The 71,439-nt window shown below is 36.9% G+C and overlaps 6 protein-coding genes, 1 long non-coding RNA gene and 1 other non-coding gene across 13 annotated transcripts; 5 read left to right on the top strand and 3 right to left on the bottom strand.

Moving 5' to 3' along the window:
• Positions 1–6,575: 6,575 nt before the first annotated feature.
• Positions 6,576–8,397, top strand: LOC137717153 (BURP domain-containing protein 6-like). Of its 2 annotated transcripts, none has more exons than XM_088698225.1 (4): positions 6,576–6,723; positions 6,855–6,972; positions 7,292–7,402; positions 7,583–8,397. In XM_088698225.1, exons 1-4 carry the CDS (start codon positions 6,682–6,684, stop codon positions 8,290–8,292), a joined length of 981 nt encoding a protein of 326 aa, XP_088554351.1. In that variant the 5' UTR covers positions 6,576–6,681; the 3' UTR covers positions 8,293–8,397. The 2 variants fall into 2 exon arrangements, with proteins under 2 accessions (XP_088554351.1, XP_088554352.1); XM_088698226.1 differs by having other exon boundaries at positions 6,623–6,723; positions 6,819–6,972.
• A 12,093-nt stretch (positions 8,398–20,490) lies between these two features.
• Positions 20,491–30,467, top strand: LOC137717386 (rho GTPase-activating protein REN1). 5 transcript variants are annotated; one of them, XM_088698274.1, is made up of 23 exons: positions 20,491–20,785; positions 20,951–21,040; positions 21,185–21,277; positions 21,785–21,898; positions 22,096–22,163; positions 22,254–22,332; positions 23,051–23,198; positions 23,773–23,892; positions 24,294–24,371; positions 24,765–24,820; positions 24,915–24,993; positions 25,794–25,884; positions 26,329–26,572; positions 26,816–27,022; positions 27,219–27,542; positions 27,735–27,784; positions 28,076–28,136; positions 28,209–28,292; positions 28,451–28,564; positions 28,647–28,816; positions 29,009–29,078; positions 29,421–29,585; positions 29,952–30,467. In XM_088698274.1, the coding sequence occupies exons 2-23, from the start codon at positions 21,011–21,013 to the stop codon at positions 30,240–30,242; spliced, it is 2,736 nt and encodes a 911-aa protein (XP_088554400.1). In that variant the 5' UTR covers positions 20,491–20,785; positions 20,951–21,010; the 3' UTR covers positions 30,243–30,467. The 5 variants fall into 5 exon arrangements, with proteins under 5 accessions (XP_088554400.1, XP_068312850.2, XP_088554399.1 ...); XM_068456749.2 differs by having other exon boundaries at positions 29,892–30,467; XM_088698273.1 differs by having other exon boundaries at positions 20,636–20,785; positions 25,800–25,884; positions 29,892–30,467.
• A 366-nt stretch (positions 30,468–30,833) lies between these two features.
• On the bottom strand, positions 30,834–32,347 carry LOC137717387 (mitochondrial uncoupling protein 5). Its single transcript, XM_068456750.2, has one exon. The coding sequence runs from the start codon at positions 31,918–31,920 to the stop codon at positions 30,967–30,969; it is 954 nt and encodes a 317-aa protein (XP_068312851.2). The 5' UTR covers positions 31,921–32,347; the 3' UTR covers positions 30,834–30,966.
• Positions 32,348–43,450: 11,103 nt separating this feature from the next.
• On the bottom strand, positions 43,451–43,532 carry TRNAS-GCU (transfer RNA serine (anticodon GCU)). Its single transcript has one exon. It is a non-coding gene; the product is annotated as a tRNA-Ser (tRNA).
• A 10,657-nt stretch (positions 43,533–54,189) lies between these two features.
• Positions 54,190–56,277, top strand: LOC137717844 (pectinesterase). The gene is made up of 2 exons (XM_068457332.2): positions 54,190–55,237; positions 55,441–56,277. The coding sequence occupies exons 1-2, from the start codon at positions 54,235–54,237 to the stop codon at positions 56,130–56,132; spliced, it is 1,695 nt and encodes a 564-aa protein (XP_068313433.2). The 5' UTR covers positions 54,190–54,234; the 3' UTR covers positions 56,133–56,277.
• A 762-nt stretch (positions 56,278–57,039) lies between these two features.
• On the top strand, positions 57,040–59,684 carry LOC137717154 (uncharacterized). The gene has a single exon (XM_068456457.2). The coding sequence runs from the start codon at positions 57,652–57,654 to the stop codon at positions 58,888–58,890; it is 1,239 nt and encodes a 412-aa protein (XP_068312558.2). The 5' UTR covers positions 57,040–57,651; the 3' UTR covers positions 58,891–59,684.
• Positions 59,685–63,672: 3,988 nt separating this feature from the next.
• LOC137716781 (aspartyl protease AED3-like) lies at positions 63,673–65,173 on the bottom strand. The gene has a single exon (XM_068456161.2). The coding sequence runs from the start codon at positions 65,095–65,097 to the stop codon at positions 63,769–63,771; it is 1,329 nt and encodes a 442-aa protein (XP_068312262.2). The 5' UTR covers positions 65,098–65,173; the 3' UTR covers positions 63,673–63,768.
• Positions 65,174–69,288: 4,115 nt separating this feature from the next.
• Positions 69,289–70,578, top strand: LOC148694626 (uncharacterized). Its single transcript, XR_015965139.1, has 3 exons — positions 69,289–69,447; positions 69,531–69,685; positions 70,150–70,578. It is a non-coding gene; the product is annotated as an uncharacterized LOC148694626 (long non-coding RNA).
• Positions 70,579–71,439: the final 861 nt, after the last annotated feature.

Genomic DNA, 71,439 nt, shown 5'->3' with positions numbered 1-71,439 from the left:
GTATGAATAATTAAAAACTAGCATACAAAGTACTAAATAAGTGCTAGCATAAGTGAAAGACCATTTCAGAGCAGGTTTACAGCAGTCCAAAAGAAAGTTGCGACATAAGTACACCCAAAGGTGACCCTACGCTGGTGAGTATCTGTCAGAAAAGCCGGGAGAATCCTCTGGGAATACCACCGAAACTGCTAATCAACTAGAACCTGGAGGGGCGCAAAACAAAAGCGTGAATGGGCAAAAACAAAGCTCGTTGAAAACCATTTAGCAAAATACATTCTAACCCCTCGCCGTAAAACCTGTATACTTCCCAGAAAATAAACATATACGTATGTATAGATATGTCAAACATGCTCAAGGGTATGCCAATCATGCTCAAGAATATGCCATGTCAAAGTCTCATAATGATATGCAAGTGCTCAGGTATAACTCATATCAATAGCATAACATCTGGCAGCCGGAGTCACCTAACGTGACCTGTACGGCTGCATATAGAGCTCAAATCTCAAACTCAATAACTGAACCTGCCCACGAGTCGGAACCACCTAAAGTGGTCTGTACGACAGGCCTGGGTGTAATACATATATACGCTCTAGTGCTACGATCACGTGAAGGCTGTGCGAATAATCGCGGGTCACCTACGAGTCGGAATCACCTAAATGTGGTATGTACGACAAGACTGTGCACCTAACTTGGATCCAAGCTGAGCGTGTGGTGCGGGAGGTGAACATCACGTGAAGGACTGTGCCCTACTCTGGGCGGGAGCACTAACACCGGGGGTGCAGGTTATGAGCTCTCTAAGCATCTCAAACCACTACTGTAATGTAAACATGCATACCTCTTACCTGGCACTTACCTGTGCGTCCACGGCACCCAATACGCATATAAAAACGTATGCCACTACTAATGCATGTGATGATGCATAAACGATAATAATAAAGTGCATGGCATAACATAAATAATCCTTTTTAAACAATTTTTGGGAATATAAATGTATATAGGTATATACGGAAAACAAAAGCCCACTCACTGGTACGTGGAAGGGTCGTAGCCCCCCTGCCTCGAGTGCGAACGCTCGTCCTCGGGGTACGTGTCACCTATACGCGAAATAACTATAAAAACGTTAACTTTAAAACACATAACCAACTTCTCGTAATAACTTCTCATACATTGCTCAAAATGGACAAATGAATATACCAACGTGCTCTACACAACCTCAGGATCACAACCATATTTTTAAAATAATTTTTGGACCTCTCACGCGCCCCGACGCGCCAAAATAGGCACGGACCTAGGCGCCCCCACGCGCAGCCACATGCCATGCACACTGACGGTGTCAATTGACGCCGTCAGGAATATTCCGTTAAAATTCTGGAATATTCCGTTAAACTTAACCGGATACCGTTACTGCCGTTAGGAATATTCCGTTAAACGTAACGGAATATTCCTGTTTCTTCTCCGGCCTACCCTCGCCGGATTCCGGTCACCGGAAAACTGGGAAAACCTGCAACTTGGGTTTTCTCACTCATTTCTCAACCATTTTTCAAGATTTTAACACCCAAATGCAGCCCTAAACTAGTAGAACACGTCCCAACAAGTTTTAAGGGTTAAAACTTACGCGATCTTACCTGAGCAAACAACCAAAACCGGCCAACTTCGAGCAGGACGATCCCGACGTCCAAATTCGTCCAACGAAGCACTCCGAGGCTCCTTGGGACCTCACTAAGACACCTATGAGCTTCAAAAACCCAAAAACATACTAGATTAATCTTGCATGAATAGTACCCAAGTCGGACCACTTCGAATCGACGTGAAAATGAAGGATTTCTCACCTGAAAATGGTATGGCTGTGCTCGCCTCGACCTCACGAGTTCAATGGTGTCCTTGGTTTCCTCGATCTGTGATGGTTTGGGTGAGTTTGGTGTTTGTCCGTACGTTTACAGTGGAAATGGGAGCTCGGGGGAGAGAGAGACAGAGAAGAGACAGAGGGAAAGGGAGAGTGACAGTGTCTGTGAGTGTGTGTGTGTGTGGTCCAACACATGCCACACCATACACAACAACCCATAATGTCAAAGAACGAACTAGGGGTAATTTAGTCATTTCACACGTGCGTTTCGATATTTCCGGGACGGGATGTCACAGTAGGAAATTTATGGAATTGTGATTTTTTTTCCAATCATCACACTTGATCACCAGTAGCCTTTGCTTCTAGTTAAAGTGAGTGGTCGGCCCCCAGTGCCACCCAGGTGGCCAGCAGGGCCCAGGCAACCAGTGTTGAGTCGGCAGCAGGCAGGGCCGGCTCTGAGAATTTGGGGACCTTAGGTGAAATTTTGAAGTGGGGCCCTAAAGTTTTCTAGCCCTTGACTCTTTGTGCATTGATATGTATGAAAAAGAATTCGCTAATTGCATAAAAAGTTTATTTTTACATTAAATATCATTAAAATTAATATCAAAATAAAAAAGATATACGTACTTAATATTACACGCTTTACGTTTTTAGGCACAAATGTACTAAGTGTTTACAATCAAGAGTCTAAGATTGAGAGTGTTTTTTTTTTCGTTATTTATTTTTCGAGGGTACTTTCAAAAGCAAACGAGAAAAAAATGTACTAAGTGTTTGCAGTTAAGAGTCTAAGATTGAGAGTGTTTTTTTTTTTTTTTGTTATTTATTTTTCGAGGGTACTTTCAAAAGCAAACGAGAAAAAAATGCATTTGAAAGGATTGGGGAGCCTCCACAATGTTTCGAACTATCCACCTCAACGAAAACGGAGGGGACCATTTCCATTGCACTAATAACTCAATTGTGAAATTTTTTTACGTTTTATATATTTATATGTTATACAGGATATATAAAAAAATTGGGCGCCCCCAGAAGCTTGGGGGCCTAGGTGACTGCCTTCCCCGGCTACCCTCAAGGTCGGCCCTGACAAGAGGCTTTAATAGTTCAGCACCATTGGAGCAGGTGGCACAATTTTCCAAGCGCCCTTACAGCCACAGACGCCACAAGCATATGGCAACCTCATCTTATCCCACCTTACTGATGGTAGTCACAGCACAAACGCCAATTTGGTGATCGTGCATCATGCAGGGGATAGAGAGCTCCTGCCAGACCGAAGAGTAAAGTTCAAGGGATATATAAAGGTTGGCGAGCAACCAGATCACCCGAGTAACATATAAGCGAATCTGTGTTGATTACCTCCCGAGTCACGGTGAACGAGTGATAAAGTCAACAATTTGTTCACCCACAACATAGGTGCCGTCATCTACACCAAGTACCACATGGTCGCTGATTTTTGGAAGACATGAATTCCCCAAGTCCATTTCAAGATGATTAGACAACTTTTAGTAAGTATACAACTTTCTTAATTTATAAATTTTTTTCCTTATTTAATGTAGTTTTAAACCTTTTTTTATATTATTTTTTGTTGAATTTTAGGCCAACTTCGAGTGGAACACGAAGGAGAAGATGATTGCCGACTACATAGACTGGGTGTGGAGGGAGCGGTATAAGGAGTAAAAGTACGAGCTCCACTACTACTACATGACTTGTCGGTTTCCTGATGTAACTCTTAACAATCCATTGGAGGAGTTTCAAGAGAGGATAATCAAGTGGCAGCAGTTGCGCACTCATTTTCCAAGCGAAATTTGTTTAGTAAGTTTTATTTCTATTTTAATTTTAGTTTAATTTTTTTTAATGTTAGGTTTAATTAACTTTTTGTAATTTAAAGCCCAAATCAGCGGCAAATAAAGGTAAATGGGAGAAGAAGTTGTACCTTCATCACTCTAGTTCTCGATCCCTATTTTACCAGGTCGAGGAATGAGGGGTGAGTGGGCATTTCTCCGAAGTGGAGGTTTGGGGAGAGACGCATGCCAATTATGGCAACAAGGTCACAAACGACATTTTATTTAACTATTCCGTTCTACTTTTAAATTTAAATTTCATACAATAAAAAATGTTTAAATTATGATCGATAATCTTAATTAGTTTCTCTTTTTGTTTTAGGTTTCTATGACTCAGAAGAAGGACGTACCTCGCCAACCTCTCCAGTAGCAATTGGATGTGCATATGGAGGAGCTGACACCTGATCTAGAGGTGTCTCGACAGTTGTTGATGGACGGGGTTGGGCGACAGAAAGGCAACAAATTTCGCAACCTTGGAGGTGGTCAGGTTTCTGATGTTGGGGGTTTTTCTTCTTTGTCAAGCTCTCATCCTTCGGCTAACACGTCTTCCAGACTTTAGCAGGTGAAGATGGAGCTAGTGCGCCAAAGAGAAGGATTCAAGCACCTGAAAGAAGAAGTTGTTCGACAACAATGTGCCTTTACATTGTTGGGGTAGCCCAATCTTAATAGCTTCTGGCAATCGCCTTCTCGAGCCCTCGAGCGACCTTCAGGTGCTATTCCTTTTTAAAACAAAAATTTTAAATTAATATAATTAGAATTAAATAAATTATTTATCTAAATATTGTTTTTAAAACGAACATTAACAAATAAAAAAAAAAAATTTAGCTCGACGAATATTTTTGTCGAGCAAACTTTATATTATTTTTTACTTTGGTTTTAAACAGTTGGGCCGATGTCACTTTCGTCGGATCAAGTTTTTAACATTATCACTTTCGTCGGATCAAGTTTTTAACATTATTTAATTTGTTGCGGGGCAACAAAACCTCATAGTCAGGCAAGACAGTCAATGCACGTTTACTCGACGAATCTATTCATCAGGCAAACCTTGTTTCATCTGACAAAAGTCTATTTTTGTCGATTAAGGCTTCAAGCTATGGGTTTTGAGCGACTAGTCTTTCTCGACGAACTTCCATCGGCTAACTTTTATGGTGACAAAAACCACTTACGGGGCTAGATTTTAATGAGGCACGTATCCTACGCTGGTCATATTCTATGTGTTCTACTTTCTTCCCGAAGATGTTTAGGTTTGACTTGATTTAAGTTCTCATATTTCTCCTTAGACTATGGGTTTTTTCCTACCTTGGTTTTTACTGTAGCAAGGTTTTGTGAATTTTACCGTTTATGCATTTCCTTCTGGTTTGTCTTGAAACTCACATTTGTTCATTAAGCCGACGACTTCATCATCTGCTTTTTCATTATCAATGAAGATATAAAACGACGACTACTTGAGTATTTACATACTCAAGGGAAGTGTTGTGACATAAATTCTAGTACAAATGTGATTGTGTAAATCCTTAGTAGATTTGGTTTACTCTTTATGCTAGTGATTATTTCCTATTAGGATTTGTATTACTTGGAGATGAAGTTTCTCTCCCTCTTGATTTTACTATAAATAAAGGCACACGCAAAGGGAAATCAATATCCCTGAAATTCCTCAATTCTCTTTCTATCTATTCTTGTCGCACCTTCTGGAGAAAATAGGCCATAACAAATTTGAATTTTTTTTTTCGCATCTTTTTTGGAAGCCCCACCAATCAAAGAGAGAAAAATAAATGAAATTCCAAATTTAGTTGAATAATAACTGCATTCATTTTCCCACTTGCAAATAACGTATCTTCACTGTAGAAATTTATTAATTCTAAACATTCAATGTCTTAATCTTCATTCGAAGATCATCCTTGCGGAAAATCGTTCGAACAAGAGATCATTTAGTCGAATATATCGAATAAATGGACAGTTCACCATTAACATGTTACTTGGTACCCACACTACTATTGATTTATTTAAAACATTTGAAAAACTAAATGCTCTCTAGTTTGAATAATTTTTTTTTTAGGGATGATCTTCAAATGACAACGGTTCCGAATATGAATTCTACGATGAAGATAGGGGAATGAGCTCATCAGCAAAGTAAGAATCCAAAAATTATTCATTCTCTATTTTTCCCACATAAATGAAACTTGAAAAGAAGAAAATTTTCAGGCAAAAAGAGTTATACTACATTCACATTTTTCATACTACATTTGCACCAGATCTTTAATAAAGATAGGGTCCACCAACACGTGTGGATTTCATCTTTTTTAGAGAGGTGGTACGAATGTGATATAAAAAATGTGATAAAAATAACACTTTTAAGAAAAAATACAACTTAAATTAAAGGGTAATATGCTAGAGAGAACTTTTAAACTAAATTTTATAAACTATATGACGTGATTGTTGATAATTGTATTATTACTTAAGTGTTAATTAACGTGTTTATTTCTTATTGGTGACACATCATATGGTTTGTAAATTTAGTCTAAAAATTTAGTTTACATAGCAATTTAAGAGTAATGCTAGGAAGACTAAATTTGGAGACTAAAATTGTAAACTAAATGATGTGTCACCAATAGAAATAAGCACGTTTATCAACGTTGAAGTAATAAACCAATCATCAACTAATCATTTAGTTTTCCAAATTTAATCTCCCTAGGATTACTCTTAATTTAATGCACTTAATTCCACTCTTCATTTTCCCCACAAAAATACAACGATCTTATCTTCAAAAGAAGAAAAGCGCAGGCCACTGCAACTGCATCTGCATGCATGCTCTACGTTGCTGTTGCTGGAGAAACTTTACACGGGGCAATGGAAGAGGCTACATGTTTACACCTAATCCCGACAATTTCACTCCTCCATTTCTTATTCCCCCTATAAACACAGAACCCATCTCTGCGACTGTCCTACCATCCATCTCTTTGAGTTTTCTCTTCCGTTGCAAAATTTGTAGATTCCTTAATCTTCATGATGGGGTTCCTCCTCTCCATAATCTTTGTTTTTCTTACTGTAAGTAAGCTCTGAAGTTTTAATTTTCGATATGATTTTACTTTGATAAATCTCGTATTTAATTACTAATTATACTTTCTTTATATTGCTCTTAGACTCTTTACTAAGGATAGCTCAGATTTTGCATGCAGCTCACACTAGCGGGAAGCCATGCTGCTGCCTTACCTGTTCCACCACCTCAACTTTACTGGAACTCCGTCCTGCCAAACACACCAATGCCGAAATTTCTCAGCCAACTCATCAAGCCCGGTTAGTACGACTCATATGTACTCATAGAGAGAGATCTTCCACCATTTTACATAATAATCTTCATCGTTGCGGTTTACATGAATTTTCATTTTCGGCCTTGCTTTGAACTTTCATAGTTCAATTTTGTTCGACTTTAGTATGTCAAGCAAGTTGGTATGCATTTCCATTCATTTTCGCGCACACCTTTTCGTTTGAAAATTTCAATCTTAGTACATTTTTTTCTTCTTAAAAAGAACTTAGGGTAAAGTTTGGAAAATGTCTGATTCCCTGCCAAAATATCTTAGTTGTTTTCGATTTATGTTTGAGAACATTTCTGCAGACTTCATTAGTGTTGGGAAAGGGGGAGTTATCCTTCACAACCAAGTTCAAAAGGATGGGAATTGGGTTTATCCAAAAGATGCGGATGAGAAGTACATTTTTGATTACGGAGGTACATATGAGAACGCACCCTTTTTTTATTTTATAAACAAACGATATTATTTATACTAAAGGGGAGAAGGTGAGTTTAGCCTCACAATGAGCTAGTAATAATGTAGTTCGAATTTGCCATTGGTGAGAACGCTCCATTTAAATGCTGAAATATTTGATGCCTCTGAAAATGGTGTTGCAGAAGAATTCTCAGATGATGCCTCTGAAAATATAGTCGACCCAAACGGAACAATTTTCTTCTTGGAGAAGGACCTTCATCCTGGCACGACAATGAATTACCGCTTAGCAGGAAATTTTGCAATTACCACACCTTTCCTTTCCCGAAAAACTGTTGAGTCGATCCCCTTCGAATCAAGCAAACTGCCAGAAATTCTCAACAAATTCTCAGTGAAACCGGAGTCCAAGGCAGCCAATCTGATTAACAGTACTATTCAAGAATGTGAACATCAAGTCACGAGAAATGAAGCAAAACAGTGTGCCACCTCGTTAGAGTCGATGATTGACTTTGCAACTGCCATGTTAGGAAAAAATGTTCGAGCAATCGCGACGGAGGTGGAAAAAAATGGAGCTGCCCCGATACAGAAGTACACAATAACTCCTGGAGTGAAGGAGCTGGCAGGCAACAAATTCACGGTGTGCCATAAGGTGGCCTATGTGTATGCCGTCTTCTACTGCCATGCAATTGAAAAAACAAGGACTTATATGGTGCCTCTGCAAGGAGCTGATGGGACAAAAGCTAAAGCAGTGGCAGCCTGCCATGAAGACACATCTGGATGGGTTCGTAATCATTATGCCTTCAAGGAGCTCAAAGTTGAGCCAGGAACCGTTCCCATCTGCCATTTTCATAAAGTCAAGGATGTCACTTGGGTTCCAAACCAAAAACCTAATTGAGTTGAATCCGTCAATCGTTCTTGTACCTGATCCATCACTTAGCCCATACAAGTTCTGGGTTTTGTATGTACTCCAGTAATAAAAGTAACACCATATCACTGACCAGTTAGTTGTTTATGTCCAAGACTACTTTTTTTTTTTTAACAAACGATATTATCTACACTAAAGGGTGGAAGAGTGGGGGAGTGAGCTATTTACATGGAAGTGTTCTAATTTTCTTATAACATTTGTAAATAAGGAAATTGGAAGAGCTAATTAATATGATGTGCAATTAAGAATTATAATATGGACTGGTTATAATCTAAACATTATCTTATTTACGTCCTCAGGTCTACATGTCCCAATTATAATTATAGTGTTTATATAAAATAAAATAGTTTAGGCTTGTTGAAAAGGAAATATATATGAGTTTTGTTTATGTCCATCCACTAATTGGTGATGAATAGGTCATTGATAGCACGCTTTTTGTTTTCCAGTCGAAAGCACAATTCTCGAATTTGCCCAATTTAATATTTGAGTCGAATATGCGAATAAGAGCCCAAATAATTCATTTAAGCAACATGAATTGAATCAATTCATTTTGAGTTTCAAGCTTACTTGACTTTACAAATTTTCTAAGTCAAGAAACAACAAAACCCAAGCCCAATTAGATCCACGAACTTGTGTCTCACTATGAGTTCACATCTTTGGTCCAAGCTCACAGAAGTTCACATCTTAGTCACTAAATAGAAGCTCGAAGTTTTCTTGCAAAACAAACCTTTAATTTGGTTATTTTACGCCCATTTTGATTAAATCTAAAGTTTTAATTTACTTCTTTTACTGTAGAAAGGATGTCAAACTTGAACAAGTTGGACATCACTCCTCTCAATATTTCTGACACTAAAGTGGGCCCAAGATATCAAGATGCACCTCAAGGCGAGAAAGTTATTTGATGCCATCCTAGATGATGCTGCCAATGAGTCCAATAAAGTTAAGGTCCTTATTTTCATTCGAAAGCACATGGCGAAGGCCCTGCAAACTGAATTTCTAGCTGAGAAGGACCCGAAGTCCTTATGATAAGCTTTAGTAGACCGCTTTGATCCCTAGAAGCTGATTACTAAGTAAATTTGTTTTAAAAGTTAGACAGGTGTCTAAAGAGGAGATAATGGATCAAATCAACGGTCCGGATTTGTACAGCCCTGCCAATTAATTTCGGAATTTACCTTTAGTGGTAGACCAAAAATGTCATAGTTACCCTTTATGTTAATAATCGTTCTATCATTTCTTTCCTTGACGATTTTCCACTAAAATTTAATCTCATTTATTTTATAACTGCATCTAACTTCTCGTTAGACTGCTTATGTACTCTTTGGAGGGATCAAGCCATTCGTAGTTCCCTAACATACCTCACGTTATTACAAAGTCTGATAAGAATTCCATCTCATATCAAAGCAAGCCATAATCACACCAAAAGATATCCAACAAAAGCATTAATTCAATTACCATTCATGTAATCCAATTATATACACAAGTAATCAACCAATGAGATAAATGATAAGGTAACATTCCACGAAGTTTAGTATAATCAAACTCCGAAAATGTCTGTCGTATTTCCTCTACTTGGATTCCTAAGCATTGCTCTCAGTTACTAATACATGGATCCACCAACATGGCGAAATCCATTTTCACAATATAAGACATTACTAAATGCATGACATGAACTTAATCCTAGTCAAAGTACTTGGAATACTAATTTAACAGCCCCCAATTCATATGCCATTTTGGTTGATCTAATATAGCTTCATCATTACCAATACGTTTGAATGGAAATAATTCTGGACTATAAGTGATTATGTGTTTCAATAGGCGTAAGTGCACCAATACATTAAGTCATTGAGCTTATAATTGTATAAGAAAATGGTTCTTTGAAACCCAATACATAACCATTTAATAAACTCAATATCGATAAGTAAATTAGAATTAAAATTTAGAGAAGAACGAACATTGCAAAGGAGCAACCTCTTCTCCACAAAAACTGCAGAAAAGCAGTTTTAGTCAACCAAGATTAACCTGATTTTGAACACTCATAACTATACCGGTTGATGCAAACTTACATGGGTTTCGAAGCTTGTTTTGTGTACTTCAAAAGCATAGAAGATTTGTAGAAAAACGGGGGGTTTCTAAGTTGAAAGTTATGCAAGTTACAAAATAGAGTCTCGAAACTGGAAACCCAGTATTTGCTGCTGTCTGGCAGCTTCGGGACTCAAGTTTGAATGTGATTCTGACATATCAATACTCAATGGAATTAAGTGAAATCAGGTGGGTTGTGATCATGGACATGTCTAGTTTTAAACCACGTAATATTGGCTCAAAAGAAATCCATAAGGACATAGAAATCAAGAGCCAAAATAGGCTACTTGAAACATAGTTTTTCTGTGAAGATTTAATAATTTCCTGCAATTTAGAACCTATACTCTTATAATCCAAATTACATATTCAGAATGCTTCCACACAATTCAGAATTCATGTTTATAACTTCGATTTCAATTATACTCCACTTAACAAGACTTGACCTTTTAATCCAAACCCTAGAACAAGATATTTGATCACAACACCCAATGTATAAAAATTAAAAATAATAAGAAAGATTGATACAAAGCAACTATGGAAGGAATAAAGAGAGATGGGAATCATTACCTATGCTGTGTTCGACAAAAGCAATCATATTTCTATTATGATTCAAACGAAATGGTTGTACACCTTTCTCTCAGTTTCCAGTAAACATCTTAATTCCTTCTTTCTCTTTGCTTCTCCTGGTGCCTTCTATATTTCCTTCGACTTCTCTCAAATATTCATACATAGTTTATATCCTTGTCCCCCTTTCATTTTTCCGTTCTCTCCCCCCTTTTCTACTTCCTTGTTTCGGGGTAGTGGGATTCCTTGTAAGGCCATCTCCAACCGAGGGCTGGCCAGATGGCTCATTTTAGCCATCTGGCCCTCCAAGATATTAATATTTTAATGAACAATACAGGGCCATATTTGCCTCTATCTCCAATCGAGGGCCATAAGGCTCGTTTTGACCCTGTCACATCTTCAAATGAGGGCCAAAGGGTCATAGGGTCAAACATAATTTATTATTTAAAAATTGCAACTTAAATTCAAATCCAATAGCTAAGTGACGTCAACTAGCCGTTGGTAGCTGACATCATGTTGACATCAGATAGTCGTTGGATTTGAATATTTTTCTTTTTGCTATAAATAGGGTGGATATTGGGCTATAATTCACACAACTTTGAATTCAATCTCTTTCAATTCAAGTTTGCAATGAATTCCAACTTTGAATCCTAATCTGATTCCAACTAGGGGTCCTCATCTAATTCCAAATTGGAAGAAAAATGGGTGCAAATGAGACGACGAGAAGATGAGGAGTCTGATGAAGAAGTTTAAGTAAGGCGCAACAAACAAAACAGAACATCAACCATGGATGCGGCCATGGTGTGTCAGCCAACTAAGGAACAACCTCAATAGGGTGGCTTTGTTGCTGTTCGTTCTTACAAACCACAAAACAGGGCGATGACGCATGCCAATATGATGAATAACTACTTCAACCCCAACTTGATATACACAGAAGAGGATTTCAGACGTCGCTTCCAAATGAGGTGTCATGTCTTCGAGCGTTTACTTCGTGATGTCCAGCAAGTCAATCTATACTTTCGACAGAAGCGGGACATAGCAAGACGCCCTGATTTCTCACTTCATTAGAAGGTTACTGTTGCACTCTGAATGATGGCCTATGGCTCCTCAGCTGATTCGATGGATGAAACCCATGGTATGTCTGAGTCTACATGCCTTGATACTCTTGAACAATTCTATGACACAATTGTTTAGGTTTACAAAGACGAGTACCTCCGTGAGCCAAATCAAGAAGATCTGAATCGGCTCATTCGCAAAGATGAAGACCGTGGGTTTTCGGGCATGATAGGGTCATTAGACTACAAGCATTGGGATTGGAAGAACTGTCCCACCGGATGGCAAGGAGGCTTTAGAGGAAGGTCGAGAAAGCCAACTGTTGTGTTAGAGGAGGTTGCTTCATATGACATATGGATTTGGCGTGCTTTCTTTGGAGTCCCTGGATCTTAAAATGACATTACAGTTCTTGGGCGTTTACCCCTCTTCAATCGCCTGACGGAAGGTAAAACATCTCAACTTGACTACTACATCAACGACCGTCAATACAATATGGGGTATTACTTGGCAGATGGTATCTACCCAAAGTGGGCGACACTTGTCCAAGCAATTCCAAACCCTAGGAATGACACGGAAAAGTTGTTCACCTTACACCAAGAGGCATACCGGAAAGATGTTGAGAGAGCTTTCGGTATTCTACAAGCACGGTGGAAGATCGTCAGTGAACCGGTAAGAGGGTGGAGTCGAGATAATTTGGACTCCATTATGATGTCTTGCATCATATTACACAATATGATAATGGAGAATGAGTGAGATGGGTATATTGATGGAGAGTCCGATGACGACCAAGAAGATTCAAATAAGTCAAGAAGGGCTCGTGCAAAAATATGTGATGAGCCTAATTTACCTTTCAATCCAAGAATTGGTAGTATCTCTATAAATGAGTACATGAGTTGCTATAGAATGATACGTTCTCGTGCCACAAACAAGTATCTACAACAGGATCTTGTTGCACATCGTTGGGGCAAAAGAAGCATGGAGTAGGCGTGTAAGTTTTATGTTGTTAAATATTTTTAAAAATGTTTAAGTTTCATGTTGTTAAATGTTATTTTAATGCTGTATAATTTTTATGTTGGTTAATGTTATTTAATGTTGTTTCATGTTACTTAATTTAATTTAATGTTGTATAATGGCTTAGGAAGTTATAGGAAAAAAATAGAATTAAAAAAATATATATAAAACAAATTTTGTAAAATAGAAGTTATAGGAAAAAAAATAGAATTAAAAGAAAATATGAAACAAATTTTGTGAAATAGAAGTTATAGGAAACAAATTTTGTAAAATAGAAGTTATAGGAAGAAAAATAGAATTAAAAAAAAATATTAAACAAATTTTGTAAAATAGAAGTTATAGCAAAAAAATGGAATTAAAAAAAATGAAGTTATAGGAAAAAAAATTTGTAAATAAAAAAAAAAAAAAAAAATAACGGCTAGCCGACGTCAGCTAGTCGTTATAATCAAAATGTTTCATGCTATTTGTGTCAGTTATAACCGACACTATTTCTTTTATTTCTGTCGGTTATAATCGACAGCAAAATCGACAGTATTAAAAAAAATTCCAGCCAACCCTTTGACCCTTTCAGATTTCGTGGGACCCACGAGCCCTCTGGCCTAGCCCTCGGTTATAGAAGATTTTCGACCCTCTGGCCCTCTAGACCCTTCGGTTAGAGATGACCTAAGTTGTAACCCCCCCTCCGCCAACGCCATCTCCCCACTTTTTTTTTTCTCTTTTCATCCCAGCCATACACGTGGCACATCTCTTTTCTCCAGAAAATCTGGAGCATTCTAAATGAGGGCTAAATTACAAAAATGTCCATAACTTTATACGTTAATAACTCTTTCATTATAATTCCGTTTCACGAATGGTTTTCACCTATGCGCTCATAAGGTCGTCCTCTATCCAAATAAAGATAAAATATGTCCTCGTCTAATTACGCTAAACCAACTAGGGCATTTTTATCTTTTTCTCTTATCGATAAATTTTATGACGTAAATTATAATAATTTCCAGTAATAAAATTCTAAAATTTCTCTAATCAAATTTTCATAACCATAAATCTATTTATTCTCGATTTACTCCACATATTTATAAATTTTAAATTTTAAAGGTATTACAGGATTAATTGATTAGGTGGCTCAGCTTTGGTGGATTCGGAGAGGATTCGGTTCCCTTATCATTATGTACTATGTGTACTCCCAATTTGGGGTCACTTTTTGAATGATGATGCCTGAACTACTTTATGTGCCAATTGATTACAAATTTACCACCACGAGCAAAAAGGGGACAATGGTGGTAGAATTGGATCTGCTCCAGATCTTAGTGTCTGGAGTCTAAGGATCAACTTATCTAGGCCGCACAAATTGAATTCAACGGTCTCCATTGATTTATTTCGTTGGCCCACCACACACAAACCAATAACCATGATTTCTTTTATACACCAATCAATGGCTCATATAGATTTATCATTAGGCTTCAGACACTATGGTACTGAGGGGGAACGAGGTGGGCTTATTCTTATAATAGGTTAGCAATAATATGGTTCAAATTCGTCTTTGACGATAATCGAACCTAAGACCTCTCACCTACAAGTGAAGAGAAATATCACGAAATCGTAGTACTAACTATTAAGTGACTATTATGTCGCTCTTTTTTAATTAATATGTTATCAATATTTGTAGTAAATCATTTTTTTTAACAATATAAGAAGAGATGTTAAATTTGAATCTTTGATAAATAAAAAAAAGAAAATAAAACTAATGAAAATGACTTGAAAATTTGAGTTTTAACAATACTAACAAAATAAAAGGTAAAGTGAATAGTATCAGGATTGACTTTGTAATGTAAAAATATAATTTTTCATTAAATTGAACAGTACCAGAAGTTTTTCTTTAAAATTCTCTATTAAAAAAAGGCACACAGTGGATTTTGCTTCATATCATGGTGATGTGGTTTTACTTTTACGCTCACAAGGGCCCTTGGATACGGGGTGGCATCAGCATCATGGGCAATCGCCAAAATCAGCGCAAACAATTATTTGTCTTCCAAAAGTCGCGCGGATTGGCGCCTTTAATTCGGAGTCATACTTGGCTCCTACAAAAGCTGTGGCTCAAATGCTCTCTCAACTCGACAAATACACTCATATAAACGTGGACTCTCTGGATTAGTACTTTGGTATAAATACATCGTTTACATAAAAAAGAATTTGTATTTTTTTGACAAACGATAGAATCTAAATTTTATTATAAAGAGAAAAATTTAAACACGAAACATTAATCAATTGAACTACAAACCACTTAAAAAAAATGTTTTCTTAAATGTTTGTTGTGTAAAAATACTTGCTTTCTTAAACGTGTATTTTTTTATAGTTAAAAAGAGACTTTTTGTCTTTTCTAAATATAATCTTGTAAGGAAAATAGCGCTTTGTTGCAGTAGAACTGTGGGAAAAAATAATTATGTATATTCACTCTTGTAAGAGTTCGATTCTCACTAATTTTCATTCCCTTAATCACTAATTATTTAACCTACAAACATTACCGGTTTACTACAATTAAATATATAAATATACTGTATATGATGATATATGTCAACCAAATAAAGTGATTAGCCTAAATAATGTGGAGTCACTGTATCAAATTTTAACCAAATTTATCAATTAACTCAACTGCCCCTATCTTTCAAATGAAAACTATTGAAAATGACTTAAAAACTTTGAGTTTCAACCAAAAGGACAAAAATGTGTTGTAAGTGAATAGTATCAAAATTGACTTTTTAAAGTAAAAATATATTTTTCGTTAAAAGTGAACAGTACTAGGAATGTTTCGTTAAAACTCTAATCTTTCAAATGTTGCTTAGTTACATTCCAGTGTCGTCCGTACATGTTGGGCATCTTTCAATCTGGACAAGGATTGTCTGACTTCCCACTTCCGGTGCCCTCCCGTACCCTCCTGTTTTGTGTGGTCACGGTTAAGCCACGTTAACATTTTATATTAATTTTTTTTATAGAGATAATAAGATAAAAATAAATAGTAATATAAAATGTTGACGTGGCTTAACTGTAACTACACAAACAGAAAGCACGGGAGGGTAGACAATCATTGTCCTTTCAATCTTATCTAGTTTGTCCGTACATGTTGGTTGTGTTGGTGCCTGGTAGACCTGGCAAACGGGTCGTGTCTGTCGTGTTCGTGTCGTTTTCGTGTAACACCTGTTATCTTAACGGGTCGTGTCGTGTCACACCCGTTATCTTAACGGGTCCTTAACAGGTCGTGTCACTTTACCCAACGGGTAAAGTGACCCGACCCGTTATGACCCGTTATGACCCGTTAAGAAAAAAATATATTTTTTTTAAAATTTGCACATACCACACATTGCGACATAAATATTACTTGAAAACATTAAAACATTTCTCGTTCAAGTACTATATCTACACTCGAAAATGAAAGCCTAATAAAAAAAAGAATACATACACTACTAATCTATTACAAATATTAAATGTGCAAGGATAAAGAGTTTTTGTTTTTAAGATTGACTAACACTTAGAGTTTATTTATACTTTTATTAAGTATAACATAAGATTTTGTGGTATCCACTTGTGTAAATATTTTAAATTGAAGATCGAATTCATTCATTGTATTCATATAGGGTCAAGGAGTGTAGTTATAAAAAATCATCAAAATCGGAGTTAAAATAACCGTTAAATCGTGATTTTTCGTTTATAACCGTTGAAAAGCTTTGTCCCGTTACTTGATCTCTGAATGTTTTTTTTTTGTGATTTTTTGCTGATGTGATCTCCAAGCATATACAAACAATTTTGACGGTTTGGATCGTTGAAATTAGTTTTGGAGAATTCGTAAAACGATAGATTAACTAACACTTAGAGTTTATTTATACTTTTATTAAGTTTAACATAAGATTTTGTGGTATCCACTTGTGTAAATATTTTAAATTGAAGATCGAATTCATTCATTGTATTCATATAGGGTCAAGGAGTGTAGTTATAAAAAATCATCAAAATCGGAGTTAAAATAACCGTTAAATCGTGATTTTTCCTTTATAACCGTTGAAAAGCTTTGTCCCGTTACTTGATCTCTGAATTTTTTTTTTGTGATTTTTTGCTGATGTGATCTCCAAGCATATACAAACAATTTTGACGGTTTGGATCGTTGAAATTAGTTTTGGAGAATTCATAAAACGATAGATTGACTAACGCTTAGAGTTTATTTATACTTTTATTAAGTATAACATAAGATTTTGTGGTATCCACTTGTGTAAATATTTTAAATTGAAGATCGAATACATTCATTGTATTCATATAGGGTCAAGGAGTGTAGTTATAAAAAATCATCAAAATCAGAGTTAAAATAACCGTTAAATCGTGATTTTTAGTTTATAACCGTTGAAAAGCTTTGTCCCGTTACTTGATCTCTGAATGTTTTTTTTTTGTGATTTTTTGCTGATGTGATCTCCAAGCATATACAAACAATTTTGACGGTTTGGATCATTGAAATTAGTTTTGGAGAATTCGTAAAACGATAGATTGACTAACGCTTAGAGTTTATTTATACTTTTATTAAGTATAACATAAGATTTTGTGGTATCCACTTGTGTAAATATTTTAAATTGAAGATCGAATTCATTCATTGTATTCATATAGGGTCAAGGAGTGTAGTTATAAAAAATCATCAAAATCGGAGTTAAAATAACCGTTAAATCGTGATTTTTCGTTTATAACCGTTGAAAAGCTTTGTCCCGTTACTTGATCTCTGAATGTTTTTTTTTTGTGATTTTTTGCTGATGTGATCTCCAAGCATATACAAACAATTTTGACGGTTTGGATCGTTGAAATTAGTTTTGGAGAATTCGTAAAACGATAGATTGACTAACACTTAGAGTTTATTTATACTTTTATTAAGTATAACATAAGATTTTGTGGTATCCACTTGTGTAAATATTTTAAATTGAAGATCGAATTCATTCATTGTATTCATATAGGATCAAGGAGTGTAGTTATAAAAAATCATCAAAATCGGAGTTAAAATAACCGTTAAATCGTGATTTTTCATTTATAACCGTTGAAAAGCTTTGTCCCGTTACTTGATCTCTGAATGTTTTTTTTTTGTGATTTTTTGCTGATGTGATCTCCAAGCATATACAAACAATTTTGATGGTTTGGATCGTTGAAATTAGTTTTGGAGAATTCGTAAAACGATAGATTGACTAACGCTTAGAGTTTATTTATACTTTTATTAAGTATAACATAAGATTTTGTGGTATCCACTTGTGTAAATATTTTAAATTGAAGATCGAATTCATTCATTGTATTCATATAGGGTCAAGGAGTGTAGTTATAAAAAATCATCAAAATCGGAGTTAAAATAACCGTTAAATCGTGATTTTTCGTTTATAACCGTTGAAAAGCTTTGTCCCGTTGCTTGATCTCTGAATGTTTTTTTCTTGTGATTTTTTGCTGATGTGATCTCCAAGCATATACAAACAATTTTGACGGTTTGGATCGTTGAAATTAGTTTTGGAGAATTCGTAAAACGATAGATTGACTAACACTTAGAGTTTATTTATACTTTTATTAAGTATAACATAAGATTTTGTGGTATCCACTTGTGTAAATATTTTAAATTGAAGATCGAATTCATTCATTGTATTCATATAGGGTCAAGGAGTGTAGTTATAAAAAATCATCAAAATTGGAGTTAAAATAACCGTTAAATCGTGATTTTTCGTTTATAACCGTTGAAAAGCTTTGTCCCGTTACTTGATCTCTGAATGTTTTTTTTTTGTGATTTTTTGCTGATGTGATCTCCAAGCATATACAAACAATTTTGACGGTTTGGATCGTTGAAATTAGTTTTGGAGAATTCGTAAAACGATAGATTGACTAACACTTAGAGTTTATTTATACTTTTATTAAGTATAACATAAGATTTTGTGGTATCCACTTGTGTAAATATTTTAAATTGAATATCGAATTCATTCATTGTATTCATATAGGGTCAAGGAGTGTAGTTATAAAAAATCATCAAAATTGGAGTTAAAATAACCGTTAAATCGTGATTTTTCATTTATAACCGTTGAAAAGCTTTGTCCCGTTTACTTGATCTCTGAATGTTTTTTTTTTGTGATTTTTTGCTGATGTGATCTCCAAGCATATACAAACAATTTTGACGGTTTGGATCGTTGAAATTAGTTTTGGAGAATTCGTAAAACGATAGATTGACTAACACTTAGAGTTTATTTATACTTAGATTCACCACTTCTATTAATTTTCATTTTTCCCTCTCTTTTTTGTTTCCTTTTCAACTTTTTCTTATCATTTTCACTTTTCCCTCCAACATCTTTCCCTAATTGAATTCCCTCACTTTTTTGTTTTATTTTCAACTTTTCTTAACATTTTCATTTTCCCTCCATTTTTTTTTTCAAAAAGGGCGGCAAGTTGGCAAATGGCAATGGCAAGAAATTGATTATTGAAATTTGAGAATGGAAACAAATCACATATGAGTCCTGACGCATCAAATTTCAATGGATGCAAAATCATGCAAATATGCAATGCATGATCATGCATATTAAATTATTAATTAATAATTATTATAGTTTTTATAAAATTTAATATATATATATATATATATATATAATTAGTATAGATAGACTTAATATTTTGGGGGTATAATTATTATAGTATATATAATTATTATAATTATTATAAATTTTATAGTTAATTTAATATATATATATTTATTATAATTTTTAGGGGTATAAAATTGTAAAATTAATGTATATAATTATTACAGTATTTTTTGAGGGTTATAAAATTATAAAAATAATATTCTGCTTATCGTGTATCGTGTTTACCCACGTGTATACCCGACCCAACCCGTTATCTTAACAGGTGCTTATCGGGTTACCCGATAAGACCCGATTCGTTATCGTGTCGACCCAAACACCTGTTAATTTCGTGTCGTGTCGTGTCGGGTTATCGGGTCGTGTCAGAAATTGCCAGGTCTAGTGCCTGGTGTTCAAAAGCAGGCATGGGTGGGCTTGGATGCCTGATTGGATCAACCGCAGCATTACTTAAAAGAGAGATCTTTTGAAGCAGTTTTCTTAAAAAAATTGCTAGAGGATGCTAAAAACTCTCTTATTTGAACTTTTTCATCTAATATTATTGACTCTTCTTTTCGTTATTTGATGAACAGAATCTGCATACTTTCTATAATCTATCACCGTTTAAAGATTAAATTAATTATGCTAAAACTCAGTCAAATTAGATACCGTTTAACCATTTGATTAACAATGTCCAATTGTTAAGAAATACAATTAGAGCAAAGATTGTTAAGTTATCCAGTTGGCCATGTCTAAGGACGTGATTAAGGGGAAGTAATGCCACGTGTCAGCACAATCGAAACCTAAAAAAAAAAAAAAACGGAGGGGAGCCCTGCACGTTTTTCCCTCCAACACGTTCGAAGGAAAGACTGACCAAGAATAGGTGTACGGAGGGCCCGTTCTCTTTGGGGTCCCGCTTGACCAACCACCACACCCACACCCACACCCACACCCCCCTGCTTTCTTTGTCTTTGTCTTTCTCTTTCTGTTCTGTGTCTGTTCCTGTTGGTGACAACAACACGACAATTTCTCCTTCCCTCTGTCTCTAATCTGTCAGCAAAAACAAAAAAAATTTAGAAGAAAAAGAAAGAGATCCCATCATCTCCTTTCTCTTTCCAATCCAACAACAACAACCCACGTTTCGATTTCTATACAAGGTACATTTTTTGTGATTTTTGGGAGTTGGGTTTTTTCTTATTTGAAAAATGGATTCTGGGTTTGATTGCTCGATGAGAAATGTTGTTGCTTTTGTGGGTTTGTGTTGGATTTGGTTTCTGGGTTTGATGGTTTGAATTACATTGTTGAGTTTTTGACCAATGTAGGAACCGGTTGGTGCTGATCCGTGTCGGATATGATTCTGTAACTCTGGAATCCATCAGAGGATGACTAACCGAATCACCAATGCGCCTCAGGTATATAAGTTTTGGTTTCATTACAAATGCTGCTTTCCTTTTTCTAATAGCTTTGATCTATATGTATCCACATAAATATTGCACATGCATTTTAATTGTTAGGCAAATTGAAAAGGAAATTTATCGGATTGTCTTGTGTTTCAGGGAGAAGGCGATGCTCCTCCTCCTCCTCCTCCTCCTCCCCCATCTGGTAGCCCTGGCCCACCTGAATCTCAGCCTTCTCGTGGTGGCAACACGGTAATGTCATTTTTATTCTATCATAACATCAGCGTGGATGAAAATGTTTACATTTATACTATCCCTGGTTCGCGTTAACCTGTTATCGGTGTGCTCATCAAAATCTAATTTTCATTTTTATCATTCACCATTACTATGATCGGCTCATATGGAAACTTAGTCCTGTGCTTGGCAGAACCTGTGATGTTACCTCGTGTGCATATATTTCTTGCAGCTAAAATTTCAAGGACAAAGTTTTGTAAAAAGGAATAACAACATATGATTGCAATGCCACAGAATTGTAGTTTTTATGTTGTTGCACAACCTAAGCTTTTCAACTGACCATTCTAATAGAACTATACCATTTGTGAAAAGACAAGAGCATTCAAGACTAAGTGCTCGTGGATAATTTAGATGCACGAGGGTGAAATAATATCCTATGCTATTCATTGTCATGTAATATCATTTTTTTAATCTCTTGGTTAACCAAAGTAAAACTATGCCCTCTGAAGTTAAGATGTTTTGCAGATATTCAAGAGTGGACCGTTATTTATATCATCCAAAGGAATTGGGTGGACGTCCTGGAAGAAAAGATGGTTTATCCTAACTCGCACATCACTCGTTTTCTTCAGAAGTGATCCAGTAAGTAATTATTTGTCCGGTAATAGTGTGTGCATGTGCTTGCATCTGTTCTTCTTGTATACATTATTACTCTCTCTCTCTCTCTCGCCCTCTCCCTCCCTCCCTCCCTCCCTCCCTCTCTCTCCCTCTCTCTCCCTCTCTCTCTCTCTCCCCCTCTCCCTCCTAATGTTTCATTTACTATAATTCTACATTGCCAGAGTGCTGCTCTAAAGGGGAGTGAAGTGAACTTGACCCTGGGTGGTATTGACCTCAACAATTCAGGCAGGTTGGCTTGTAATTCTGAATTGTATTTATCTGCTGTTCTGCTCTTGTATTACTGCTAACCTCGCGTCATTTAATTGTACAATTTTTCTAGTGTGGTTGTCAAAGCAGACAAGAAACTCTTGACCGTGCTCTTTCCAGATGGCCGTGATGGACGAGCCTTCACACTTAAGGTGTGCTTTCCTTTTTATCCCTATTATTTCGCTTGGTTGAAAAACTTGAAGTGCTCCTTTTTCCTTGGTGGAATTTTTAGATTTACAACTACTTTTTTATAAATAAAAAGTTAATTTGCGCAAGTCACAACAGTTTCTACCGATAACATCCACATAAAAGAATATGTTCAACTGACTCGGAAAACAAATTCCTCACATAAATCTGTTCGCTTATGGATAAAGATTTTCTGTCAGTAAAATCTTCTGTGTTCAAAGTCCTGTATTCTATTCATGATAAAATTGTCATCCTATAAGGGTGATGATTAATTGTTTCGATGATAATCTGAGTACATTTTTTTCCATATTCCTTTTAAAGAAGGTAAATGTTTGTTGATTATTTGACTTTAGGTCTTATTTCGTGTTATCATATCCTATCATAACCACATTTCAAGCTTGTTGGGACACTACATTAGTTGTGTGGCCAAGTTAGGACTTCAAGGAGGCACTACTTGTTGGGGACACAGCATTGTGGGGCTGAATTCCTTTAACCATTTCATAGAAGTTCATTGAGATATTCTTTTGTAAAGAAAAATGCATAACACTCTATTTTTGTGGAAAACGTTGAGAAGTTGGTTAAAAAAAGTTGACTTGTGAAATCCTTTTGACCAAAAGTTAGGTATGGAGGTGAAGTTGATCTTGCTATCTTCTGCTGATTTGTTGTGTATTACCTCTTCTGCAGGCTGAAACATTGGAAGATTTACATGAGTGGAAGACTGCACTTGAAAATGCGTTGGTGCAAGCCCCAAGTGGCGGCGGTCATGCTATGGGGCAAAATGGAACGTTAGGGAATGATAAGACTGAGGCTGTTGATGGTTCTGCGGACCAGTGTATGCTCTTCTTATAGTGACTCTCCTTACATACTGTTTAATACTGCACATGTTTATGCCATCTGGTGTACATTTTTCTTTCAGCTGTTTGCGTAGTCTCATTGAACCAATATTTGGTGTTAAATAGTACATTACCTGACAGTCTATTATATCAACTTTATGTGGTATACCAGAAATGAAATTTTGTACGTTTTAAGAAAAATGGAGAAAACTTCAAGTATATTTATTTAACTTAGAGTTCAAGCGCAAACAATATGGTAAGATAGCAAAAGTAGTCAAGTATTGAAATAACTTCAAGCCACTATACAAATTCAATTAGACAGCTGAATACAAAGAGTCGAGTTGTGTTTTTATATGTAGAATGTTTTGCCACATGATATTTAGTGTTGTGGTACTCAGTCTGCATCATGGCTACCCAACCGAGTATAAAATCCTGTCAGATTGTTTAGCTAGTATCTTCAGATACGGATTTTCTTACGATCGGGCCTTGCATTGGATTTTTTTTTTAAATTTTTTCTTGCTATCCTTGTACCACCTCACTGAAATATTGTTGTTGTCTGTATTTCTTTTACAGCAAAGGATAAGAAGCCAGTGAAATCTACAGTCGTTGGAGTGCCTGTTCTACTGGCCTTGGAAGATGTTGATGGAGCTCCGTCTTTCTTGGAAAAAGCCTTTAGGTTCGTAGAAGAATATGGTGGGTTCTCCATATCTCACTATCAGATGTCATTTCAACTTACCTTGGTGGTTTAATAACATACATATATACAGTCGAGTGCACCAACCCCCAGTTCTTGTAGTATATTGAACATTGTTAATGCCTGCACCATCTGAGAAGCCTTAATTGGAAGCTAGTCTTTTGATTTGGATGTATTCTTTTAATGCATATCCGTTGCACATGATATGTATTAATGTCTAAGACCTAATAATTTTACATACTTATACTGAAGGCTCTTAAGGGGAAGCTGTCAACTGATGGTACTTGTAATTTGACTATGAGCAATCTTAAGTCTGTGTGACCTCGGCCATCACTGGTTTCGAAATAGATTAATTTCTTTTCTTGTTTGAAATATGTGTCTGATCATTTGATATAATTAGGAGTCAAAGTAGAAGGGATCTTACGACAAGCTGCAGATGTTGAAGATGTTCAAAGTAGAATAAGAGAGTATGAACAGGGTTAGTGTTTCTTTCCCTTTTAATAATATTTGGTGTTCATCAACATTTTTTTTTAAGTTATACATTTATTGTTCAATGGAGCTGTTATGAACTATATACATACATACATACATACATACATACATACATACATACATACACACACCATTTATATATACAGTCCCTTCTATTGAAGGATCCCTCAAATAAGGTTATGGATTATATATCTTCGTATTTTTTTCAACAATCCAAACTGTATATTTTTATTCAGGATTGGCTGTTTTAATTGAAACTCTAGAATCTAAATTCAATTTATCACTTGTGGTTTGTGGAGTTGTATAAGTGGAAAAAAATTCTAAATAATGATCCTTTTCGATATCTGAGATATTTTCGGGTTGTGTTTTTATGCATCAGGGAAAACTGAGTTTTCTCCTCAGGAGGACGCACATGTTATTGCTGATTGTGTCAAGGTACTTATTTTTCTCAGTTAAATGTTGATTTCTTCGTGTAGATTATAGAATGTTCTGAAGGTTTTATATTTTCTTTCTTGATGCAAATTTCCAGTATGTCCTCCGGGAGTTGCCATCTCCCCCTGTCCCTGCATCTTGCTGTAATGCACTGTTAGAAGCCTTTCGTAAATCTGGTATGGTACATTTGATTTAAACTGTATCCTCTGTTACTTTGTACTTTTTCGATTAGTTATGATATTTATTGTGTCGTAAAGTCTGGCTAAGAAACTCTCACATAGAACTGCTGACTCTTTTAACAGTCTCTTAATATCATTTTATAATATGCATCAGTCTTGTCATTCATATCAGGGCCAACCCAAATGAAGCCTCATTTAGCCTAGCTACATTCTTTCTTGGCCTGAAGTCAATCATTAGAGTTTCTATATTCTAACAAGGAAAACAAAGAAAAGAGTAATCGAGCTTCAAGATGTTGGCTCAAAACCCAGGTTACTAAACGGCAATAACGGGGATGGGAGTTTTCCTGGATCTTTTTTGTTTATGTTTTGTGAAATTGGAGTGGAAAGAAAATTATTTGAAACCTAGTTGTTGGAAACTAATACTATAAAGCTCAGTTCGGTATTTTGTTATTGCCAAATCTTACTTGCTCAGGGAATGTCCATTTTCCCACCTCTCAAAGTTATAGAGAGATCTTTTTCTAGTTAGACTTCTGTCAAGATCAAGAACCATCCCTTCCTATTTGGTTGTCGTCTCAGATAGAGAAAGATAAATTGGAGTTCGTTGTTTACACAAAAGTTCCTGGAGTTTGACTTATGCCTAAATGTCAATGGGTGTTTCCTGAGAGGGGAAGTTTTATATTGTCAAGCGCTTCAGTTTGGCCTTTGGGTCTATGTGTGTCTGTCTTCTACACAACATTTGAGTGTTAATTAATGTTACTGTTGTTCTAATTCCTTAATACAAATTTCCCAATGATTAGGTATAGGTAATGATCGTGGTGGTCGAGTCAATGCTATGCGCACAACAATATGTGATACATTCCCAGAGCCAAATCGCCGTTTACTGCAAAGGTTAGTTTTATGTTACTTCGTTATCTGAGTTTTGGTTTAGTTCCGTTTTGTGTACGAGTGTGTTTTGCACGTGCAGTTATCTTCTTTTTTTTCCGTGTTTGATTGAATAGATTATTGCTTTCGTTTGTTAATTATTTGACATTTAGATTGTTTTCCTCGTTTCTTTAAGTATCAAGCGTCTCCTGTAAAGAAGTTTTAACATGCTTGTGCAGTGCGAATTATAGTGCTAGAGAAGGTTACTATAAATAATTTTCTTTTAGCGAGACTCCTTAGCTGTAGTTAAGCCATTTGCTTGCATAAACTTCAGTTATCTCCTACTTGGACACCAGTTTTGGAGATTTCCATTTTGTTCCCTGCGTTATCTCTCTTTCTTTACTATCTTGCATTCACATAATGTCCAGTTATACTTTGTCAAAATTTAATTTGTATCCTTTTCCGGTTCAGAATTCTTTTGATGATGCAAAGTGTGGCTGCTCAGAAAGCTGTGAACCGAATGAGCTGCTCTGCTGTGGCAGCTTGTATGGCTCCTTTACTTCTTCGTCCACTCTTAGCTGGGGATTGTGAAGTTGACAATGATTTTGATGTGGGGGGTGATGGTTCTGTTCAACTATTGCAAGCTGCTGCTGCCGCTAATCATGCTCAAGCGATTGTTATAACTTTGTTGGAGGAGTATAATCACATATTTGGGGTACACTACAACAATACTTTTACCTTTTACCATTTAACGATAACACTTTCTACTTTGTGCTGGTTTTGAGCTGCGAGTATATTCTATTCAGTGTTGTTTTTCATTAAAATTTATCGACTAGCTCACTCTAGAATTATTTCACATCAATAGTTTGGACCCCAGATTTCTGTTTAGTTATGATGTTGAGAATATTTCATAATTAGGAAGTTGAACCGAGTTGGTTCTTTCTCCATGTATTTGCAGGAAGGTGGTCCCCTGTCCCCGGAACTATACAGTGACACAGAAGATAGTGAAAGTGAGACTGAGGGGGCAACTGATGATGATGATTACTATGAAGATGATGAAACTGATGCAGGAACAGAGGATGAAGAAGCTGAACTTGTTTCTGATGGAGATGGAACATTTAGTGAGAGTGGTGAATCTGAATACAATGATCTGCATGATAATAAGGCATGTTACATACTTAGTCCTTCAATAGATTAGTGCCAGACCTTGTGGTCGAGATTTGGTGCTTTCAAGTTGGTTAAATTATTAGTGCCAGACATTAACGTTAGCATTCTGCTTTTTGTTCTTGTCTTACTGTTTGTTGCTTGTCCGTTGCCAGAAAAACTTGGAGATTCGTGTATAACATATTCACTCTTTGCAGGATGGTGACGGTTTAAGACCAGGCATGAAGTCTCCTCATGGAGGCAACGATGGTAAAGCTCACGAGAAGTTGTCATCAAGCTCAACTAAAATATTGCAGCCTCAACCTGCTTTAGAGAGCAGTGAGAATAAACTGAGTTCAAGCAAAACTAATACGCCAGTGCAGGCTAGCGAGTCTGCTGTAGTAGAAGAGGTTTCTAGAGAAATAAGGTCACGGCAACAGCCACCCGATCATGTTCTTCCATCCCTATCTATTCAAAAATCTTCATCTATATCCAATGGATCTGGGCATGTTAGGAATCGTACTGGTTGGGGACGTATGGCTGTAAGTCTATGTTTACTGGACTGGTGATACAGTCTTTTGCTTATTAGGCCTTTCATCATTATCTATACCTTCCTAGATTATGTTATCTGGGAAGGGACTTGCAATTTTCCCATAAACCGTCTCCAATTCAGAGAGTTTTTGTTAATTGAGTTTCGTTTTTTACTTTGGCGGGTGGGGGGATTTCTGGTTCAGGCAAGGAAGAACCTTTCCATGGAATCCATTGATTACAGCCTTGAGGAAGAGTAAGTGATGCAAATTCCATCTCTGAAGAGTTTCTTTCCCTCATAGAGATTTGCCTATAATCTTTTTCATTGTCAGTGGATGCCCTGCATTGCACACTTCATACATACAGGCTCACGCGTGCACATGAGCATGCATCAGTAGTACATTTTTTTCCAAAGTGTATCAGTGTTTTACTTTCTCAAGATGATCCATTAGTGTTAACGTTTAGGATGCAGTGAACTTCCAATTTTTGAAGCTTCTCTTCGCATCATTGTTTTGTTCTAACATCTAATTTTTCCTCCTGTATAAAGGGCTGAAATCCAGAATCTCGAGAGGACTAAATCTGAGTTAGAAAACAGAATTGCAGAAGAGGTATCTCACTATCCAATTACACCGTATCAAGTTGTTTGGAATTGTTAAGTTAGTTGTCAGTTTCCTTTACAGGTTGAAGGGAATGCTGCTCTACAAGCAAGTCTGGAGAGAGAGAAGACGGCCTTGCGTGAGCGTCGCCTAGCTCTCAAGCAAGATGTAAATTCCATACTGAGAGAACAATTTTTCTTATTTATCTAAACACGCTTCTGCATCCGTAGAATATAATGCTAGTTCGATTATTATTAATGGTTATTAAGTGATTAACCAAGATGAGTCAAGTTAATACTGATATTGGGCATTAAACGTCCTTGTAGGTGGCGAGACTACAGGAACAGTTACAGAAGGAGAAGGATTTAACAGCAGCTCTCGAAGCAGGACTAAAAATGTCGGGGGGATGTGTGCCCAATTTAGCCACAGTTGATGAAAAAGTTAGTATTGTGCCCTTAAATTGTTATGGCATAAGAGCTTTTATTATGCAACAAAATATTAACTTGCATATGTGCTATATAGACAAGGGCAGATCTTATTGAAATAGCTCAGGCAGAAGAGAATGTTTCCAACTTGAAGAAGAAGGTTGATGATCTAGGCGTGCAGCTTAATCAACAACGTGAAAGAAACCGTGGCTCTATGTCTGATGCTTCCATTCCATCCCGAAATAGTGGTGATCATCAAGCAAAACAGTGAGATCTTTTGTTATTTCGTGATGCTTTCTTGTTAGATCATTCTTCTATGTTTGTCAAAGAGAGTTCGTGATATGTGGTTATAACAATTAATGCTTACAAGTCTTCGAATGCAAGTTACATGAATGCAGAAATAGTTTTCCTGTGATGACTCAATGGCACTTTCTTTTTCCCCTTTTCTGTCATTTTTAGGCACACAACAGATAGACAGAAGGACAGTGAAAACATAGTCCCTTCCCATTTCGAATCGTCAAGAAGCAAGGTACATTTATTTTGACATTTGAGATATCGACATGAATAAATGTCGTGGTTAACTTATTTTTTGTATTATTTTGGTCTTGCAACCGGTCCAATTATGTTTTAGCTAAACTGAGCCTTTAGAAGCAGATGTGGGCGTAGTCACATTGGCTAGAGCAGATGTGTTCCCACCTATGCACCCGAGTCCGAATTTCCTCTCTGCACTTTAAATGAGTTCAAAGTAGAATAGAAAAGGAAATTAAGCCTTTATAAAACTTGTAGGATGAACTTAGCGAGCAGTTTGTGCTAAAGTGGATTCGTTAAAGGAATAACTATGTTTGAACTAATATCTGGGTATGTTCAACAGGATACTCATCAAGATGGAACGGAAAATGTGAATGGAAAGAAAACAGATGCAGCAAACAAAAGCAACTCTCGGTCTGTTGCGCCGCCAGCTGATTCTTCTGCAATAGAGACAGTGGTAGCCAAGCCTACAGCTTCAACCAACTCCAAGAAAGGCGGTGGGGTTGAGGTAAGATCGATCATATTAGTTCTGGTTCAATAAAATTTTAACCAGATTACCATTAAAATGAAGATTCGCTTTCCACATTGCACATATGCATTCTGTCTTTCGTTTTGATGATGTCGATTACTATTATGGATTGCAACTTGGATTAATGGGGGGAGGATTACACCGCGGATTGAAAGGACTAGAAAACGTCTATGTTTCTACTTGTTGCTTTGTATTTTTACTAATGCTTGCTTGCTGAGCTGATTTATTTGTGTGATTAGATAGAAGGGTAGAAATAGTTACATACCTCTGTCTGTGGCATAACAGGGAGGTAATTCCGCAACTTCAGCAATAACAAAGTTGACATCACGACTGAATTTATTGAAGGAGCGGCGGAGCCAAATAGCAAATGAGATTCAAGGCCGCGGTCCTGCTCAAAGTTTGGATAAAAGTCAGTCGCTCCAATACGACAAGAGTTATGAAACCTCGGAAAAGCCAGAGAAACTTAGGAAGGCGGAGAGTCATTCGGAGAGAGGAGGAAAGAGATCAGAAAGCCAACAGCAGCAGCATAACCTGGACAGAGGAAAATCAGAAAGCCATTTATCTGTATCCGTGGAGAAGGGTCGACTTGTAGAGGGTAGTAAACGGAAAACTTCTCCGAGGACGGACAGCAGATGATAACAAAAGTTTTTGTTCCGTGAAGGACGAGAGGGATGTGTGTACAGATGAAGCATTTCCTTGTTGTAAAACTGATTTATTTGCAACCCCAAACTGTTCATTTATGCTGGCAGGCACACCCAAATTGCTCAGTTATTTGCGGGCGTTGCATCTGTATGGATGAATGAATATGCAATTTTTGTTCCAGTTGCTTAGGATATATATGCTCATAAATTTTGAACACAAGTTGAAGTTTCTGGGTCTCAGTGTTGAACTTGATATCAAATGATTTTACAAAGTAAGTTCGTTATCCATATTCCAAAAAAGTCATCATGCAATCGCCCATTGCTGAAATATCGTCATGACTCATATTAGGGGTATGGGAGAAAGTTCGAAACTATTACAATAATTTAGAGAGAGAATTTCAAACCCAGAACACTAGATAGGACCTTAACATCCAATCTATATATTGGAACTATTTTTTTTTTAATATTGGAACTATTTTAACATTATATATAAGTGAAACTTCAATAAAAAATGGTAAAATATAAACCTGTGAAATTACATTATTACCCATCATTTTTGTTTGTGTGTTAGAAAACTAAGTAATCGTTTCACCCTCATTTGATTGATAAAGAAGATTTCATTAATTAATAAAGATAATTCTCATAGTCGAAAAAGGAAAAATAATAATAATATTCATGGTGATTATTTTTCATCATCGTCATTGGTCCGATCCCAACTCTCAATAGTCCTTAAGCACCTTCCTGATCTGCTCAAGCGTCACAAACAGCACCACAGTGAATGGCCCCTGCCTCGAAATCGTAGGGATGAAGCCCTTGTAAAGGGCCATGGGCCCCTCCGCCCTCACAGTCTTTAGGGCACAGTCCAGGGCCCCAGTGTACGGCGGGTCCCGCCCGGCTTCCACCTTCATGTTCATAACCCTAGTCTTAATCACGTCGATCGGATTCGAGGCCACGGAGGCCACAAACCCCGCCGCGAAACTCGCGGTCACGTGCGTCCCGAGGCCGTCCTTCATCAAGTGCCTATCGAGAATGGCCTCCTTGAACTGGTCGTACGACGCCAGCTGCGACGCCGTCACGATCATCGCGCGGTTTACCGTAAGGCTGGACCCGCGCCACAGGCTAAGAACCCCTTCGCTCCTCGCCATCTTCGTAATCGCGTCGATCACGTTCTTGTAGTCACGGCCGCCAGCCTGCATCCGGACCATGGCCACGTCGGCGGGGTTTCCGACGGCAGCACCAACTCCACCGGCGACGAGTCCAGCGAGAATTTTTCGGGGCAGGGGCAGGTTCCCGGAGTTCGAGTCTGCCCATCTGACTTTCAAAATTTCGTAGAGGCCCATTCGGGTGGTGGAGTAGAGAGTCTGGCGGAGGACGGTGGCGGAGACTCCAGAGAACAACGCCTTAACGCCTTCGGTCTGAAAAATTTTGACTCCGACCGAGATTGGACCGGCACGTGCGGCGGCGGCCGGCGGAGGCGGGGCAACCAGGGTGGCAGAATGGGAATGAAAAGCAAAAGCAGGGCGGAGATTGTGGATGCGCTGGGGGGCGGCGGCCCGGGCGGGGTTGTTCTCGCCCTGGAGCTGCATACGGACCTTGATAAGATCCAGCGGGTGGGTGGAGCAGCCGGCGACAATGGAAGCGACGCCTCCCTCGACAAATCCTTTGATACCCATTTGCTCAAGTAAATCAAAGGTCGAATCTTGGGGGGTTTTTTCCCTTTTTTTGGGCTCGTCCGTTAGAAAAAGAATGAAAGAATTGAAAAAATTGGATCAAAACTAAATTGGGGGGAAAGGGGTTTTCAGGAGGACCAGTTAGGGTTCATGTCACTGGTGATCAAGAGGTGGGAGTGGAGGGCAAAGGCAATGGAGGAGGAGTGAGGGACGTTGGGCCTCTGAGACATATGCTGTATGTATCTGCCAATGTGCTGAGTCCGAATGGTTGAGTTGGAGGCTGAGGGAGTAGAGGCTGTACTTATATAGTGGGAATTGGAGAGTAGCAACAACTGCAAGGAAAGAAAGTGGGAAGGAGGGGGGAACGAGGATGCGAGATGCGCCGCAGCCGCGCCTAGTAAACATTGGTGAGAGTGATACGACGCGGTTATAGATTGATTGATTGCTGGGACCCTTTTGCCTTAGATCTAGCGACCCCTAATTTTCCGCTTATTATCTTTAATACCTCCTCAATGATAGGGACTTACCCACTGAGTTTACAACCGTCTAGAGCAATTTTACAGCTTAATTGCTCCGACTTTTCCTCATACGCTGTCTCCTTCCCTCAACTTTGTCTATTGACTCGTTAATTTTGTACTATGGGCTACTCGATTCTTCGTTCGTATGTTATTAATATTTGGTATATTGGTACCGTCCATTTAATCTATATATAAATTGTGGTTACTTATTGTTCGATTTTAATGCAATAGTATGTGGTTTAAACTTTTGTTGTACTTTGTCCTCAGCCGTTGAATTAAGATAGAATAATGGGTGATCAAGATCAATGTTGGGGGAACGTTACCCCCATATCCACGATATTTTGGAAAATCAGTCAATTTCCTCAATATTTTCCAGAAATATCTAGTGTTTACAGACAATTTGCAAAAAGTTTGCAGGAAATATCCATGAGTCTATGCATTCTTTATTTTTTTTTTTTTAATTTCTTTCTCTATGGTATTAGTTTACTTCAATAAAACTTGTGCAGCTTTCATGAAGAAAATTTCAATTAAATTATGTATAATTTATTCTTTTTAGTGAAATGCTTTATTTTATTACTTGTCATTATAAGCAAGTTTTTCTTCTCACATATCACATACTTATTGTTTACACAGTATATAATCATTAATTTTTTTTTTTTTATTCATACGTGTGTTGTGGCTTCATATGACATTCCTTAAAAAATAATTTTAAATATCCGTGTTTTTGAGAAAATTTTCATCATTTTCATCATTTCCATCGAAGACAATCGATATCGATATACAATATATCCATTGATATTTCCACCGATATTTTAAACATTGATCACAATTTCTTTGGAGCCTGGAGTCTAGGAGAACAAGACTCTTGATATATTATTTCAATATCATGAATACTACATTTGCATTACCTCTCTAATAAAAATGAAGGCCCGCCAATACAGATTGGTCGTCATGCCAATTAGAGAGGTAGTGTAAATGTAATATAGAAAATGTAGTTTTTTTTTTTTTTTTTTTGAGTACATCGATATTTTTACACTAAGGGCAGGGGGAGTTCGGCTAAGCCACACAATGGGCAGCCTAGACATCCCACTTCCAAGTGAAGAGGAATACCACCAAACCGTAGTTCTGAGTAGGGGTACAACTCGGGCGGGTTGGGCAAGTTGAAAGGTCAACCCAATCCTAACTCAACTTTTACAATTCGGGATCGGGTTTGGGTTGGGTTTTAATCAGATTCATTTGGGTTCAGGTTTAATCGGGTTCGGGTTGCCCAACTTTTTCAAGTTTTAATCGAGTTCATGCAAAGTTTGAATTAAAATACAAGAAATACCAAAGCAAGTACCCAACTCAAGTCTTTTCCTTTGAAAGTCAATATAAAAGGAATTCCTATTAAATATGGGAATTGTTATTGGCACTCCTAAAATCTTATTTGACACTCCAAACTTTATATAATTAGACAGAAAAATATGTTTGTGAAGAGTGTAGAATGAGATTTTTGAAATGATAATAAAAGTTTCCTTAAATATAGAACAAAACAAAATAGTTACATGCTAGCATGCTGCTGATCTCACTTCAGCCTTTGTGATTCCATACATATCTTATTTTCTCTGTACTGGTGATGTGTGCTTATACTTGGTTCTGAACTTTGTAGCTTGTCACGGCTAACGGTTGTAAGAACATGACAAACGTTCCTCGGGAAATATGGGAGATTGAAGCAGTAATGGCAGGGGCGCCATGGCCACTTGATAAATGACTTTGATGTGCTCTCCAAGAGCTTTGAATTCTGCAATTTATCACAGAAAGAAGAAGGAGATACTTATATATGATATATAATCACAGAAGCACATAATAATTGATATGGGCTATTGTCGGGTTTGATTAATCGGATTGGGTTGGATTGGGAATGGACAGACAAATGATCAACCCAATCAATGAACGGGTTCAAATTAAATTAGGTTCGGACGGGTTATAACTAAAAAAAAAAAAAAAATCTATTTATTTAAGTTTAAAATCGGGTTGGACATGGACAGATTCGGATGGTCCAACCAAGTTGCACCTGAGTAGCTAGAAAATGTAGTTGGCGTGACAAAAATATTGACAATGGAGAGATGTGAGATAGAGAGAGAGAGTCTTGGTAGTGTGATAGTATTGCAAAATTGGGGGGTAAATTGATTGATAATTTCCATAGGGTTGTTGGGGCATTTAGTTACTTAAGCCCTAACTTTCTTCTCTTAAAGGAATTTTATTGGGTATTTAATAAGCCGGCTTGACTTCGAAGCATGGCAACGCGTCAAACCAAAGGTTAACCCTATGGCAGCCGTCAGGACGAAGTCTGTCCCAGCAACCTTTTAGGGCTCGGTCTTTCAACCTCTGACAATTTCACACGTTATTTTTAATTTCAAAATACAGAATACTCCTCGTTTTCTGGACGAGTTTTCAAAGCATCTACCCGCCGCGATAGACTCGTAGTAATTGAAACCACGTGATATTGCGTATTATATTATGCGTGCATATGTATTTTAAAGAATTATAAGTATGTCGACCCAACTTCGATTCATTTTCTATACTTTCATTTTATTATTCTCAAGTATTATATAAGAAGGTTCAACAAAAAAAGAAGTATTATATAGGAAGATATTACCCTCAAGTATCATGAATTTTGCACTTACTACTTTTAGTTTTTTTCGTCTCAGTTTCATACCTAAATTTTGATTTTCTGACACTTTAATACTTATGTTAGGCTTTCCGTCAAGTTATTCCTTAAGTAATGTCATGACATAATTTTTGGTCCACCATGTCTTCCAAGAATTAGCACTCAGACACTGTGGCTTGAATTTACAAGTGAATCTCTCATTTAAATGGCAAATATGGTTGGCCAACGTTTTGTCACGTCATCACTTAATGGAGAATTTGACGGAAAGCTAGTGTCAGAAAAAATAAAGTTTAGGTATGAAACTATGACGAAAATAACTAAAGGTAGTAAAGTGCGAATTTCACAATACTTGATGGAAGTGAATGAGAATTTCCCAATAAAAAAAGTCCCCCTTCATAGATAATGGTTTATTGCAGTAGTGGAAAATAATCATGTTTAAGCACCCTTATGCGGGTTCGATCCTCATCAATCCCATTTTCTACTAACGTTATCGTTTGTCAAAAGAAAAAAAAGTCTCCCTTCAAAATGTCAACCTTGTAAAAGGCCAATCAAATTGGAGACATTTAATCAATTTGAATTTCATGACGGTTATTTCAATTTTCATTCATAACATATCGTATTCAATTTTTGTAAGAACACATCGTAGTCTTTTTAGTCAAAATACTTCTAGTTTTTTTCGTCTCAGTTTCATACCTAAACTTTGATTTTCTGACACTTTAATACTTATGTTAGGCTTTCCGTCAAGTTATTCCTTAAGTGATGTCATGACATAATTTTTGGTCCACCATGTCTTCCAAGAATTAGCACTCAGACATTGTGGCTTGAATTTACAAGAGAATCTCTCATTTAAATGGCAAATATGGTTGGCCAACGTTATGTCACGTCATCACTTAATGGAGAATTTGACAGAAAGCCTAATGAAAGTATTAAAGTGTCAGAAAAAATAAAGTTTAGGTATGAAACTATGACGAAAAGAACTAAAGGTAGTAAAGTGCGAATTTCACAATACTTGATGGAAGTGAATGAGAATTTCCCAATAAAAAAAGTCCCCCTTCATAGATAATGGTTTATTGCAGTAGTGGAAAATAATCATGTTTAAGCACCCTTATGCGGGTTCGATCCTCATCAATCCCATTTTCTACTAACGTTATCGTTTGTCAAAAGAAAAAAAGTCTCCCTTCAAAATGTCAACCTTGTAAAAGGCCAATCAAATTGGAGACATTTAATCAATTTGAATTTCATGACGGTTATTTCAATTTTCATTCATAACATATCGTATTCAATTTTTGTAAGAACACATCGTAGTCTTTTTAGTCAAAATCAGATGAATGAACAATGTCTAATTTGGCAAGTATGATCCTTTAATTGAATGATTCAAATAGTTAGATTGTAAGCCTCATATATTACTGTTTAATTTACTGTTTGAAGGATTGGAGAGTTGTTGATAATTGTAATGTCAGTGAAAGGGAGTCAATTTGAGGTCCTAAAGTATTCCAAAACAATAGCAAAAAAAAATGAAACTTTCAACAAGGGCAACAAATTTTCATTTGGTAGTTTTCCGTTCTAATGTTTTATTTCTTAAACAATCATTTTCGAATTAAAATACTAGAAGCACTATAATAAACCTGCAAAATTCTTTTTGTTTTATATTCTATACAATATGCCAATAATTTATTTTATAAAACATTACCAGACAGAACATTTACAAAAAAAGTGACTTTCAAAAACAGTTGCTCTTCTTGGGCAACCAAAATTGTGTTGGTTTGATTCGTGGAGTCTAACTTAGCATTGATATCACTCAATACTACGGTTTGTAAGAACTGTGATATTCTTCATTACTTGTAAGTAAGAGGTCTTAAATTTGATTTTCACCAAATGAGATTTTGAACCATATTATTGATAGCTCATTGCGAGGTTAATCCCACCCCTTCTCTTTGTTTTGGGTCAAACATGAACTTGATTGTTAGAAGAAGATGTTAAAGATGTTAAACGAGATAAAAATAAAAATAAGCTGCAATTAGGCTAAAAAGACAAAGAAGTCCAAGCAAAGCACATGATGATCAAATCAGACTAATCCGTTGATAGAAATTGTGACCATCACATTCACTGTGCAACTCTCCTTAATGTAGATAATATCGTTTGATAAAAATATGGGAAGTGTTATTGACACTTTAAAAATCTCATTCTACACTTCTCGCAAGTGTTTTTTTCTTTCCAAATATAGAAAGTTTGGAGTGTAAAATAAGATTTTTGAAATGCCAATAACAATTCCTATATATATCTATATATATATATATATATATATATATATATATATCTTAACATTCATAAACTACATAACTGGTATAATATTTGAATAATACGTACGTTAATATTGGATAACTTTGCTAAAAATTTACTTTGAAAAATTCAGCAACTTTTTTTAATTATTAAATTTATATATATTCAAAATATGTTAAAAATACGTTAAATTTATATATACTAGCATATGGGCACACACAAAGTGTGTGAGAAATCTTCTTCTTTTTTTTTTTTTTTTTTTTGAAATAGAAGGAGAGAGGAAGAGAGTGATAGAGAATGTGGAAGTGTGAAGTTTTATTTATTTATTTTTTAATTTTTTAAATTAGAGATATGTTAGGATTACATGTAGGTAAGGCTTTGAAAAAAATAAACCAGTAAAATTTGGTTGTGTGAAATTACATTTCTGCCCCATATTTCTTATTCATGTTCTGTTTTAATTAGAGGATTAAACTGGTGATTTCATAGGGTTTTGGTTGACAATGAGTGTTTTATTAATTAGTAGAGATTATTATTTTTATTTTAAGTTTATATGTATTATTGAAAATGTGTGAAATAACATGTATTAAATGTAAAAAGTACTCACGTACGTGTTTAATACATGTATTAAAATATGTGGTACACATATTATATGTAAATACATGTATAATACGTAAATTTACTAGAGCATACTCTTAATGTCAAATATTGGGACTGTTTGGCCCATTTGAGTTTGAAAATTGTGGTGAATCATTTGGTTTAGACAAAATAATTCATGTCTCTAAGAAGTATTTGGTGTGAAGTTGAACAAATGATCCCTGTAGTTCAAATTAGATTCGATCAACCATTGACATCACAAAGAAGTTGAAACTCTATCAACTCGTTCATCTTTAGCTAGTTACTATTTTTAGTTTTATTCTTATTTGACTTTATGAGAAAAGTTGACCTTCCACCATAAGCTCGAAATTATCTAGATTAATAGGCAAGACTTCTCTTCCCTTCTCGACTAGATACATAATTCATACTCACAAGTCTCAACGCTTAATATATGTTTTTTCTTTTTACCCTAACCTCCTCCATATGTGAAGCATCTTGCACAGCAGCCTCAGGTTAAAAAGCATGGGTCCCCAAGCACTCATGGTCGCATACTCAGTCGTGTGGCTGCCACAAAATAATGGAGGGGATCCGGAATAAGAACCTGACCTGACCTCCACGAAAGTGAAGTTTCATGCATTCATCATCACCCAACACTTTCGGTAGTTTTCTTTATGTGCATTCCTACTTGAGAGAATATTACACACATGTTCAGACCGATAACAATATCAGCATTAAACAAGGTTTGAGTTCTTTTTTTTTTTTTTTTTTTAAATTAAAAAAACAATGATATTATATACACTAGAGGGGTGGGGGAGTGAGCTAAGCCTCACAATGAGTTAGCAATAATGTGATTCAAATTCGCCTTTGGTAAGAAACAAATCTACGACCTCTCACTTCCAAGTTAAGAGAAATACCACTTAACCGTAGTACTAAATGGCAAAAACGTTTGAGTTTTTATCATAAAATTAATTGGCAAGATGAATAGTAGTCTGACTACTTATAAACAAATGCAATGTCTGTTGTCCGATGTGGGACTCATGATACTCTCAAAACGTCCCCTTACGTGTGACGAATTTTCAAACCTATCACGTAACAATAGAAATCAGGTGACGTGAGCACCTGTAGCCATTGAGTTTCACACATGAGAAATAAGACAATATGCTCTAATATCATGAAAAAAATTAAGGTTCCATAAAAAGACCTCTTCGCTTTTGAATCACCAATTACTAATTATTTTTCAATTTAATTACACTAACAATAAAACCATCGAAAGTTAAACTGAAACTGTGAAAATCACTACTCATATAACTCTTACGTTTCATCACTTGACCAACTGGATTCCCAGACTAAAGTTTTGAGGTCATCCATTTGGCGTGCTTGATAAATAGAGAGGAACGAGTAACCGATGGGCAAAAGACATCCACCCAAAAAAGATATCTAAGGATTTCAATTTCTGTGGTCAACCACTTAATAGGGAATAAAATCTCACTAGAATTTCGGTGGACGTAATTGAAGCTTCATATCATTTGGGAAAGAAAGTTGGCAGGGGAGGTAACAACTGAGGGAGGAAGGAACTTATCTAGAAGGTTAAGCACTAATTCTGGATCTAATTTGGGATTTACCAGTAAATTGTTCAATAAAAAGTTGCTTCCGCTCTTCTCTTTAACCTTCTGCACCCCACTAATTTATTCAGTCTATTGGTTTTCATTTAAACTTTTTTGTTTTAGCAATTTGTGTATAACATGGCATACTGTAATACCCTGAAAATTTAAATATATGAATTAAATATTCATAATTATGAATGCATAGAGAAAATCGAAAATAAATCGATTTATGGTTATGGAAATAGAAGTGGGAAATTATTACAATTAATGTAATTGTAGTATTGAGCTTTTATTTGATTTTTCAAGAATTTATAATAAGTGATGTGGGTTAAGTTTTAAATTAAACTAGTTACGAGGTTTAAAGTTGGAAAATTAATTATCTAAAATTCGTAGACCTCTCGAGGTCACAATTTATATTTTTTGAAGAGAGCTCGATCTCACGACACGTAGGCGTAAACCATTCGTGAAACGCAGTTATAACGAAGAAGTTATTAACGTTTAAAGTTAGGGATATTTTAGTAATTTTATTTCATTTTAGAAGGCTCCAGAAAATTGGAGCCAATGTGTTGTGCCACATGTGTGGCTGAGATGGAAAAAAAAGGGGAATGAACGGGTGTGATGAAAAGAAAAGGTTAGAAAGGAGGAGAAAAGGGGGGACCAATGGGGAGAAGAATCGGGAGGGAAAGGAGAGAAAGAGGGAAGCATGGGGAAACCAGGTTTTTCCCCAACCCATGACCCGACCCGGCCACCTTCTGAATTTTCGGCCACCTTTGACGACGACAAAGGTGTCAAAATGACACTCATGTCGTTACCATTTGATCTCCCTCTTAATTTCTCTCTAAAACAGTCAAATTTGGGGTTCAAATTTTATGTAAAACCCTCAAAGGAGGGTGCGGCGGTTTCACCAATTATGAAGCTAACTCCTCCAACTACTACTACCAAAACACTCTCCTCAAACCCAGGAACAGAGCTCATGCATTGGTTGGGGCGTCGGAGTTGGTTTGGAGTCGAATCAATAACACCAAAAAACAAGGATTCCAGCGGTTCGTGGCCAAATTGAGGTGTTTCCCGGCCAAATTGGACTTGGCCGCAGGTATAAAGTTTGCTCAACTCCTTGAGATCTTCAATTCTGTAATTTTTGAGAAATTTTAGATATAGTTGAGTTTTCCGGCGAGCTGGGGTGGCCGACCGCCACCCGCGACGACGCACGGCAAGGGAGCCGACATTGTGTTTTGATGCGAATTTCGTTATTATAATTATGCTTCTAAGACCTAATCTGCTGTGGTTTAAATGTCAATACAATTGTGGTATATGTGGGACTAAATGAATATATTTGGGTTTGGTTTGCATTTATGAAAATGTGATTGATCCCTATTTAGGGTACGTAGGCAGTCTAACGAGACGTTAGATGCAGTCATAAAATGAGTGAGATTAAATACTTTGAGAATAAATAATTAGAATGAGATTTGATCTATAAAGGAAGGTGGTGACAAAGTGTGAAAAGAAATAGTGCATTTGATATAGAAATTGTGATTGTGGACCATGGATCGAAACAAGACCTATAAGTAAAGAAACACGATAAGTGGTAGCTAATTAATCAAGGTAAATCTTTTGTTGAACGATTGTGCTAAGAGAAGAGAGTTTGGGTTAATAACTTGAGTTTCATCCTCATGCTTTGATAATTAAATGTTGGTTATAAATTTATTGTGAGGGTTCATGAAATTAAAGTGTTTAATTGGGATTAATAGTATGTTAACTAAACAAGAGTTTAGTCCAGCCCTATCACCAATATACTTATTTTCCCGAAATAAAACAAATATTTCAGGGTCGGGGCGTGACACATACCGTCATGGTAGTATTTCGTGTTATTAGTACAAGATTATGTGGAGAGTAACGAACATATTCTTTATATTATTATACAGGATGTCATGGTGCATTTGATGCCATATAAGTCATTCTACTTTGTTTTGGGGTTTTAATATTCACTTGGAGAGATTAGGGGTGTTTTTCGAAAGGACCGGATTGAAAACCAAATTTCCAATTTTCGGTCCGAAATTTCGGAATTGGATTGGAACACAATTTTTAAGTTTGGAATTTTCAGAAACTTTAGAAGCGGAGTAATCTAAAAAATTTAGGAACATAATTTGAAAATTCATATGTTTTTAAAAGTTTTTGAATATTCTTTGTCTTTTTATTACATGTAATTTATTAAATGTAAGTTATTTGGTGGTATATTAATATAACCATCTATTTTATCATATTTTGTTCACTAAGTGTTTGCCTTATTTGTCACATCCCGGTCCGGGGTGGATCACTTCCCGGACCCGCTCCACCACCGTAGCACGATATTGTCCGCTTTGGGCTTACCATTCCCTCACAGTTTTGTTTTTGGGAACTCACGAGCAACTTCTCAGTGGGTCACCCATCATGGGATTGCTCTAGCCCCCTTCTCGCTTAACTTCGGAGTTCCTAAGGAACCCGAAGCCAATGAGCTCCCAAAAGGCCTCGTGCTAGGTAGGGATGAGAATATACATTTAAGGATCACTCCCTTGGACAATGTGGGATGTCACAATCCACCCCCCTTAGGGGCCCGACGTCCTCGTCGGCACACACGCGACCAGGGTTAGGTTCTGATACCAAATTGTCACATCCCGGCCCGGAGCAGATCACTTCCCGGGCCCGCTCCACCACCGTAGCACGATATTGTCCGCTTTGGGCTTACCATTCCCTCACGGTTTTGTTTTTGAGAACTCACGAGCAACTTCCCAGTAGGTCACCTATCATGGGATTGCTCTAACCCCCTTCTCGCTTAACTTCGGAGTTCTTAAGGAACCCGAAGCCAGTGAGCTCCCAAAAGGCCTCGTGCTAGGTAGGGATGAGAATATACATTTAAGGATCACTCCCTTGGGCAATGTGGGATGTCACATTATCTATTTTAACATATGAAGTATGTTTAATACAAAAAAAAAATTAACGAAATATATCTAAAACTAACATTAAAATACAAAAGTTAATAACAAAATACAAATTTTGAGTATATAAGAATTCAGAATATTTTAAAAGTTTATTTATCGAAATAAGTTTGGAACACTTTAAAAAAATATCAAAAGTATCAAAATTGTTAATGCATTGCGAGTCTCGTTGCAATTTTTTATTAAATATATTCAAATTCGGAAGACGAAGGGGGAAGAAAGAGGAATCAACTTTTCAATTTTTTATTTCAAGTTTTAAACGTGGTTAATAATTTTGTTGTTAATAATTATTTATTAAACTCTTACTACAGTCATTAGATTATTTTTTTTTTTAAAAGATGGATAATTGGTGGCAAGTTACGATTATCTTTTTTTTTTTATGTAAAAAAAACTCAGAAGCATTTCACTATTTTCTAACCACAAGTCTGTGGGGCCAAGCAACCGTTAGATTATTATTATTATTATTTTAAATGAATAATTGGTGGCAAGTCACAGTTATTTACTTTTTTTAGATGTCGAACAAACTCTTAGAAGCTTTTCAGTATTTTCTAACCACAGGTCTGTGGGGCCAAGCAGTCGAACAAAACGATAAATTAGCTTATTTTCATTCCGTGGGCCCAACCAGAGGAAAAAACAAAGGAAGAAAAAAATATTAGAACAAACTCATAGAAGCTTTTCAGTATTTTCAAACCACAGGTCTGTGGGGCCAAGCAGTCGAACAAAACGATAAATAATATTAGAACAAAACGATAAATAATATTAGAACAAACTCATAGAAGTTTTTCAGTATTTTCTAACCACAGGTTTGTGGGGCCAAGCAGTCGAACAAAACAATAAATTAGTATATTTTCATTCCGTGGGCCCAACCAGAGGAAAAAACAAAGGAAGAAAAAAATATTAAACAAAAAAAAGAAACGACGCCTGAGAGATTCGAACTCTCGCGGGGAAACCCCATGTACTTAGCAGGCACACGCCTTAACCACTCGGCCAAAGCGTCGCTTGTTGACAAAGAGTGCTGCCTACATATTTGTGGTTATTTGGATTCATGTGGGCCTTTAATCACAACACAAATCATTTATGTGGGCCTTTAGATGAAAAATCTCAACACAAAGAATTCATGTGGGCCTTTGAAAGAGGCCTCAACGCCCAGTCTGAAGAAGACTTTCGTTACCTCAATTTCCAAGCCAATTGTATACATCCCCACATAACAAAGTTTTATTTTCTATTACAAGGACCATTTTGATCGAAAGGCGTTATAACCCTTTAAAAATAAATGATATCCTTTTTCTAAAGGGTTGGTCTAGTGGAAAGTGAGAAAAGATTTTGAAACAAAACCTGAGTTTGAACTCCTTGCATTTATTAGGGTCATCGGCTCTGCTTTGATGTACCATTTGACTTGGGGATTAAAAGTACAATACCATCTCATGTGTTACAAGGCCTGAATAAGAGGGAATTAGTTTATCATCCGTGTATAATGAGACACTCATATATTAAAAAATGATAATCTATTTTAATCTGGTATTAAACTTGTCATCCATCCTTTATTGTTGCTCAAATGGGTTTGACACTCCTAAATATGTTTAAATCGTTGCTATACACTTATATCACGTAAGTTTTCTTCGTCGTTTCAAATGATCCTCTTGTTAAGTATTGATGCGTAATATTCTGAGAGGTATATTTGACTTATCCATCTCAGGTTCATTATTCTTTTGTCTTTATCTCTCTTATTATATACCGTATCACAAAAGAATTAACATACATAGACAAAAAAATGTCAAACCATAAAAAAAATAAAAACTAAAAGTCTTTAAACTCGCCTTATGACTGAGAAAGAGAGAAAGAATGCATGCACCTGTTTCATCATGAGGTACGTTATTGACTACATTAGATTTAGTAAGTCCACTATAAATTTTTTTATTTTTTTAAGGGACTTGCAAGCATTGTCGCAACAATTCATTCTTTCGAAGGTTAGGATGACTCACATATGCATTTTAACTTTTTTTTGACCCCTATTGTGTAATTCACCAATGACAGAAATCAAACTCAGTACGTGTCATGTGGAATGCGGACTTAGAATTCATTCTCAACCATTGAACCATGGTGTGATGGTTGTAAGTCCGCTATAATTAGGTGTGTAAAAGCAAGATTATCGATCTATGACTAAGTAATGTCAATCCATTCAAGTCAACATAAGTAGTTAATTGCCACTTGCTATGGATAACATCAATATATAGGCAAATATCGATCCAATCAACTGCGGCCGACGACCCAACAAACTGGGCAACTTGGGTTTAGTTGGTCTCATTCATCTCATAGACTTGGTCTTTTGAGCAATCACTCCGCTGGAATTTGTATTTTATGAATTAAGCCTTTCTTAATTAACGCGGTTTTTATAATTTAATCATGCAGGCAACCGGATTCTTTAAAAGTAAAGCAAGTGATTTGTAACTCAGTTAATTAAGACCAATATTTGTTCTTGTATCCGAAATTATGTGTTCAAATCTCCCTCGACATAGTTTAATGTAAATTTTCTTATCGTTTGTCCTTAAAAAAAAATATTCTTCAAAATGAAAGTTTCTTATGGTTTATGCATATGACTATAAGATAACAACGTATGTGACAGCCCGTCCCGGACTTTTCGAACCGTAGGGGTGAAATGACGGTTTTGCCCCTAGTATGTTTGTTTCGTTGTGTGGTTGTTTTTGAGCTTGGTTTGGCTGGTTGTGGACCACACACACTTCCCCACACCCCTCACCCCTTTCTCTGTCCTGTGCCCTGTCCGTTTCCCTGACTCTCTCTCCCATTTCCATTCCCACACGTACGGAAACACCCAAAAACACACCAAACCTTCACAGATCGAGGAAACAAATTACATATTCGTGCTCGTGAGGTCCGTAGGAGTTTAACCATACCCATTTCAGGTAAGGATACCTTCGTTTTCACGTTGAACTTAGGATACCCCGATTTGGTCACTGTTTATGCACACGTTAATTCTTGTGTTTTTGGGAATTTCAAGCTTGTAGGAAGCTTGGTGAGGTCCTTAAGATGCTCGGGGTGGTTCGTTTGAAGGTTTTGGATGTTGGGATCGTGAATTACAAGGTTGGCCGGAGTTGGTGGTGTTTTCCCGGCAAGATCCCGTGTGTTTTAGTGCTTGAAAGTGGTATGGATTTGTTCCTCTCGTTGTAAGCTTCATTTTGATACCAATTTTGTGAAATTTGGTTGAAAAACGAAGAAGTTACAAGGTTTTGAAAATTACCCAGTTTTCTGGCGCCGACGACGACGCTGGAGCCTCGCCGAAGAAGACGACGAAATATTCCGTCAGTTTGGACGGAATATTCCTAATGGCGTTAACGGATTCCGTTAAAGTTAACGGAATATTTCTGACGGCGTTAACTGACGCCGTCAGTGTGCTAAGCACGTGCCTGCGCGTGGTCGGCGCGTGGGAGCGCGTGCGACGGTGGAAAATTTTTCTAAAAATATATGGATGTTCCTGAGATTGAGTAGATCACGTTGGTGTATTCATACACCCCATTTGAGTAATATATGAGAAGTTATTTCATGATGTTGGTTATGTGTTTTAAAATTAACGTTTTTATTGTTGTTTCGCATATAGGTGAGACCTATCCTAAGGACGAGCGTGGTCACTCGAGGCAAGGGGGTTACGACCCTTCTACATACCAGTGAGTGGGCTTTTGGTTTTCCGTATATACCTATATACTTATGCTTTTCCCAGAAAATGAATTGAAACGTTTATACGTTTTTATGCCATGCATTATGTTTGTCGTTTGTTTATGCATTGTTAGTAGCCTATATATATATATGTATGTATGTATGTATGTATGTTGGTGCTGCAGGCGCACAGGTAAGTGCCAGGTGAGTATGGTTTATATTTATGTTCAGTAGTGATTTGAGATGCATAGAGAGCTTATAACCTGCACCCCCGGTGTCCGTGCTCCCGCCCAGAGTTGGGCACAGTCCTTCACGTGATGTTCACCTCCCGCACCACACGCTCATCTTGGATCCAAGTTAGGTGCACAGTCTTGTAGTACAGACCACTTTAGGTGGTTCCGACTCGTAGGTGACCCGCGATTATTCACCCAGCCTTCACGTGATCGTAGCACTTAAGCGTACTTATATTACACCCAGTCCTGTCGTACAGACCACTTTAGGTGGTTCCGACTCGTGTGCAGGTATAGTTAGTGAGATGGAGATTTGAGCTCTAGATTCAGCCGTACAGGTCATGTTAGGTGACTCCGGCTGACAGATTTCATGGCATTGATTTTGACATTTTCCTAAGCACTTGCATTTATTCGAGGCTTTTGGCATGACATATTTCTGAGCATGACTTATATATATATATATATATATATATATATATATATATGTATGTATATCCTATTTTTCTGGGAAGTATGTAGGTATTACGGCGAGAGGTTAGAATCTTGTTTATGAAATGGTTTTTGAAAAGCTTTGTTTTTACCCACTCACACTTTTTGTTTTGCGTTCCTCCAGGTTCTAGTTGACTAGTACTTGTGGTGGCTTCCCAGAGGATTTCCCCAGCATATCTGACAGATCATCACCAGTGTAGGACCACCTTTGGGGTGTGCTTTTGTAGCGTTATTTTCTCCCGGACTGCATTAGGTATTCGAGCTCTGAACTTTGTTTTCACACTTACGATTGCACATGTATGTTCTTACGTTGTGTAAAGCTGGATTTTATTTATTCGTACTACTTTTATTAGCTTCCGCACTATGCACATTATTACGTCACTTCCACATGACAGTCAGCATGCCCTGATCTCGGTCGGGGCGTGTCAACGTATGCTCTAGAATATTTGTTCTTTTAGTTAGGGAACACATCCAGTCATGAAAGTCAATAGTTTTAGTTTAAAGTCATGGAAAATATATTTACCTATAGTGCAGGTCATAGAAAACAAGAAAATGTATTGTGTTGATATTGTCTGTAAGGAAATATTTTACTTATAGTGAAGGTGATAGAAAACAAGAAAATATACCTAGGTGAATAGGATTTTTATTGAACAATAGATATTATCTATACTAAGGAGTTGAGTTTAGCTTCATAATAGGTTAACAATAATGTAGTTCATATTTATTTTTGGCGAGAATCAAACCTGAGACCTCTCACTTACAAGTTAGGAGGAATATTATTATACTGTAGTACGTGAATAGGATTAGAAACTAATGAATTCATGCACATGGAATATATATACCTACTACATATATGACCTCGATCAAATTTTACAATTCATAAGGCTTCAATCACACAATACTGAAAGTTAGGGGAAAATATTTTTGCTCACCACCCTTAAGTGATGGTGATACTCACTCCTCTATTTATCAATGTTAGATGAGTTTAAATTTAGAGTTATGTATAGCAGATATACACAAATCTCAAAATATAAAGTCACCCAATAATAATAAGTAGATGGTGAGCACAAATGCACCCGAATTAGGGATAGGAACCAAATTTGTCCTAAAAATAATTATTACAATTTGAAAACAAATGGAAAAATTCTACAGAAGATATAACAAAGTAATCCTACTTTAGAAAATATAACAAAATAATATACAATCTATAGGGTAATGTTAGAAAATATAACAAAATAATATACAATCTATAAGATAATGCTAGAGAGACCAACTTTTTAAATGAAATTTTGTAAATTATATGACGTGGTTATTTATGATTAGATTATTACTTAAGTGTTGATTAACGTGCTTATTTTCTATTGGTGACTTATCGTGTGACTTGTAAATTTGATTTAAAGAGTTGGTCGCATTACTCCAATATATATAAAGGGGACTGCACTCCTGATTAATATAACTAAGGGCTATCGGGGCAATATTAGTTTTAGCCATACCGAACCTAAAAGTTTATCATTAATTAATATTAAATAAAATTATATAGACGTATTATTTTGTTAGGATACCTCCAGTATGGCCTTCTTCCATTGCCAACTCTGGCCTAGCTTCATCATCATCGTCATCACCACCATTACTATCAGTAGTCAGAGTTAGATATGCTTGAAGAACCAATCTCATGCCCGAAAATGGAAATTTAATATTGGCTTTTAGCCAAAATGGTCCATGAGATTTGAATAATTTCTCACTTTGATCTCTGAGATTTGAAATCGATAGAATTGGTCCCTGAGTTTGTCCACAATCAAACATTTTGGTCATTCAATGAAAAAATCTCCATAAAATAAGGATAAAATGACAAAAATACCCTTAATTTTTGTCAAATCATTTTGGCCTATTGTTTATTGTATTCACTACTATGCTTACTTGACACATTAATAACTTGTAACGAAATACAACCTTCCTGACTAAAATAGTTTTTGAAAATTGAAATTGGTATTTGAATCTTAGATTTATTGACTAACAAATCTATCTTAGTTGACTAGTGGGTTTGATTAGTCAGTCCAGTAGATTATAATTTTTATATACAGGATATTCCACCTGGTACCAATTTCAGAAGAAATTGTAGTCAACAGCTCAATACTCTTTGATGGTTGAACTGTGCATGGAACAAATGTGAGTCTCATCAATTTAATGAAGACATTATCGTTAATAATAAATAAAATATTATGTGTCAGTTGTAGAATTTTCTAAATTATTTTTAGCTCCACATCACTCATATCGTTCAATTGAACTCACATTGTAGAAGCATCATGTATATATTTATGTGAGTTTTTGGCAGCAGAAAAAGAAAAAAAAAATTATTTGGTGTGGATAAATTAGATCTATGCGTACGATTATGAGAGAATAATGTATGTGTTAGAATATTTATTCTTGTAGGTGGGCAACACATCTAGACATGAAAGTCAATATTTTCATTTAAAAGCTTGAACATTAAACAATAGGCAAACTGAAATAATCATAACAAAATAAGAAGCCAAAAAAGAAAAATAGATGCTTAGGATCTAGTGAACATTATAGTCAAAAGATACTTTAGATGAAAATGAAGGAATTGTTCAAGAGACTGATACGTGGCTACCACTTACGTATTGTAATGTGTTAGAAGAGCCATAATAATATCATCATTTAATAGTTTCATACGTACTCTGTAGTCAGCATTCTTAATAGTCATCGATGTTCCACCACTTACTTCTACGATTTAGTGATATTCTTCTTAATTTGTAAGATATTCTAAGTTCAAATCTCGTGAATAGCGAGTTCAAAAGTATTTTTATTATCATCTCTTAATGTAAATATATCGTTGTATAGTTAAACAAAAATAAAAACAACGATCGATAGCTTAAGGAAAATAGTGAAAGTTTATGATAGTGCATAACAGTTTTATTTTCGTGAATCCATCTAGTGAATAAAGAAAAGAAAAGACATACAAATTCTTTTTGAAAGTTCCTTTTATAGCCTTACGGGAGATTTTTTTTTTTCCTTTTACAGCCTTATGGGAGAATTGAGTTCGATATATGTGATGATACATTTAAGGGAATGTTATTTGATTCAAAATTAACTTACCTATAAAATTCATGGTATTTGCTCATCATAAATTAATTAGTATAATATTTTTGAACGTGTATATAGTACTATATATGTGCATATATATTATATATATTGGGGGTATAATATGTTCATATTATATGTTAGGGGTAAATATTTCATAATAAGAGGTCAAATTACTTTCCTATTAGCAGTTTTTCATTAATTTGGGTTTTATTAAAGAATAATGCTAGAGAGATTAACTTTGTAGACTAAAATTGCAAATTCAATGACGTGTCACTAAGAAATAAGCCATTAATCAACACTTAAGTTATGATCCAATCATCAACTTCCATGTCATTTAGTTTAAAAATTTTAGTTTCTCTAGCATTACCTTTTATTAAAATTGAGTGAATTTTTTTGTCCAGAAAATAAGACTTGTAAAAGTCTATCTTTAAACAACCTTTATATCTGGTGCTCAAATGTAAAAGAGTTTGAAGTCAAAGATTAATCAGGTAGACTGCCAAGTTGATGAACTATTTGTTAGTCAAACAGATTATGGAAATGATGATCGAGTTGAGAAACGATGGGTAAGATGACTACGTAATCTAATCAAGCAAAGTCAAACCCAGAAACTCCTATATTTCCGTGTCAACTCAATCTAGCTTGGTGTGATTAATATAGAACATCTAGTAGACATGTGCGAGTTTGTTATACCTAGAGATTAACAGAATTCCATGGTAAAGCAAATTGTTTCAGAAGTGAGTAAAGCAGTCTAAACTACTAATTAGATTGAAGCATGCAGCGCAGCAGCTGTATTTGTTCTCTGACTTTGTCATGCAGCCCAACTTGTTAAACTAGATATATATAATCTGAGAAATCACATGCTTAACTATGGAACTGGTTTTCAATCAAACGAGTCGGTGTTGTATCTTATTTATGAAATAGCAAGTGACTAATAACTAGCTTGAAGACTTTGTCGTTCAACTCTCCAAAATCAAGGGTTGGTCCCTTCTGATAGGCCATCTCCAATCGAAGGGTCAAGAGGATCAGAGGGCCGAAAATAGTTCGAAAATCGTCTCCAACCGAAGGCTAGGCCAGAGGGCTCTAGAATCCAAGAGGGCCCCACGGAATCCCAAAGGGCCAAAGGGCTAGAAGGCTAGCCACTTTCGGCCAGCCAACCAGCCCCGGGCTGGCCATTTTTTTTTTTTGCTTATGTTAGATTTCATGTCGGTTATAACCGACATGTATACATTTGTATTATTTAGTATAAATGTATTACTGTCGGTTAACTAGTCTAACTTGTTTACCCTAGTTAGGGTTGGTTTGGTATTGTTGTGCTTTGAAAAAAAACTGTTTTTGCTGTTCTGTGAGAATAAGCAGCTGTGAAATAAAGCAGCAGAGTGTTTGGTAAACTTTTTTGTAAAAGTGCTTTTGAAAAAATAAAAAGCAATATTATAGTGTTTGATAAACTTTTATGTAAAACAGATGTGAAAAAAAGTCGGTTTTTCAAAGCTGGATTTTGCAGCTTCTTGTTTTTGGCTTTTTTTTTCACCCAAAACTGTGAAAAAAAAGCTGAAGTTGAATGTCTACCAAACACAAAAACAGCTCCCAACTTTTTTTAATACCAGTTTTTTTTAAAATCATCTTAGTACCAAATCAGGCCTTAAGACTAGTTTACCTTAATTTCTTAAAGAACGGAGTATGCCTCTGATCCAAATTCCCATGCTTGATTATATCATATAATAATAATTTTTTTTTGTTTTTTTGAAGAAGAACTCATATAATAATAATTTTGGTAGGTGAAATACCTTTAAAAATTCTCCTCCCTTGAAGAGATGGTAGTTGAAATATCTTTAAAAATGGTAGGTGAAATATCTCTTAAAAATATTCTCGTTTTGAAATGAATAATTTACTCATTTTACAATTTTCCTTTTAATTATATATTGGGCATGATTTTAAAAAGCGCAAGGTGCTAGTCGGACGGTAAGAAGGGGCCTAGCCTGCCTAGGCGGTTTGTTTAATTTTAAATAAATTTATCATATAACATGTAAATAAATGTTTACTTATGCTTAAAAAATACATAAATTACCAAATAAAATGACATTTATAAGTATTAGAATATATTGAAAAGATGGGAATAAACATATAATGAATGTTCATCAAAGTATCCAATAAGTCTAAGTCTCTTACAATTTATTGAAAAAAAAATTGCAAAATGAAAATTATCAATTTTCTAAGTGAGAATCAATCTATGCAGTCTAGAAGTGCCTAGGGGTATTAACAGGTTGTCACCATTTCTTATTTTTTTAAACGCTTATGGATTAATCATGATAGTCGCCTAACGCCTATACGGGTCTAGACGGTGTTAAGCAAAGATTTTTATAACACCGTAGGGTACTTAATTTCGTCAACTTTTTGTGTGTATATATGTATGTAATATGTATTGGGGATCTATGTCTTCTGGTGCGCGCCCAAACATCATGCACGTCGTGTACGTTGACTATACGCATGGATGCGGCGGCCCTAACGCGTTCTTCTCTAAACCTAGGGTTATGCCATCCATATCTAATCCTCATCACCTAATAACTTCCAAATACCTTTTATTTTTCAATTAAGCCACTCTTAATATCCCTTTGGAATATTAGACTACGTAAGGTTGGAACACGGCCTGCTATGTCACCGACACTAAAAATGATTAAATTGAATACGTCCACTTGTGTACATGGTTTTTGAATATATATATTCCGTTTAGGCACCAAGTGCCAATTGACCCCAACGTCGACAAATGACATATGACAGGACAGTGGAGCGACACAAACGACTCGTCCAGGAATATATCTATTACTAGTATATCGTTAAATAAACCAATAGCATCAAAGAAAAAATCTTGTTTCTACACTATTTAACGAGGTAATCACGTTAGAACAACGCTTGCTTATTCAAAGATAGGAACTCCTACCAAAAAATTTACGTGTTCGAATCATAGAGTTTTGTGCTAATTATCACAACCGTTCATATTATAAATTATTGTGTAAAGATCATCTTTGCAAAAAAAAAAAAAAAAAAAAAAAAAAAAAAAATTAAAACTAAGATCTTTTAGTCAATCTATTGTAGAAAAGACATACACGGTTCGTAATGTTATTACCAATTACGATCGACTGTTTTTATACAGTTCGATGACTAACGACCTTAGTTTTAATTGATTTTTTGCAGATGTGATATTTATAAAGTGATTTATAATATGAACGGTTGATCATATACACGAAGTTCTATAAATTGGCAACGAAAAATTTTAAGTAGGAACTCTTACTCATTCTTTGAGTAGTCCAATATTATTCATAACATTATATGCGCAGTCAATGTTTCAATTTACTTTGCTCGTCATAATTGATTCATGTAACAAAATTATTTTAAAGACAGGTTTTTGAGAAGTAACATTTTTTTGTTAAAGAAAAAGGGCAGTTATTATTGATATGAAAGTAAAAAAAAAAATATATATATATATATAGTTACGCCTGGTAAGAATAAAGATAAACCGTTTCTCGTTATTGCCTTGGGGGAATAACACCCATTTAAGTTTTTTTAATATGGCCATTTTCTAAGCAATCTTAGTTATTTCTTATTGGTGGGGGTTCGGCACGTTAGCTGGTATTTATTTAGTCATTCAGATAGTAACTGGCCTTTTTTTTAGCTATGCATCACACACCTCATGTGGATCTAGCTTTCAACAGCATAGAACCAAGATTCTAGAAGATGCTAGGCATTAGACGGGTGGTGGATTAGGGTGGTTAGACGGCTAGGCGGACTAGGTGGACTTAATTAAATGTATTATATTTCGTGTAAATAAATAAATGTGTGTCTATACTTAAAATATATATATATATATATATATAATTTTATCATAAACTACAAAATAGAATGATATATATATGTTATGAAGTATAATAAAATCTAACATGCTCTTTCGTATTCTATATTGATTAATATATATGTGACAGCTGCTGTAGCCTCCATTCTTCCTCGTCAATATATCAATATAGTGTATATCCATCTGAATTGTGAAGACTGGAGCACTCTTAATCTGGACATAAAATCGTGCACGTTTACTTCTCGACAATCGATACCAACTTTATATTCTCTAAAATAATAGTCAAATTCCTGATCATATTATATATAGATGTACACCCCGTGACCTTATTACACACTAATTCCTCAAACCTCTCCATTGTGGCAATGGCTTCTAAGTTCTTTCATCTTGTGAAAGTTTCATCATTTCTCATAATCTTCCATTTCCTCAGCTCTCGATCTCTAGCAGATGTCCCTCTAAACACTCCTCTCCCACCAGAAACCATTTGCAAGTCCACCCCACATCCTTCTTACTGCACATCTGTCCTTCCCCACAACAACGAAAGTGTCTATGACTTTGGCAGGTTTTCAGTCCAACGTGCACTTTCCGAATCCCATAAGCTCTTAGATTTGTATGAAAAATATCTTCAAAAGGGTTCAAGTTTAACAAATCCTGCAATCCAAGCACTTGAGGACTGCAAGCAGCTTGCATTGTTAAACATTGATTTCTTATCGAGCTCCCTCGAAACTGTTAACAAAGCGAGTGAAGTTCTTCCTATCTTGGATGCCGATGATGTCCAAACATTGCTTAGCGCAATTCTAACCAACCACCAAACTTGCTCCGATGGGATTGCATCTCTGCCTTCTTCAGCTGGGAGTGTCCTAGGTGATCTATCAGTTCCACTCTCTAACAACACAAAATTGTATAGTACCTCTTTGGCTCTCTTTACCAAGGGTTGGGTGCCTAAGGACAAAAATGGGGTGCCAAAGCAACCCAAGAGGCAGTTCAAATTCGGGAAGGGACGTTTGAACTTGAAAATGTCAACCCATGCTCGTGCAATTTATGACTCCGCTATCAATCATCGGGGAAGAAGGCTACTTCAGGTGGGAGATGAAGAAGTTTTGGTGAAGGACATTGTGGTTGTGAGTCAAGATGGAAGTGGAAACTTCACCACCATCAATCAAGCCATTGCCGTTGCACCAAATAACTCTGTTGCTAGTGGTGGGTACTTCATGATATATATCACTGCCGGTGTTTATGAAGAGTACGTGTCAATTATATCAAAAAAGAAGTATTTGTTGTTCGTCGGAGATGGTATCAATCAGACTATCATCACAGGAAATAACAGCGTAGGAGATGGATCGACAACTTTCAATTCTGCTACTTTAGGTGAGGTTCAAAATTTAATAAACAAGCTGACAACGTAACATATATACATACATACATATATATATATATATATATATATATATGATTGTCTGACAAAATATATGTGTGTGAGAATTAAAAATCTATACAATATGTTACAATTGCAAATATTTTAAAGATGATTGATATAAGCTATATAATTTGCTTCGTGATCACCATTGCAGCTGTGGTGGCACAAGGGTTTGTGGCAGTAAACATCACTGTTCGTAACACAGCTGGACCAAGCAAAGGACAAGCAGTTGCACTTCGAAGCGGAGCGGATTTTTCAGTGTTCTATAGTTGCAGCTTTGAAGGGTACCAAGATACCTTGTACACACATTCCCTCAGACAATTCTACAGAGAATGTGATATCTATGGAACAGTTGATTTCATATTCGGCAATGCTGCTGTTGTTCTACAAAATTGCAATATCTACCCTCGTCAGCCTAATCAAGGGCAATCCAATCCCATCACAGCTCAAGGTAGAACAGACCCGAATCAGAACACAGGAACTTCAATCCACAATTGCACTATTACACCTACACCTGATTTGGCTTCGAGTAATTATACTGTCAAGACCTATCTAGGGAGGCCATGGAAGGAGTATTCAAGAACAGTTTACATGCAAACTTTCATGGGAAGTTTAATTGATCCTGCTGGATGGCTTGCTTGGAGTGGAGACTTTGCACTGAGTACATTGTATTATGCTGAGTACAATAACACTGGTCCTGGATCAAACACTACAAATAGAGTTACATGGCCCGGTTACCATGTGATCAATGCAACTGTTGCTGCTAATTTTACAGTCTCCAACTTCTTGCTGGGGGATAATTGGTTGCCTGACACTGGAGTCCCTTACACTGGTAGTTTGGTTTGAGCAACTTGTTAAAATTGTTGTATTGTTTATTTCATTTGATGTGCTTTTATGATAAACATTCTTATTGTGAAATGGTGAAAGCCATATTTATAATTTGAAAGTGTATGGTTTCTAATTTATAATTAAAACAAAATGCTTCAAGCTAGCTAGCAATGCCATAGAAATTTTCTTTTCTTTTCTTTTCTTTTCGGAGTCATAACTACTGTTACTGTTAGTTTGAATAAAAGTGGGAGAGGTCGTTGAAGGTGGGCTGAGGCTCTTTGAGGGAGGTGTGTGGGTCCTTTTTATACATATGTTCAAAATAGAAGTATATTTTTAAAGAAACTACTAAAGAGACCAAATTTTGAGAGATCGCGTTGTACCACCTCTTTAATAAGACCTAGCATTGCTCTACTTCAAATTGGAATAAAATTAGGTGTATTATCTCAGCGGAGCAGGCATGTTTTGTATTATCTTTCTATGTAGCAATATATATAATTATTGCGTGTGTATACCCCTATCCGGGATAATAAATGATCAGTTAAGATGGTACAAATAGAAGTACTTGTCTCCAATTATAGATGGTTTCGGAACCTATTCGGTAGACATTCTCATAGTATACATCCACTGCGCGTGGTTCACAAGCCACCCAACCAATAAGTTAGCAAAATGTTATCAATGATTCTAAGTGAAGCAATGCATATATGCCACCCTGAAGTCGCTGTGTATGTTACAACCAATTACGCTTAATTATAGCAGTTTGATAGGAAAAATTACAATCCTTGCATACATGCACGAATATGCATGAAGGACGAAGCAACGGCCAAACTCGATTCTCGTTGCACCGGCCATTTCTTTCTCACAGCAAAATTTAGCTCCGTCCGTGTTTTAAGACCTCCCCCTTCTCTCTCCCTTTCAAAACCTGTCTGTAAAGCGTCCCGTGTATATAAATATATATATATTCTTCCTCTCTCCCATCCCCACCACCCCATCGCCCAATTGTACATATCATTTTCCTCTAGACCAAACAAACAAAAAAAACAAAAAAAAAGAAACAACAACGCCTCTCTCTGTAGTCCTCCCTCCATGAATCTCTGATCGGGGTGTAATGTGGTTTTCGCGCACAATGGCTCGCTAATTTACACATGCATCGTACAAGTTATGATGATGACGACGAGCAAATAAAGTGTAGTAATTGGCGGAGACTCACATTAAACACACCGATCTGGGTAAAAAAATTAAGAGGAATGGAGGTGCAGAGGATGAGGCAGTTGATGTTATTATGGTCTAGAATGCAAAGCGCTCGTGTGGCCCTCGTGGGTGGGAATCACACCGCCGCCCGGTTTTGTACTCGCTAAATTATTTTCGCTCTTCGTGTGGCCCTCTCCCTCTCTGTCCCAAAACAATCATTCATCTGCTCTCTTTTCTTTTTTTTTTTTGTTTTTTTCACAAGTCAATCTTTTACCTGTCCGACCGAATTAGTAGTCTAGAAATTCTCAAATTTGCACACAGTATTAATACCCAAAATTTTTTCGCAACAATGGCTATCAATTTGATCCAAGGCTTCCGTACCAAATGCCACCCGAAGCATGCTGCTCCAATCGGATTGTATCCAGATGCCAAGTACTTGGTTATTCGGATTCCCAATTCCAGAGCCTTGATCCTCGTTGCTCGTTCTTTGATCTTGGCTTTGTGCATCGCCTCACTCCCGTGGTTGAACTCACTCCTTCCCACAGCAACCACTTCTCTGCCTGAAATAATGAGCTCATCCGACGTGGTTAGTCTGGAGCTTCTGCCCTTGATCTTCCACGACTTGGCCAACGAAGGTCTATACAAGAAAGGCACACATAAAGCTGTTTACGTAAGCAACGGAGATGAAGAAGCTATCAAAGCATCTCAGATCCTCGATAACGATGATATTAATGAAATCGAGCTTATCAACTCCGACAAACAAAGCTCAACCCCTGAAAACTCAATCGACTTTGCCTTCGTCTCTGCCTTCCCTGATGCCTCAAAGTTTATCGAAAGGACCCTTAAAATCCATGGGATTGTCGTGCTTCCGCTCAGCAATGACGCCTCTAACAGCTTCAAGAAGCCTAACAACTACAAGATGGTGTACCTGAGGCGATTTGAGACGACCATTTTGGCAATGAGGAAGACCAGCACCCATGCAACCGAAACTTCATCCTCTACCACCACCTCTCCCACAAGGAGAAGGCTCTTGGCTGAGGAGGCAAAGAAGGAGGCGCTGAAGAAGCTAGAAGATGTGCTTCTAGAGCCCCCTAGAGCCTCATCTGGGAAATCGAGGCGGTACTTGAAGCGAACAAGGTACCTCCCAGACTTGATGGGTGACTCGCTCGAGAGCTACCCTAGAAGGGTTTTCATTGACGTAGGGTTGCCAGAAAAGGAAGGTGGAAGTGGGACGAGCTGGTTCGCGAAGAACTACCCTACCCGGGACAAGAACTTTGAGATCTACAAGATCGAGACTGTGACGGAGGATAGTTCCGGGAAGGAGGTGGTTCAGACCGGAATATCGGAGTGGCTGAACAAGAATGTTAAGGATGAGGAGTACGTGGTGATGAAGGCCGAGGCTGAGGTGGTGGAGGAGATGGTGAAGAGTAAAGCGATTCATTTGGTGGATGAGCTTTTCTTGGAGTGCAAGCCACAGGGACATAATCGAAAATTTAATGTTAGGAGCCGCAGGGCTTATTGGCAGTGCTTGGCATTGTACGGACAGCTTCGGGACGAAGGTGTTGCGGTGCATCAATGGTGGGGTTAGACAGAAAAAAGTTTCTGAGGCATAGAGAGAGAGCAGAGGGAGTTCCATGATTTCAGAGAGAGAGAGAGAGAGAGAGAGATGGAGAGAGAGAGGTAACAATATAGCAAGCAAAAACTGTCGTTGTTTTGTTAATGTTTTTTCTTTTTTGTTTTCTTTTTCGATTGCGTTTGTTGTGTTGGTGTGTACTACTTTGTATGTATGGGCGTAGAGTTCAAATAATTCGTCGTCATGAAGAAGAAGCTCTCTGAAGATCAATTGACCATAAAAGAAGATGAAGCGTTTGTGACACGAGGGATGGTTTCAATTGAAAGTTGGAGGGGTGTTATGTTATTAAACAAAAAAATCAAAACAAACAAAGAAATACAGAGAGAGATAAATATAGAGTGTGCTGCTGCTAATTCTTTCATTGATTTTTGGTACTTGTATCATTTAGTCATGATTCAGAGCTAAGCTGCCCAGATGTGTATGAATTGAGATCATGGTTTTACAGGCTAGTGAGAAATGTTGGAAGCCAAACAGTTTCCAGCAACAAGAAGAAGCCAACGGCTAGTTTTCTTTAAAAGACCAACAGCTAGTTCTCAAGCCAAGTCCAAAGAGACAAATGGAGGGGTGAGATTAAAACTGGGTTTTATGGTTAAGATTAGAACAGCACAAGGTTAGGTAGAGTCCTTTATCTTCTTTCTCAATGGAGATAAGATTGACGACTGTAAAAGGGACCAGAAACCTACCAATTTGATGATGCATATATGAATGTAAAGCTGCAATGTTGGGGAGCCGTGACTTCCTTTCATTCATATTCTCTCTGCTTTGATTTCTTACCGAAACACTGAAATTCCCTTTGATTCAAATACACAAATACAATACATTAACATGGTATCAGAGCCTAGAAAGCGATTCAAGAACTGATAGGAAGTCTGGATTAAGCAGCAGTGAGCTTAGAGCTCATATTTTCAACGGAGAGAACTATGACTTTTGAAGGATTAGGATGACCACCATCTTCAAGTCACAAGACCACTGGAAAATGGTTCAAGAAGGGTATGAAATTCCAGAGTCTGATGATGAGTTAGAGGATGATGAGGAACTCTCTGTGATTTGAAAAATATATTGAGAGATAATGAGATGAGAGATGCTAAAGCTCTGGGAACAATACAAGGGGCAGTTTCAGGTGCCATTTCCCCCCGAATATCACATGAAGAGACGGCCATGAGAGGTCCTGCAAAGAGAATACAGAGGTGACAAGAAGATAACCCAAGTAGAACTTCAATCTCTTAGACGTGATTCCGGTATACACGCATGAGAGAGGGTGAACCTCTTAATAGATTGTTTGATGCTGTGAACCAAATGACAACTCTTGGGGAAGAACTACCCAAGGAAAGACTTGTACAGAATTACTAATCAGTTTGACAAGACCCTATGATTCCATAGTAAAGTTATAGAGTAAACTAAGGACATTGACACATGCACAAGAAGTTATGGCTTCTTTGAAAGCTTTTGAGCAATGGCTAGAGAGGCATGCTGGTGCGCCCATAGAAAGGGCTTTTTAGTCCTTTAGTGTTAATCCTAGAGAGGGGATTCAACTGGTCATATAACAACTTCAAGCAACAAAAGAAAACATGGAAGGGGAAAAGTAAAAAATGGGAAGGAAAACCAAGCTTGCCTGTGAGAAATAATAGTGCATAAGGCACAAAGCCACTCTGCAAACTCTCTGATTATGATCATCTCGGTGTTTGTTGGTTCAAGGGGAAACCCAAATGTCACAAGTGTAAAAGGTTTGGTCATTTGTCCAAGGACTGTGGTTCTAAAGGAAATCAACTGTAAAATATGCGCACAAAGTTGAGGAGGAGACAAATTTGTTCTATGCTTGCAATGTCACTACCATTGAGAAGAATAAATGTGTATGGTACATTGACAATGGGTGCAGCAACCGTATGACTGCACATGAGTCTTTACTCATCAACATTGACAGGGAATTTACTGGAAGAGTTAAAATGGGCAACGGACAACTTGTGAAAGCCACTGGTAGAAGCACTTTGGTGATATATTGAAACAAAACAAGGAAGAAGATATATCAAAGAAGTCTTGTTGGTACCTGGGCTTGATAAGAATTTGTTAAGTGTAGGCCAGATGATACTACATGCTATTTTTAATTTATGGTGACTTAATGGTAGAAATCTTTGATGACAGAGGCTTGGAGAACTTGGTTACCAGGGTTTAAATGACAGTAAACAGAAGCTTTCCATTGTTACTAAGCTACCGCCAGTCTATCTCACTGAGAGCAAATGTCACAAAGACTACTTGGCTATGGCATAAGAGATATAGCCACATGAATTTTCAAAGTTTGAGAGACTTGCGGAAACTGGAAATGGTCCTAGGACTACCTGAGCTGCAAGAAGGAAATGAAACCTGTGAAGGATGTGTCTTAGCAAGCATCATAGAGATAGTTTTGAGACATGCAAGACTTGGAGAGCTACACAATCTCTGGAAATTATCCACATAGATGTTTGTGGTTCAATGCAAACTGCAAAAGTGAGTAAGAACAAAAAAAATTTAACCTTCATAGATGATCATACTAGGATGTGTTGGGCATATTTCATGAGGTATAAGTCTGAGGTGTTCAACATATTCACGAAGTTCAAAATGATGGTTGAGTTCAAAAGACCAACGGCTAGTTCTCTAGCCAAGTCCGAATAGACAAATGGAGGGCAGATTAAAACTGGGTTGTATGGTTAAGATTAGAACAGTACAAGGTTAGGTAGAGTCCTTTGTCTTCTTTCTTAATGGAGATAAGACTGATGACCGTAAATGGGACCAAAAACCTTACCATTTTGATGATATATATGTGTGTGTGTGTGTGAATGTAAAGCTGCAATGTTGAGCAGCCGTCACTTCCCTTCATTCTCATTTTCTCTGCTCTGATTTCTTACCAAAACACTGAAATTCCTTTTGATTCAAATACACAAAAGACAAAACATTAACAAGAAATCTCACAGTTCTCTCATAAATGAGGCATCTAAATTCATCTTCTTTTAATAATATTATATATGCATTTTATTAAGTTTATTAAGTTTTTATCAAGTTTATTATGTTTTATCTTGTGTGGATTTGTTCTCTAGTTTCACCAACCTTGTTGTGTTAAAAATGTTCTATCTTGCCTTTGATAAAGAAAGATTTGAGTAGGGCTGGCTTTCTTGCACAACATATTAACTCGACAAAAAATGACATGAAAATAACAGATTTGGGGTCAATATGAATCGGATCGTTATGGGGTCACATGTTAAAAACCGGTTAAAATAACAGGAATGACACGTAAATGACACGAACACTACCATTTGTCACGTCTTGACATTATGCATGACAATTTCTTGTATGACCCATTAACTTGGCACGCAACGACACGACTTGTTAAAGAGTCGTGCGGGTCGTTATCGGGTCACTTGTTAAGAACCCGTTAAGATAACGGCTTTACACAACACGATCTATTATGATCATAAGTATGACATAAAAAGGACGTGAATATGACAAACACGATCCATTTACCAAATCTAAATTTAAGACTCTAAGCCACTTTGGAGTTAGCCCAATAATGAAAGTGGCGGGTCGATGGGAGTCATTGTTCCAAACTCTTATAACCCAATAATTGTCAAGAATTTGCATTTTTGTTGAATTACTCAACGCCTTATTCTTGAGGCAAAAGAATTTAGTTACCCTCAATTGCTTGAGTCGTAATCAAATAGGGGACTCAACTGTAAGAGTAAATGTGAGTTGTATGTCAGTTGTTGTCTAACATTTTTAAATATTTGGCCTCTGCACTACCTTGTTTGTTTTTGTTACGTTTTATGGTTTGGATCACCAAAATTGTTGGGACGAAATTTGTAGTCGAAAATCTGGACAATTAATTGTTTGACAATATCAAACGCTTATGGCTTAGAACAGGTGACAAAGAAATTAAGACCTAGGATTTAACAAAAAAGGATAATCAAGCGAGTTCTTTTAGCTAAAGTTGCTTCTTTCTACTAATGAAATTTCTCAAAGCGATCTCAAGAACGAAAACACAAATTACTAACCTCGTTAAATTGTTGTGTTCTTTTAACCTAAATGGCTACTGTTATAGTTATGTGAACTCCAAAATTAGTTCATTTCAAAGCTCATCAAGTCACAATCAGAGATTCAGAATAAAAACTCCAATAATTAAGTTCTCTTTCCAGTAATTATTAACAGCTTACACACCATCTCCAAATTCAACACCAGCAGGGTGTTGAATTGTAATCTTGTCTTGGCCCAAAGATAATTGATCCGGCCCATACACAAAGAAAGATCCATGCACATGCTAGAGAATTCTAGCAAAGTTCAAGTTGGTGGAAGAGTCTAGAAGAATGGTGAGGATTCCACCAACATACAAGATTAGTGTAGATAATTCTAGCCTAGGAAGGTAGTGGAATTATCTAGATATCTCTAGCATGATGTTTTCATGCTTCTCCAAGGTTCCATCCATGCCTATAAAAGGAGAAGGCATCCACACCATTTGGAACAACCAAGAGAGCAAGTAGCAAGAAGTGAGAGTGTCAAGTAAGAAGTAAGAAGAAGCAACAAAGCTTCTAAGAGTGTTTGAGTGTTTCCTTTTGTACTAAGTTTGTGAGTGAATAAAAACCTTGTGTAATACTTTGAGAATTCTTTCTTTCTCTTGCCTATCAATTCCGCTGCTGCGTTACATTTTTCTTTGTGAGATAAACATCTCTAGAATAGTGAAGCATTTTTAAACCCCAACACAGGGCTTATCCTGCATTTTTATTTGTCACAAGCCATCACCTATATATATTGCATTGCGACAATTTAAATACAACACAAAGAGACAAAACACCAGAAACCCGACGTAACTAGTTAATTACAACTCTCACGAGCAATGCCAACGACAGAGTTGGCAACGTCAAACAAAATTCTAAGGTTCTGCTGCTGCAAATTGGCTATCACGTTCAACACCGAGTTCACATTATTGGGAGCTGCCGCCATCGCTAAGCAAGCCAGTGAGCCTGAGCTGCTGTGAATCAAGCTGTTCTCCAATGGCAGTGTCAACTTCAACCCCGTGAATTGCAACGTAATGGCTGGGGCCACAACTTCATTGGTGGCAGAAAAACAAGTGTCAAAGGCTCCCAATGACGAAAATGTTCCATTCACTTGTTTTCTAAATTCGTCGCGGAGTGCCGTGTAGACGGGTGGCACGAATCGAGTTATGACTGTGCCCGAGTCTATGATTGTTCCCGCCCCGGTGTTAGGGTTGAATGCTAGAAGATCTGGGGAAATCGGTACGAGAACCCGGCCCACACTGATTCCGGTCAGGTTGACATAGTACAGTGACGGACGGCGTGGGTTTCTTAGAAGTGGGGTGGTCCGGATTGACTTGGGCTGGCCTGGCTGGCCAAGCTTGAGTGACCCCGAAAAGTAGTATGATTTGAAACTTGGTAAACAATACGAAAACACACCCGAGTAGAGCGACCCGGATTGTGAGAGTAACGACATGGATCCGCGACCCAGGCCTAATAACCCTTGAGAAGGGACGGACCCACCCGAGATGGAATTGATGCAACCAAAAGAGTACTTGGGAATGACATCTTTACCTAATCTCAAAGCATCTTGCACTAAGGTGGCAGAAAATGATGAATCTCCACCGTACGATTGGTTAAAGAAGCAAACATTGGTCCCAGTAGACCCAGTGGCCGGGCACGAGAGTCCGCGAGCTTGAGCACATTCGGGCACTGAGCATTCAAGTGACCCATATGTGCTCGATGAGTTGGGTGAGAAGGTGGTAGAGGAGCACCCCGTGCAGCCGGAACATGGGGCCCAAGTAATGTCGTTGCTAGTGTCTAGGACCATGTTCATGAGTTGACCCGGGGTACCGAGCTTGAGCTGGACCACGTAGTTGGCAATGTTGAGGACCTGCTGGCCTGAAGCAATCGGAGCAGAGGTGGTCTTTTGGGCCACTAGGGTTGACAAGTAGCTAACCCTAGCTGGATCATTGGAGGCCATGTTGAGGACAGTGGTGACCAAAGAGTCTGTTTTGGGTGGGGAGAAGGGAGAGCATTTGCTGTAGGTGGGAATGATGGAGAGGTCATCGGAGCCGTCAGATTGGGAGGCACAAGAAGGATCAAGGGCTTTGGTAACAGAGATCAATAGGGCAATGAAGAAAAATGGGGAAGTATTCTTCAAGTTCATGACTGGAGTCGAGATAAGCTGAGGAAAGAAAGCTCGTAGTGTGCGTCAAGGGTTATGAGAGCCAAGATATATATAAAGTTTGGTGGAGTTAAATTATTGCAAGCAATGCATCCCAAGAATTACTGCGAATTTATAAGTTAATATCCTATAAAATCATGTGAAAATTATGGGGACCATTGGTGAGAATACACCCAAAAATGATGAGTTTGGAGGATGTGCAGCTTATGACAACTGATCAGTTCATATGCAGGATCCCAAAACAGCAAAGCTCTCTGATTGGTCCAAAAGAAGAATGTCGTTATTTAGCAGAGTTCAAACCCTAAACTTCAACCTCCATATCTATCTGCCTGAGAAAATAGAGGGGAGCTACTGCTACTTGGTGAATTTCAAATTTCTGAGTGAATCTCAAATATTGCGTCGTGTGACCTAGGATGTGTTATAAGTACTGCACAAAACATCAAATTACATTAGTCAAACTAAGCGAGGAAGTTAGACTTTAGGTTTAGGGTTCCTGATGACATTATTTCTTTTTAACTTATTTTCTTTTTCGGAAATAAAGAATACCTAACGTCTATTCGATGTCCTAAGGTGAAATTTGAGTGGATACAATCACTTGAAAACCATACGTATGAGGTAAAGTTGAATGTTTTCACATCTGTGTGAATGTTTGAATCTAAAACGTCTGAGTTTACAGTTCGTTTCATGTTCAATTTAGGTCGAGTGAGTTTTCCATTAACTTTTAACTAATGAATTGTTGATCTACTTCATTAGGTATGAAGTCATGGTATTTTATGAACCCATTTTGACATCCAGCTCATTAGCAATTCAATAGCTCATTAGCAATTCAAGTCGTATGATTTTACATTTTTAAGTGTGCAATGGATATAAGAAGACACCATTGGAGGGGTTTTGGATAGCAGCAGTGGATGACAGCACCATCTTTGCTTACTGTCCTTACTTGGGCCGATCCCGAGATGCGGTCGGTCACGGGGTTAAGAAACTTTTAGCCATGGCCCGGCACCGGCTCCACTAACATGCTTGTGATCGCCCAATTAGTGTTAGTGTCTTCTAATTTTGAAAATTTGAAAAAATAGTCAAAAATTGGATCATTCTAGCCAACTATTGCAAAATATTATAAATCTAACCAAAACTTAATATGAAAATACTACGATACCCATCCTTAACTAAAATATTTGCAAACCTATATCTTTTCTATCTATACTTTGCTTTAGTCAAGGACAGTCATGGGGCGGGCAGTCATGCTCTGAGCAGCAGATGACCAGAACACAATTATAGGCTTGGGGCGGCTCATATCATCGTAGACGATTGGAGGTTTTACTCATCGAGATCCATATGATTGCACCTACCCATTGGCGGTAAAGGAAAAGCCAGACAATTGCTCTCCAAAGTACTCAACCCTAACGTTCGTCTGATAGAATTAACACCTGTAGACCTAACGGACTGGATAATTATTCTCTTTCTAATCTCAGCAGAAGCTGATTAAGGTAGGCATATTATTTCCAAAGACCCATTTATATTTTGACACTCAGTTAAATGGAAAATGCATTCTTTCTGCATAAGAGACTCCCTCAGCTTAAAGGGAGAACATAATTTTTAATTGACAGGTAATATAATCAGGACATCAATGTCGAGCTCTTCCTCAAGTTTAACAACCTTGTTAATTTCCTCCTTGATGGCTTTGACATATTCCTCCTCAGAAATCCTGTGGAAAAAAAAAAAACAGAAGGGAGTTTTGATACGTAGTCAAAATTTGGACCATGAATAGATGGAGATGATATATTTTTGTAATTAATTTAGTTTAAGAAGGGTATTGATGTACTTTCACGTCAAATTTTGGTTAGAATTATAAAAAATAATAATGGTTGGTTAAAATTCAATTCATAGTCAAAATTTTGTTTATTTTTCCAAATTTCCCTTTTAACTTTGAATTTTCTGACAGATGGGGAGATGGGGAACATGCACATGATTACCCAATTAGTGCGAGTCTCTTTTATTTATTTATTTATTTTTATTTAAAACATTCAATCTAAATACAAAAAATAAATAAAAATACGGAAAAGAACAAAAGATTGGGCAGAAATCACTATCCAACTCTAAAAATGTGAATATGTCTTCCTACAATTTCTAAAAAGATTTAAAAAAAAAACAAAACAAAAAAAAACTAGATATATATAGGTAACGAGTTGTTGTAGCGTCAGTCAATAGTTTGCACTTGATGCTATCACAATCGTTGCTAATTCATGGCTCGCAAACATTATATGTTAATGATTGTTCTCTCACAATTGATACTATTCCAATATCTAGCATGGTTAAGGGAAAACAATCATAAATGTCAGAAATATACTTTCAATGTTCCTATTTCACTCTTCGTATAATCAATCACATGAGAAGCAAGAAAGAAATATTGAAAGACATACCCCGATTACATATAAGTTACACTTAATTAATTTCGAGTTCCATAAGAAATCTCACAATACTCACAAAGGTTAGAATCGAAAGAACACTTTTTGTGGCTGTGATTTTATCACTTAGTTTGTAGTTTGGCACATTACCCCACCATACTCACGAGATTACACTGTTAATCTCAATTACTTGGATGTCACAACAATTGTTTTCATCTTCAATGGAAAGGGTTAAAGGGTCAAAATATGACATGATTTGAAGGAAGAAAAAAAACCCATCACTAAATGAAGATTGGGTTAAAAATGAATTAGTGGAGCTCACCAAATCAAAACATGGCCGAAAGGGCATCGGGTTGGCCAAGTTTGGTCTGATACCCAGCCCGTTTACTTGGGGTCACCAATAGCAGATGCATATCTAACTGTCAAATGTTGAAACAAAACCCAATCCACGGCGCGTGCTATTACTGAATTGAATCATTGTTCATGCTCGCTCATTGTTCTTCATCTCACAAATTGAGACAAAATTTCCAAAGTTTAACTTTTGGAGTTTCATTGATCACATTAGCCGAATCAAACACCTCAAGAAAAAAAATGCTAAAATAGAGCTTCCTCGGCCTAGTGAGAGACACGAAGCTCGACGACTAGTCCTCTTTTTTAATTCGTGAATTTTGGTTCAATTGTTTCAAAAAGAGCAGGCTATGCTTAGCTCATTCGATTAGAGATAGTAGATGAATATAGTCTGACACTATTTATCAAAAAGTAATTTCTTGCAAGGCTATAAATCTGAACAGAATTATATTTAGTCCATTCAATTAGAGACGGCCACAGAAGCCAAAACCAAAGGAAAAAAACATAAAATTGCGAATAGGCTCCAAAACCACAACTACAAATACAATCCAAATAATAACAAATGCACAATGATTTGGATATTTTTTAGAAGATGCTCAAGTCAATTATAAATTTCATCAGTACTCGCTCACGAGACCCTTTTCTATTACTTTTCTACAAACGCCACAGAAGGTACAAAGCATACGGCAGCCAAGGTTACATGCAGTGTCGCACACTTCACACATGATATGAATCATGAATTATGAAACGATGTGACTAAAATTTTTACTATATACTCTGGTGTATAATATTTTTCAGAAGAATGAAGAGTTAGATGTATAGTTAAATATCTAACAGGTAAGAGTTTAACGGTCACAAATATCGATAAATAGTACACACCAATGCATACTAGAAAATTCGTGAATTAACTTTTGTGATCAATATATGTAGGTCCAATTTTATGTCTATGATTGAAAGAATGCAATCTCTAATGGAAGGGTGCATATGTTACGCCTTGATCTTGACATACGTCTATAGGATTAACATGTGGCGCTCAGGTGCATGGGTGCAAGGAAATACAAATAAGAACTACTGAACTGAAATTCACAATATTTACAACAAAATGTAACTAACGCTTACTAGGGTGACAAGCCCTTAGGCTCCCAAAAAGACAGTCCAAAATAAATACCAAGGTTCTAAAAATCGTTAGGTGCTAGTCGGGCGGCGGGCAGGGGCCTAACGCCTAGGCGGCCTAAGCGGATTTATGTAAATTTATTATATATCTTGTAAATAAGTGTGTGACAGTCCGTCCCGAATTATTCGTACCGTAGGTGTGAATTGACGTTTTTGCCCTTGGTAGGTATTTGTTATTTTGGGTGGTTGTTGTGTTGTTTGGCTGGTTGCATCTGGACCACACACTTACCCTCATCCTTATCTCCTTCCCCCGTGTACCTTCTCTGTCTCGAACAGTCTCTCTCTCTCTCTACTTCTCCATTTGTACGGACGAGACCCAAAACCCTTGTAAACGTTGCAGATCGAGGTGGAAAATTATACCCTTGTGTTCGTGAAGACCATACGAGTTCAACCATACCAATTTCAGGTAAGGAATCCTTCGATTTCACGTCGAACCAGGAATCTCCGTTTTGGTCACTGTTCATGCACACGTGAAATGTTGTTTTTCAGAGAATTTGAAGCTTATAGGAAGCTTAATAAGGTCCTTAGGAAACTCGGGGTGGTTCGTTGGAAGGATTTGGACGTCAGGATCGTGAGTTGCAAATTTGGCTGATTTTCCTCGAATTTCTCCAGCGAGATCCTGTGATCTTTGAGATTTCAAACAGGTATAACGTTGTTCTACTCATCTCCATCTTTCCATTGGTGCAAATTTCATAGAAATTGGTGAAGAAACGAGTGAGAAACGAAGATTTGAAAATTTTCCAGTTTTTCGGCGACCGGCGATTCGCGGGAGAATAAGACGGAATATTCCGTTAGTTTGGACAGAATATTCTGACGCTGTCAATCAGTTTTAACGGAATCTGTTAGGGTTTAACAGAATATTCCTGACGGTGTTAACTGACGCCGTCAGTGTGCCTGGCACGTGGCCACGTATGGGAGGCGCGTAAGGCCGTGCCCTCGCAGGCGCGTGGAGCCTCGAAAAATTATTTTAAAATTATGGGGATGTTTGTGAGGTTGAGTAGATCACGTTGATGTATTCACACACCCCATTTGAGCATTGTATGAGAAGTTATTATGTAGTTTTGGTTATGTGCTTTAATTGACATTTTTATAGTTGTTTCGCATATAGGTGAAACCTATCCCGAGGACGAGCGCAGTCACTCAAGGCAAGGGGGTTACGACCCTTCCACATATCAGTGAGTGGGCTTTTGGTTTTCCGTATATACCTATATACTTTTGGTTTTTCCCAGAAAATGAAATGGAATGTTTATATGTTTTAAATGCCATGCATAGCGTTTGCATATTTATTTATGCATTAGTAGTTGCATATATGTATGTTTGGTGTTGCAGACACGCAGGTAAGTGACAAGTAAGTTTATGGTTTATGGTTGTGAATTAGTGGTTATGTGAGATGCATAGAGAGCTCATAACTTGCACCCCCGGTGTTAGTGCTCCCGCCCAGAGTAGGGCACAGTCTTTCACGTGATGTTCACCTCCCACACCACACGCTCATCTTGGATCCAAGTTAGGTGCACAGTCCTGTCGTACAGACCACTATAGGTGGTTCCGACTCATAGGTGACCCGCAATTATTCGCCCAGTCTTCATGTGATTGTAGCACTTGAGCTTATTTATTTACACTCAGTTCTGTCGTACAGACCACTTTAGGTGGTTCCAACTCGTGTGCAGGTATAGTTAGTGAGTTGGGGATTTGAGCTCTAGATTCAGCTGTACAGGCCACGTTAGGTGACTTCGGCTGACATGTTACATTGCATTGATTGACATTACCTGGGTTACTTATATTTTATGTGGAGGCATTCGACATGGCATATTTTTTAACATGTTTTTGATATATGTGTATATTTTATTTCTAGCAAACTATACAGGTTTTACGGCGAGGGGTTAGAACTTTTGATAATGAAATGATTTTGAAACGCTTTGTTTTTGCCCACTCACATTTTCTGTTTTGCGCCCCTCCAGGTTCTAGTTTGGTTTGCTCTTTTGGTGGTTTACGAGGAATCCACGGCTTATCTGATAGATTATCACCAGTGTAGGACCACATCTGGGTGTGTTTAGCTAGTGTTTGTTCCTCTAGACTGCAATAGGCTTTCTGTGCTCTGAATATTGTTTGTTACACTTATGTGTAGGACCACATCTGGGTGTGTTTAGCTAGTGTTTGTTCCTCTGGACTGCAATAGGCTTTCTGTGCTCTGAATATTGTTTGTTACACTTACACTTGCACTTGTAAGTTAACTACATTGTTTAGTAGTTTGGTTTTTATTTATTCGTACTTTTATTTTTATATTTTGCTTCCACACTGTGCACATGGCTACACCACCCTCACGTGACGGCTAGCACGCCTTGATTTCGCTCGGGGTGTGTCAAGTGTCTATTTACACCTAAAAAAATTTATACTTGTA

The sequence above is a fragment of the Pyrus communis genome, chromosome 8 (genome assembly GCF_041283825.1).
Source record: "Pyrus communis isolate YQ-2024b chromosome 8, ASM4128382v1, whole genome shotgun sequence".
NCBI classification, from domain to species: Eukaryota; Viridiplantae; Streptophyta; class Magnoliopsida; order Rosales; family Rosaceae; genus Pyrus; species Pyrus communis.
Note: the sequence above shows the minus strand (reverse complement) of the source record. Positions and strands in the feature narration are given on the sequence as shown.

Excerpts from the sequence above, each read along its gene's own strand:
- LOC137717387 (XM_068456750.2), bottom strand. The coding sequence starts at position 31,920 with ATGGGTATCAAAGGATTTGTCGAGGGAGGCGTCGCTTCCATTGTCGCC.
- LOC137717386 (XM_068456749.2), top strand. The coding sequence starts at position 21,011 with ATGACTAACCGAATCACCAATGCGCCTCAG. Across the intron at positions 27,543-27,734 it reads CTGGTTGGGGACGTATGGCT|GCAAGGAAGAACCTTTCCAT; the intron begins GTAAGTCTATGT and ends TTTCTGGTTCAG. Across the intron at positions 29,586-29,891 it reads AGAAAGGCGGTGGGGTTGAG|GGAGGTAATTCCGCAACTTC; the intron begins GTAAGATCGATC and ends GTGGCATAACAG.
- LOC137716781 (XM_068456161.2), bottom strand. The coding sequence starts at position 65,097 with ATGAACTTGAAGAATACTTCCCCATTTTTCTTCATTGCCCTATTGATC.
- LOC137717844 (XM_068457332.2), top strand. The coding sequence starts at position 54,235 with ATGGCTTCTAAGTTCTTTCATCTTGTGAAAGTTTCATCATTTCTCATA. Across the intron at positions 55,238-55,440 it reads TTTCAATTCTGCTACTTTAG|CTGTGGTGGCACAAGGGTTT; the intron begins GTGAGGTTCAAA and ends TCACCATTGCAG.
- LOC137717154 (XM_068456457.2), top strand. The coding sequence starts at position 57,652 with ATGGCTATCAATTTGATCCAAGGCTTCCGTACCAAATGCCACCCGAAG.
- LOC137717153 (XM_088698225.1), top strand. The coding sequence starts at position 6,682 with ATGATGGGGTTCCTCCTCTCCATAATCTTTGTTTTTCTTACT. Across the intron at positions 6,724-6,854 it reads TAATCTTTGTTTTTCTTACT|CTCACACTAGCGGGAAGCCA; the intron begins GTAAGTAAGCTC and ends TTTTGCATGCAG. Across the intron at positions 6,973-7,291 it reads CAGCCAACTCATCAAGCCCG|ACTTCATTAGTGTTGGGAAA; the intron begins GTTAGTACGACT and ends ACATTTCTGCAG.